Here is a 72,089-nt window from a genome sequence, read left to right as displayed (position 1 = left end):
TGGGTTTTTTTTTTTTTTTTTTTTTTTGCTGCACCTGTGGCATATGGAAGTTCCCAGGTTAGCGGTCAAATCAGAGCTGCATCTGCCGGCCTACACCACAGCCACACCACCACCACAGATCCAAGCCGAGTCTGGGATGTACACCAGAGCTCACGGCAACCTCGGATCCTTAACCCTCTGTTCGAAGCCAGGAATTGAAACTTCATCCTTATAGATAATCATCGGGTTTGTTACTGCTGAGCCACTATGGGAGCTCCTAGTCAGGCAATCTTGAAGTTGAATTGCAGTGCTGCCACCATTTAACTGTACGTCGTTAAACCCCTAAATTTCAGCTGGTTAATTTTGTGTTAGGTAACATATATAAACTGCTAGTAAGTGCTTCTATGTAGGGTTTGATCAGTGTTTAGAATTGCATTCCCATCCTCTAGTTCTCACCTTTTTGGGGAATATCCTACCCTTTTCTCTCTGAATTATTATTTTTTTTCTGTCTTTTTAGGGTTGCACCGAGGCATATGGAAGTTCCCAGGCTAGGGGTTGAATCAGAGCTGCAGCTGCTGGCCTTTGCCACAGCCACAGCAACACCAGATGCAAGCTGCATCTGTGACCTATAGCACAGCTCACAGCAATGCCGGATCCTTAACCCCCTGAGTGAGGCCAAGGATCAAACCCACATTCTCATAGATCCTAGTTGTGTTCATTATTGCTGAGCCCCAGTGGAAACTCCTTTCTCCATATTCTGATCATCCTCTATGCTCATTTAAGCCCTGCTCATGACATGGATAATCTCTGAATTAGTACAAAGGATAAAAATGTGAATAAGGCATTTTCTGACCTTCAAGGATCTTTCTTTTCAGGAAGGGGAGGAAGTATATACCTTACTGAACAGTACCAAATATCTCATGAGCTGCTGGAGGAATGGAGGCTGGGGGAGGTAGAGGGTGGGGAGATGAATTTCAGCTGCAAGAAACAGGGTAAACTATCTGGAAAGATGCTGTGAGGTCTTACCAATGAGATACCGGTGATATTAAGACCAAGGAATACCATGAGGTAAGGACTACAGGCCCACACTCTACTGAAATTCCAAAGACCAACTCTCTCTGAAAGGGGAGGGGTTTATTTGTAGCTCAAATGGGAGCAAAACCTGAAGGAAACTGATGTGGCAGAGCCTTCGTTAATCTCTTTTAGTGTGACTATATGTCGTGCTCCAAAAATATTAATTGATTTTGATTACAGTGTGTTCTAGGCTTTATTGAGGGTATTATATAATAAGCGATTGCATTGGTTTATCTTTATTAAAATATTCCTCACCACCCCTGTGCCTGAGCCACTAATTCTACCATATATCTGACTGCCCAGGTTTTAGACAAGGGATTCTGTTATACTACTCTATGCTAGAGAGAGAAATAGAATGGTTTTGATAGAAAACATTATAGAGTGAGTTATGAGAATATCAAGTTCTCCAGGATTGCTGGAAATTCTAATGACTGGAAAAGTAGGCTGACAAAGATCATGAAAGGATTTCATTTGGTCAATAATATTTATTGTATTTGTTGTTGTATTTTGGGCATGATCTTAGGTGTTGAGCATACCAAACCAATGCAATAAGGGTGGGCTTTCAAGTCACTAAGGTTCCAGAATGATAAAAATTTACCAACAGTCTAACAGGTGGTGCCACGATCAATATGTTGTGGAAGCAAGGAGAGGTTAAATACCTTGATCAAGCTTTTGCACCCAGATTAAGTGTCAAGAGTCAGGAAATTGACTGGCCTAAGAGTCTATGCACATAATCCCACTACACTGTCTGGAATTTAATTAAAAACATGAAGGAGAGTCAACTTTCTCTGTGAAATTTGAAGGCAGTGTCACCACAGCCTTGTCAGAAGCTGGATCATGAGGGGTAACTGGGATGGGTTGTACAAGGGAAGAGGATCACGTTACAAAGTTGAAATTAGCCCACCTGCGTAGACCTAGACAGCACAGTGGCTAAGAGCATGTCCTGCAAAAGCCCAAATGGCTGGGTTCTACTCCTGATTTGGCCACTTAATAGGTGGATGTTTTGGGAAACACTGCTTTCCTCCTTTTGTCTTCTTTTTCTCATCCCCAGGATGGGAGGAAGAGTAGTATCCACCCTGAGAGGATTAAATAAATTGCTATATGTCAAGGTCTTGGGATAGTACCTGGAATGTGTGACTGTGACAGAGATAGACAGTCCTTGTTCTCATGTTTGCAATTTTTGTTGCTTCTAATGCAAGTATCTCATACATAGTAGCCTCAACAAATACATGCATAAAGGCTACAGAAATTAATGAATGATATAAATGGATAAGTAATCACCATATATCCTTTAACAAATCACTTTTCTTTTTTTTCATCATTCTTTTATTGTCCCCGCCCCCCACCCCATCTTGGAAACCCTGAGCATTTAAACGACTTAAATTTTAAGAAAAGTTTTACTCCGTGTGGTCTATTTTTGACCTGAGCTCTTGCATAGACTTAAATAGAAATGTTTCTCAATAAAGACACTGAAGACTAATTGCATTGTCTAGGCACATTGGATAAGGATTTAATTTCACACATCACAAACGATCAGCATCAAATTGTCAGGGTCGTATTTCATAACCTTCTTCATGAAGATCTTTAATCTTCTTAGGCCACTTTCAGTGCTTCACAGTCGACTACTCTGAAACAAGGATCAGTTAGAGTTTATTGGGGAAAAAAGGTAAAATGACAAAAGAGAAAGTAAATGGTTACTCCCATCACTGATGTTAGCAAGTAACTAATGTCCCCAGGAGTTACTATAACTTGGAACCCAGAGTCGAGCAGTGTCCCAAGAAGCCATTCTTGCCTTACCTGCAACTTCTATCTCCTGCCTTGATTTTATCTACAAAGTGTCTAAACGCAGGCTACACAATAGACCTAAACCCATTCATTTGTATCTATCTGGATCCTATGTTCCTTACCTTTTAAAAGCTGACATTCCTTAGAAGTATAAGGGCTAAATCCCTTCATCAAAATGACACAGTGGGTTTCTAAGAAGCAGTTGGAGTAAAGGAATTAGCAGTTCTGCAATATGCTACTTGTCTGCTGTGTGCTTCTACACTGTAACCAAAAGCAACAATTCCATCCATCGATTCTACTTCCTGATATTTCTTAAACCCATCTCTTAATCTTTATCCACATTGACTGTCTCTCTTAGTGAGGGCCTCATTATCTTTTACATGAATGATTGCTAGAATGGGCTTCAGTAAACCTTCCCTCCTCCTTCCTTCTCTCTCACAATATAGCCTCCACCTCATCACCAGAGTATTCTTTGAAGAATGCAAATCTGCTAACATTTTGTCAAACCACTCCTCCAGATATTACAAATGTTTTGGCATGTCAGAAAATGTCCTTACAGTTAAAAACCTGCCACATTTCAAACTTGTCCATCCTTCCAGATTCAGTTCTTTTTTTTTTTTTTTTTGATAAATTTTATTAGCGTATATTTGACCTAGAAAGTAGTGTTAGTTTCAGTGTACAGCAAAGTAAATCAGTTATACATACTTACTTACATATGTTCCTTCTCAGATTCTTTTCCCATATAGGTTATTACACAGTATTGAGTACATAACCCTGTGCTATACAATAGGTCCTTGTTACCTATCCATTTTACGTGTAGTAGGTTGTGTGTATCAGTCCCAGGCCCCTAATTTATCTCTCCTGCCCTGCATTTCCCCTCTGGTAACCATGAATTTGGTTTCAAAATCTTTGAGTCTGTTTCTGTTTTGTAAGTTCTTTTGTATCATTTTTTGTAGATTCCACATATTAGTGATCTTATATGATACTTGTCTTTGTCTGATTTACTTCATTTAGTATGATAATTTCTAGGTCCATCCATGTTACTTCTAATGGCATTATTTCATTCTTTTTTATGGTTATGATCTATATATATATAGATCTACATATAGAGAGAGAACATGTGGGATATATATATATATATCCCACATGTTCTTTATCCATTCATCTGTTGATGGATACTGAGGTTGTTTCTATGTATTGGCTATCGTGAATGGTGCTAAAATGAACATCGGAGTGCATGTATCTTTTTGAATTATGGTTTTCTCTACTAGATATATGCCCAGGAGTTGGATTGCTGGATCATATGGTAGTTATATATTTAGTTTTAATAGGCTCATGTTGAAACATTGCCCATGAATTCTCTGGATGCCAATGACCTCTCTCTCCACTATGCCCCATTACACTTTGTATTTTGTCTCCATTGCATAAATCATTACTCTGAGCCAATCATTTTATTTGTTGGCTTGATTGTGTTTCCAAACTGTGATCCCCTTGAGATCTGTGACACATATTGATCATGAGTCTATGGATTGATTTCTGGAATCAGCTAAGTTCACCTATGCATCTGTAATCAAAGTGAGTCGAGTAGGGGGTCATGCTGATCTACCCTGGACTCACAGATGTTTGGGACTCAACTGGCTATGGATATTTGAGAAGTTCCTTGGCTGGTACATGTGGGCTCTCTTCCAAGTGGACTCTTGTTCTCTAGCAGTCCAGTCCAAACTTCTTCTGATGGCAGTGGCAGGGTTCCAAGAGAATAGAAATATTCAACACTTCTTGAGGTCTAGGTTCAGAATTGGCCAACCGTCATTTCCATCATTACTTGCTAATTATTAGCTCAGAAATTCAGCCCAGATAAAATAATTGGGGAAATATACTTTATCTCTTGCTAGAAAGAGCTGCAGAGTCATATATCAAAGAGAATGGCTATAGGAAGGAATGGAAAATTGGGGCTATTTTTGTAATTGGTTTACTATATCTTGTAAGTAAACCAAAATGTTATTAAATATTGTCATGCTTCTCCCCTGAGTATTTAGGGCAGTACTTTGCTCAGAGCAGTAAACTACCTGTTATCATTGGTTTAATATGGTGGATTTATAGTAGTTATCAGAATTTGATTAGTAATTGCTAAAAATCCCTAAAACAGGGATGAAAGATCTGCAGGAATACTTAACAGTCAACTAGTCAGCAGTTTTATAAAGAAGTTGAATGAGAGATGTTATAAAAACTACAAACTATGTAATAGCCACTACTTTACAGATTGTATACCATGAATTATAGACACTTTTGTCCCCATTTTACTTATGCTTTAAGAAAGAGAGGCTCTGAGAGGTTAAAACAGATGTCCAAGTCATGCAGGGAGTTCCTGGGAGAACCCAGAACTCAAAATAGATATTTTTGTTTTACTCTGAGTGATAAGCTTTCTCCTTGTATCCCTTTGGTAGTTAAGTCTATTTAAAGTTAAAAGTCTTTTTACATCTAACCATCACCAAATTGCTGGCCATGATTTTATTGCTCAAGGTTTTTGGAGAAGGAATATCTGTGTAAGAAAGTTCATTTGTGTGAAAATCTTTTCTAGTTCATTCATTCTTTCAAGGATGAAACTCACTTTCTTTTACAGCCATAGTTAGTGTTTATACTTTCAACAAATTTAATATTGTCCATGCAGTTGATCAAATGTTGCTTTATTCAGGAATGCCAATCAAAAGTATGAAAAGTTTATTTCTCTGAATAAACACTACCTGAAAAGTAGGGAGGGGAAAGTTCTTACCTTAAATTATTTGAGCTCTTTGTTAACCCCAAAAGCTGAAAATATTTCAAGTCAAACATGGTCACCTACCATCTGGCTGAGTTAGAAGTTGATTTAGTAATCTCCTTATCAGCCAAGCAGCTGGAAGTCTAGATAAATCCTGTATGTAAGAAGCCAGTGTCAACTTGTTTTCAGATAATAGCAGTGGGGAAAAAATACTAGAAAAGAAGGAGTCATCAGCAGGAATTAATTTGGGAGTTTTGCTAGCATATACTGCTCTCAGTACTAGTGAGTTTATCATCCATTGAATTGACTGGAGAATTAGAGGCTACTCCGTGTGTCATCTACAAGGATGCATTATTTCAGTGTATTGTTTTCAAAGTGCTTTCTGCCCAGGAGTTTGTTTGAATCTCTAAAAAGTGATACCACTATATTTTCCTTTATGCAATAGATGTGTCACTGCAAAATTGTATGCAAATTGATTTTTTTTTTTCCCTTTGTAAATGGAAACCTAATTGAAATACACTAGGGGGGATTTGCTAAAGAAATCCTTGTGTAGTGGGGAAATTGCTTTTGCTCTTGAGAATAAGTATTCCTTAACATACCTATTTTGTGAATGTAAATTTTCATGCAATGAGTTTCATACAGCAGAGATCACTGTATACCTTAGGGCACCTGGAAAAATACATTCAAGTCAATTTAGTAATAAGACTTTTCCGAATACCTCCCTCATCTTCAAATCATGTGAGAATTTTGCAACTCGAAAACATCATGCTTTTCATTAAATTATTTTTTTGAATGAATATATTCACCTTATTGTTATTTTTAAATTACTCAATGAATTTATTGCATTTGTAGTTGTACAATGATCATCACAACCCAATTTTGTAGGATTTCCATCCCACAACCCCAGTGCATCCCCCTACCCCTCAAACTGTCTCCTTTGGAGACCATAAGTTTTTCAAAGTCTGTGAGTCAGTATCTGTTCTGCAAAGAAGTTCATTCCGTCCTTTTTTCAGATTCCTCATGTCAGTGAAAGCACAATGGAATATTACTCAGCCGTTAAAACGAACAAAATACCAGCATTTTTAGCAACATGGATGGATCTAGAAATTATCATGCTAAGTGAAATCAGCCATACAATGAGACACCAACATCATTAAATGATTAAGTGTAATACTATCTACCTCTTCTACTAAACCATGACTAGTTGGGAGTCAAGTGTGGCTCCAATCCATTCACTGTATTCCTATATAAGGCAGGAAGCATGATTGAAGCAGAAAAATTGATAGAGTAAATTGATATATTAAACACCAATTCAGATATTTCCAACAATCAAGTGTGAAAGGCAATTCTGTGCAAAAGAACAAGTTTTGAAGTTGGGAAACCAGTGACAAGTCACATGATTTCTTTGCACATGAGTTAGTTCATGTGTAAAAGGCTCAGCATGGACCTTGAGTAGTATGTATCCAACAAGTAGGTTGTTTAGTCACTTTGTGGGTATCATGGTCCCACTCATGCTCACTCTCAAAGAGCCTCCCTCTATGAGTCAGGGGGCCAACCCTAGGTGCTGAAGGTAGGCTCTACAGCTCTGCTATTTCCTCTTTCCCTGGAGTAGTCACCTCTTCTTGATATTCAGGTTGCCTGATTTCATTCTTTGGCTTAGTTTCATCATAGCAGTAGTGGTTTCCTATTGTCTTAGAATCTAAGGTCACTCAACATAAAACAGAAAGGGAATTCCCATCATGGCCCAGTGGAAACAAATCTGACTGTTACCCATGAGGACACAGATTTGATCCCTGGCCTCACTCAGTGGGTTAAAGATTCGGCAATGCAGTGAGCTGTGGTATAGGTTGCAGATACGGCTCAGATCTTGAGTTTCTGTGACTGTGGTGTAGGCTGTTGGCTACAACTCCTGGTTGACCCCAGTCTGTGAACTTTCATACGCCATGGGTGCAGCCCTTAAAAAAGGGGGGGGAGAGTGAGAGAAAACAGAAAGAGGACCTACTTATCTTTAGATTAGTGATGGAGGTATGCCATCCTCTTTGCATTCATGTGCTCAGTCTTTGAAGGGATACACTGTTCTAATCACTCACTGTGTGATTTGAGGTGAGGTGCATATCACCCTTTAATTCTCATATTTCTCATCTCTAAAAGGGAATTCAAACTGAGTTGTTAGAAACGATAAACTATTGATTACAACATATTTAGCAGAGTGCCTAATATGTAATCAGCATATGACAAGTGGTGGTGGTAATGGTTATCATACTCAAGAGGACAGCAAATCATACATTTCCAGTCCCTCAATTATCTATTTCCTTAAAGAGATTTGAGATTCCCTCATTTTTGTCACATTTTCACTTTCAAGCATCTATAATGATGTATACTAGCATCCATATTTGCAGTGTTTTTTAAAATCAAAGTATAGATGATACCACATATTAGTTTTAGAAGTATAGCATAGCAATTCAGTATTTGTATAGATTATACTCAACATTATTAAAAATGATTCCTATATTTCTCGTGCTGTACAATATGCCCTTGTAGCTCCTCTATTTTATGTATAGTAGTTACTATCTCTTAATCCGCCATCCTTATGTTGCCCTTCCCCCTTCCCTCTCCCCACTGGTAGCCACTAGCTTTCTATCTATACCTATGAGTCTAATACTGTTGTATATGTTCCCCTGTTTTATTTTTTAGATTCTACACATAAGTGATAACATAGAGTGTTTGTTTTAGTCTAACTTATATCACTGAGTATTCCCTAGGTCCATCCACATTGTTGCAAATGGAATAATTTTATTAGAAATATTCCATTTTGTGTGTGTGTGTGTGTGTGTGCAGTTAATGAACACTTAGGTTGCTTCCCTGTCTTGGCAATTGTTAATAATACTGCTATGAACATGAAGGTACATGTATCTTTTTTTAATGTGGGTTTTCATTATCTTTGGATAGACATCCAAGAGGGATCATATAGTAGATCTGTTTTAGCTTTTTGAGGAATCTTAGTACTGTTTTCTATAGTGGCTATGCCAATTTCATTCTCAGCAGAAGTGTGCAAGGAATGCCTTTTTTTCACATCTTCATCCACATTTGTTTTGTGTGGACAGTTTGATGATAGCCATTCTGTCAGGTGTGAGGTCTTCATCTCACTGTGGTTTTGATTTGCATTTTTCTAATGATTAGCGATGTTGAACATCTTTTCATGTGCCTGTGAGCCATCTGCATGTCTTCTTTGAAAAAAAATGTCTATGATCTTCTCATTTTTCAATCTTTTTTAAAAGTATATTTTATTTACAATGTTCATTCAATTTCTGTTGTACAGCAAAGTGATCCAGCCACCCAGACACACTTTTTTTTTCCATTTTCCATCAGGTTCTTACCCAAGAGGCTATATATAGTCCCTGCACTGTACATCAGGACTCCATCACCTGTCCATTCTAAATGTAACAGTCTGCATCTACTAACCCCAAACTCCCCCTCAGGACCCATCTCACCCCCTCCCCTGGCAAACACAAGTCTGCCCTCCACATCCATGACCTGTTTCTATTTTGAAGATAGATCATTTGTCATATTCTAGACCCCAGATATAAGCAATATAATATAGTAGTTGTATTTCTCTTTCTGACTTCACTTAGTATGAGAGTCTCTAGTTCCATCCATGTTGATGCAAATGGCATTATTTGGTCTTTTTTACGGCTGAATAGTATTACATTGCATATATGTACAACATCTACTTAATCCATTCATCTGTTGATGAACATTTATGTTGTTTTGATATCTTGGATATTGTGAATAGTGTTGTGATGAACATATGGGAGCATTTTTCTGGTTATATGCCCAGAATTGCAATTTCTAGATCATATGGTAGTTTGCTGAGTTTTCTGAGGTACTTCCATACTGTTTTCCATAGTAGTTGTACCAATTTGCATTCACACCAACAGGGAAGGAGGTTCCCTTTTCTCTACAACTCTCCAGCCTTTGTTGTTTGTTGATGGCCACTCTAACTGGTGTGAGGTGGTACCTCATTGCAGTTTTGATGTGCATTTCTCTCTCTTTTTTTTTTCTTTTTTTTTGGTCTTTCTGCCATCTCTTGAGCTGCTCCTGTGGCACATGGAGGCTCCCAGGCCAGGGGTCAAATCGGAGCTGTAGCCACTGGCCTGTGCCAGAGCCACAGCAATGCGGGTTCCGAGCCGCATCTGCAACCCACACCACAGCTCACAGCAATGCCGGATCCTCAACCCACTGAGCAAGGCCAGGGATCGAACCCGTAACCTCATGGTTCCTAGTCTGATTCGCCAACCGCTGAGCCACGATGGGAACTCCCTGCGTTTCTCTAACAATTAGTGATGTTCAGCGTTTTTTTTATGTGCCCGCTGAACATCTGTATGTATTCTTTGGAGAAATGTCTATTGAGATCTGTCCATTTGTTGACAGGGTTATGTGGTTTTTTGTTGTTGTATTTATGAGTTGTTTGTATATTTGGAGATTAAACCTTTGTTGGTTGACTCATTTGCAAAAGATTTTCTCCCATTCTGTGGGTTGTCTCAAAAATTTTAATGGTTTCCTTTGCTGCACAGAAGCTTTTGAGTTTTATTAGGTTCCATTGGTTTACTCATGTCTTTATTGTCATTATTCTAGGAGGTGGATCAAACAAGATGTTTCTGTGTTTCATGTCAGAGAATTCTGTCTATGTTTTCCTCTAGGAGTTTTGTAGTGTCTGGCCTTACATTTAGGTCTTTAATCCATTTTGAGTTTATTTTTGTGCGTGGTGTTAAAAAAATGTTCTAATTTCATTCTCTTACATACAGTTGTCCAGTTTTCCCTGCACCATTTATTGAGGAGACTATCTTGCCCCCACTGTAGGTTCTTGGCTCCTTTGTCATAGATTAGTTGACCATAGGTGCTTGGATTTACTTCTGGGCTTTCTATCCTATTGCATTGATTATATTTCTGTTTTTGTGCCAGGAGCATACTGTTTTGACGACTGTAGCTTTATAGTATAATCTGAGGTCAGGGAGCCTAATTTCTCCAGTTCTGCTTATTCTTTTCAATATTGCTTTGGCTATTTGAGGTATTTTATGTTTCTATACACATTTTTAAATATTTTATCCTAGTTCTGTAAAGAATTTCATTGGTAATTTGATAGGGATTGCATTAACTCTGTGAATTGCCTTGGGTACCATTGTCATTTTGACTATATTCTTCTAATCAAAGAGCATGGTATGTCTTTCCATCTATTTGAGTCATTATTGATTTCTTTAATCACTGTCTTATAGTTTTCAGAGTACTTTTATCATTTGTAATTTAATGTCTTTTTTCTCTTTAGGTAGGTTTATTCCTAGGTATTTTATTCTTTTTATCCTAGGTTGGTAAATGCTAAATGGTTATCCTAGATTGGTAAATGGTTTCCCTAATTTCTCTTATTGATCTTTCATTGTTAGTATCTAGAAATGCAGTAGATTTCTATGTATTGATTTTGTGTCCTGCAACTCTACCAAAGTCATTGATGAGCTCTAAGAGTTTTCTGGTAGTGTCTTCAGGATTTTCTAGGTATAGTATCATGTCATCTGCAAATAGTCATAGTTTTACTTCTAATTTTCCAATTTGGATTCCTTTTATTTCTTTTTCTTCTCTGACTACCATGGAAAGGACTTACAAAATCAATGTTGAAAATCATTAGTGAAAGTGGATACCCTTGTCTTGTTCCTGATATTTGTGGAAATGCTTTCAGTTTTTCACCATTGAGAATCATGTTAGCTGTGTGTTAGTCATAAACAGCTTTTATTTATTGAGGTAGTTCCCCACTATGCCCACTTTCTGGAGAGTTTTTTTTTTTTTGTCAAGAATGGGTGTTACATTTTGTCAAAAGCTTTTTCTGCATCTATTGAGATGATCATATGATTTTTACTTTTCAGTTTGTTGATGTGGTATATCACCTTGATAGATTTGCAGATATTGAAGAATCCTTGCATCCCTGGGATAAATTTTGCTTGATCATGGTGTATGATTTTTTTAATAAATATTCGTATGTGGTTTGCTAATAGTTTGTTAATTTTTGCATATTATTTTCATCAATGACATTTAACCTGTAATTTTGTTTGTTTGTGTGGTAGCATTGTCTGGCTTCAATATCAGGGTGGTGGTGTTTTCATAGAATGAGCTTGGGCATATTCCTTTCTCTGTAATTTTTGGAAATTTTCAGAAGAAGAGGTATTAACTCTTCTCTGAATGTTTGACAGAATTCAGCTGTGAAACCATCAGGTCCTGGACTTTTGTTTTTGGGAAGTTTTTAAATCACATTTTCAATTTCAGCACCTATGATCTATTAAAATTTTCCTTTTCTGTGTAAACAACTTACTTGTTCAATTTTGGTAGGCTGTACCTTTGTAAGAATCTGTTTTTTCTAGGTTGTACATTTTATTGGCATGCAGTTGCTCATAATAGTCTCTCATGATCTTATGTACTTCTGTGATGTCAGTTGCAACTTCTCCTATTTCTAACTTTATTGATTTGAACCCTCTCCTTTTTCTTGATGAGTCTGGCTAAAGGTTTATCAATTTTGTTGATCTTTTCAAAGAATCAACTTTTGGTTTCATTGATCTTCTCTATTGTTTTCTTTGTCTCTGTGTTGTTAATTTCTGTTCTACTCTTTATAATTTCTTTCCTTTTATTAATTTTGGGTTTTGTCTGTCTGCATTCTCTAGATGTTGAAGGTATAATGTTAGGTTGTTTAAGGTTTTTCTTTTATCCTGAGATAAAATTTTATTACTATAAACTTCCCTCTCAGAACTGCTTTTGCTATATCCCAGAGGTTGTATCTTCATTGTCATTTGTCTTTAAGTATCTCTTAATTCCCTCTTTGATTTATTCAGTGGTCCTTTGGTTGTTTAGTAGCATGTTATTTAATTTCTAGGAGTTTGTATTTTTTAACATTTTTTTCTTGTAATTGATTTATAGCCCCACAGAATTGTGGTCAGAGAAAATTCTTGCAATAATTAAAATTTTTTTTTTTAATTTACCAAGGCCTGATCTGTGGCCCAAGATGTGATCTATCCTGGAAAATGTTCCTTGTGCACTTGAGAAGAAAGCACATTCTGCTGCTTTGGGGTGAAAAGTCCTATAGATATCAGCTAAGTATGTTTGGTCTAGTGTATCATTTAAGGCCTGTTTTCCATTGTTGATTTTCTGTCTGGAGGATCTGTCCATTGCTGTAAGTGTAGTGTTAAAGTGGAGTGTCAAGTGTTCATATATATTTACAATTGTTATATCTTTGTCTTGCATTGACCTTTAATCATTATGTAATGCCCTTCTTTGTCTCTTGTGACCTTCTTTATTTCAAAATCTATTTTTTTCTGATTATTGCTACTCCTGTTTTTCTATAATTTCCATTTGTATGTAATATTTTCTTCCACCCCTTCACTTTGTATGTATCCTTAGAGCTGAAGTGGGTATCTTATAAGCAGCATATATATGGGTCTTATTTTTGTATCCATTCAGCCAGTCTGTCTTTTAGTTGGAGTGTTTAATTCATTCAGATTCAGTGTAATTTTGGCTAAGTCACTGTCATTTTCTTAACTGTATGTGTGCAGAATTGCTTCTGGTTGCTGGTCTCTTAATTTCAAAATAATTTTCAATGTTCTTCATTTGTTCTCTTTTCATACTTGCTAGTTTTGATATCATATTTATAAATGGGTGATGTCCTACTTTTATATTTGCCTTTACCAGTGAGCTTCTTCATTTTTAATATTCTTGTTTCTAATTGTGGCTTTTCCTTTTCTGCTTAGAGAGGTTCCTTTAATAGTTGATGTAGAGCTGGTTTGGAGGTGCTGGATTCTCTTGGCTTTTTCTTGTCTGTAGAGCTTTTGATCTCTCCATCAAATATGAATGAGAGCTTTTCTGGGTAGAGCATTCTTGGTTCTAGGTTCCTCCTCTTTAGCAGTTTAAATATATCTTGCCACTCCCTTCTGGTGAAAAAATCAGCTCTTATCCTTATGCAGGTTTCTCTATAAGTGATTTGTTGCTTTTCCCTTGTGGTTTTTATTATTTTTTCTTTGCATTTAATTTTTTGTCTATTTGATTAGTATGTGTCTCATTGTGTTTCTCCTTGGGTTTATTTGGTATGGAATTCTCTGTGCTTCCTCAAATTGAGTGGGAAGTTCCTTTGTCATATTTGGGAAATGTTCACTTACAATCACTTGAAATATTTTCTCTGGCCTTTCTCCCTCTCTTCTCCTTTCGGAACCCGTATCATGAGAATGTTGATATGTTTAATGTTGTTCCAGAAGTCCCTTAGAATCTCCTCAGTGCTTTGAATTGTTTTTTCTTCTCTGTGGCAGTGATATCTACCACTCTATCTTCCACCTCAATTATTCATCAATTATTCATTTTTTTTGCATCCATTAACCTCTATTGGTTCCTTCTAAAGCATTTTTCATTTCAGATATTGTGCTATTCTTCTTGCTCTTTAAATCCTCTAGCTCTTTGTTAAACATTTCTTTTAAATTCTTGATCTGTGTCTCCATTCTTTTCCCAAGATCTTGGATCATCTTTACTGTCATCACTCTGACTTATTTTTCAGGTAGCTTGCCTATCTCCTCCTGGTTTTGTGTGTTTTTGTCTTATGCCTTTGTCTGAAAGCTACTTCTTCTTTTTCTCATAATTTCTACCTTTCTGTTTATCATCCCCGTAACAGTAGGAATGTAAATGTTGGAACAGGTGCCCAGTCCTGAAGTTCTCAGGAGTGGTAGCAGTTCACATGTGCCCAGAACACATGTTGGGAGAAGCATTATCACACTCCTTTCTCCTGGAGCCGGGTGGCTGCTAGGGATGGGGGTCTATTAGGCAGGTATCAATGATTCACAGTTCATAGGATTCCTTTTGTAGTATGTGGGGGGTAGCAGTGTCTCCTGAACCCCACCTGCTACCAGGTAGAGCTTTCAGGAGTATTTTCTATAGTTTGCAATGTTAGCAGTTGCTTCTGCCAACCTTCCCTTTGCTAGTAAGCTCTAGGGACTACTCTCCAGAGCTGTAGGGACAGGTGCCATCATTCTGCCATCACTCCCCTTGCTTGGCCACTCTAAGGAGCTCTCTCTAAAGCCCCAAGCATGAAGGGGCTTCTCCCTAACTGTTGCTAAAAGACTCTCTCTATAACTGTAGGATGTATACTTCTGGCAGTCCCTCGCCCACCCCTGCCTCGCTGCTGGTAGGAGGGCTCTCTAGCCACTGCTGATTGGAAAGTGGATTAATGGGCCACTCCCACCTCCCTTGGTGTGGAAGTTGTGCCACTGATGTAGGCCTTTGCAGGGTCACTGGCAGGGGCCCTGTAGCTTCTGCTGTTGTCTAGCTCAGGCAAGGAGTGTGCACCAGCAGCCCTCTCTTGGCTCTTTTTGGTTCAGATCGGGTGCCCCTAGTGCAAGCCCTTGTAGGAGCTTGTTAGCCAGTTTACAGCTCCCACAGGGACTGGGTTCTGGTGGTCCTCTTTTGGCTGTTTTGGAAACAGTACCACCAGCACAAGGCCTTGAAAAACCACTGGGCAGAGCCACCGCACTTGAAGTTTTTCTTGCTCTGTCATAATCCTGAGGTCTTTTGTCAGTTCATAGCAAATTTTGTGTGTATTTCCACAGGCAGATGTATTTTCGGTATATTTGTGGGAATAGTTGAGCCTCGTATCCTGTTATCTCACCATCTTCCCTCAGCTCCCAGTCTTTTTTTTTTTTTTTTGATATTGAGTTGTATAAGCTGTTGATATATTTTTGGGTGTGAACCCCTTACCAGTTGTATCATTTGCCAATATTTTCTTCCATTCAGTAGGTTGTCTCATTTGTCAATACTGTCTTCTGCAGTACACAAGCTTTTGAGTTTAATTAGGTCCCATTTGCTTATGTTTGCTTATATTTAATTTTCTTTTAGAGGCCTATCCAAAAAATTATACTGTTATGATTTATGTAAAAGGGTTTTCTGCGTATATTCTCTAAGAATTTTTTGATTTCTGGTGTTCCATTTAGGCCTTTAATCCATGTTGAGTTTATTTTTTGGATATGGTGTGAGGAAATGTTCTAATATCATTATTTTATATGTATCCATTCAGTATTTTCAGCAACATTTATTTGAAAGGCTATCTTTTCTTCATTCTATATTATTGCCTCTTTCATCATAAATTGACCATGTGTTCATGGATTTACCTCTGGATTGCTCTTCAATTAAGACACATTGATCTATGTGTCTTAATTTTGTTCCAGGAACGTCTATTTTGATTACTATAGCTTTTTAGTGCAGTCTGAAGTCAGGTACTTTGATATCTCCAGCTGAGTTCTTTTTTTTTTTTTTTTTCAGTGTTGCTTTAGCAATTCAGGGTCTTCTGTGGGTTCATATACATCTTAGGATTATTTGTTCTAATTCTGAGGAAAATTTCATGAGTATTTTGATAGTGGCTACATTATACCTGTAGATTCTTTTGGATACTATGGTCATATTATCAATATTGATTCTTACAAACACAAAACATGAGATATATTTCTACTTCTTTTATCATATTCAAATTCCTTCATCAATGTTTCATAGTTTTCAGAAAATAGGTATTCCACATCCTTGGTTAAATTGATTCCTAGGGATTTTATGCTTTTTGATAGGATTTTAACAGGATTACTTTCTTTCTTTTTGTAATAGTTCATTATTAAAAGTATAAAAAAGCAGCAGATGTCTGAATATTAATCTTGCATCCTGCAATATTACTGATTTCATTTATTAGTTCTAATGGCTTTATTGGTGGAGATGTTAGGTTTTCTATGCATAGTACCATGCCATCTGCAAACAGCACTAGTTTCACTTCTTTCCTTTTATTTATTTCTTGTCTTATTGCTGTGGCTAGGACTTGAAATTCTATGCTATATAGAAGTGATGAGAGTGGGCATCTTTATTATGTTCCTGATTTTACAGGAAATGCTTTTAGTTTTTCACCATTGAGTATGAGCTTAGCTGTGGGTTTATAATAAATGGCCTTTATTCGTTGACATATGTTCCCTCCATATCAACTTGTGTAAGAGTTTTTATCAGGAATATATGTTGAATTTTCTGTATCTCCTAAGATGATCATGTGATTTTTTTTTTAACCCTTCCTTTTGTTAATGTAGTGTATCACAAAGATTTGGGAATATTGAACTATTGTTGCATCCCTGGAATAAATCCAACTCGATCATGGTGTATGATCCTCTTTATATGTTGTTGATTAGGTTTGTTACTATATTGATGGTTTTGCATCTATATTTAACAGATACATTGACCTGTAATTTTCTTCTTCCTTTTATTTTCCAGTGGTGTCTTTGGTCTTATGGAATGAATTTGGGAGTGTCCCATCTTGTTCAATTTTTTGGAATAGTTTGGGAAGACTAGGCATTAATTCTTCTTCATATGTTTGGTAGAATTTTCCTATGTGATCATCCAAACCTGGGCCTGTATTTGCTGGATATTTTTTTTTATTACAGTTTTAATTTCACTGCTAGTTATCAGTCTGTGCAAATGGTCATTTTTTTCTGATTAATTCTTAGCAGATTGTATGTTTATAGAAGTTTTTCCATTTCTTCTGGGTTCTCCAATCTTTTGGCACATAACTGTGTTTTTATGAGTTATCATATCTCTGTGGTATCGATTATTTCTCCTGTTTAGTTTGTTTATTTGAGTCCTCTCTTTTATACTTGATCAACCTGGCTAAAAATTTTTTATTTTATCTTATTGAAAAACCAGCTCTGGTTTCATCTTTTCTATTTTTTTGTCTCTTTAAATCTCTGATCTTTATTATTTCCTCACTTCTGTTGACTTTGGTCTTTGTTCTTCTTTTTCGAATTCCTTTATGTGGTAGGTTAGGCTGTTTAGATTTATCTCATTTCTTGAGGAATGCCCCTATTACTATAAAATTACCCTCTTAAATTGGTTTTGCTGCCTCTCATAGATTTTTGGAGTATTGTCTTTCCATTTTTATTTGTCTTAGTTATTTTCTGATTTCCTCTTTGATTTCTTCATTGACCTATTCCTTTTTAAGTAACACATTGTTTAATTTCTATGTGTGTGTGCTTTTCTCATTTCTCTTTCTACTGTTTGCAGTTTCACACTGTTCTGGTCAGAACAAAATACTTGATACAATTTTTGTCCTCTTAAATTTGTTGAGACTTGCTCTGTGGCCTAGCATTATTATCTACCCTGGAGAACATCCCATGTGCACTTAAAGAGTATGTATTCTTCTGTTTTTAGATGTAATGTTCAGAAGATATCTGTTAGGTCCTATTTGTCTCTTGTGTTAAGACCACTTTGTCTTACTGATTTTCTGTCCGGGTGATGTGTACATTGATATGATTAAAGTGTTAAAGTCCTCTACTATTAATGTATAATTGTCAACTTTTCACTTTATATCTGTTAATATTTGCTTTATTTAGGTGCTCCTGTATTGGGTGCATATACTCTAATGAGAGTAATATCTTCTTGCGATATCCTCTTTTTTATCATTACATCCTACCTTTCTTTGTGTTTGCTATAAACTTGTTTTAAAGTCTAACTGTGTAATGAGTATTGGTATCCCAACTTTCTTCTACTCATTTGCATTAATTTAAAATGCATTTTTATATCCTCCTTTTCAATTTGTGTGTTTTTAGCTCTGAATTGAGTCTATTGTAAACAGCATATAGATGGGGTCTTGGCTTTTTTTTTTTTTTTAAGTCCATTCAGCTACCCTATGTCTTTCAATTAGACTGTTCAGTCCACTGACAAAATAATTATTGATTGCTATGTACTTATTGTCATTTTATTATTTGATTTTTGGTTGTTTCATAGTTCCTCTGTTAATTTCTTCTTTTTATTTATTCCCTTCAGTTTAATTATTTTCTTGGGGAGTATGTCTCTCTCCCTTCTATTTTTTTGTGTATCTGTTATAGTTTTTTAATTTATGGTTTTAATGTGGTTTTGATATGTTGACCTATTGCTATATCTACTTTCTAACACTGGTAGTCATTTAACTTCAAACACATTCTAAAAGATCTACATTTTGAAAGTCCCTTCCTCCACATTGTGTGTTTTTGATGTCATATTTTATATCTTCATGTTTATCCATTCACTGTTTATTTTAATTATAATTCCTTCTATAATTTTTTTCTTTCATCTTCTTTTTAATTATTTATTATTATTTTTTTCCCACTGTACAGCAAGGGGGTCAGGTTATCCTTACATGTATACATTACAATTACATTTTTCCCCCACCCTTTCTTCTGTTGCAACATGAGTATCTAGACAAAGTTCTCAATGCTATTCAGCAGGATCTCCTTGTAAATCTATTCTAAGTTGTGTCTGATAAGCCCAAGCTCCCGATCCCTCCCACTCCCTCCCCCTCCCCCTCCCATCAGGCAGCCACAAGTCTCTTCTCCAAGTCCATGATTTTCTTTTCTGAGGAGATGTTCATTTGTGCTGGATATTAGATTCCAGTTCTAAGTGATATCATATGGTATTTGTCTTTGTCTTTCTGGCTCATTTCACTCAGGATGAGGTTCATCTTTTGTACTAGTTGGTTGAAGTGGTTGACCCTCAGCCTTTCCAAAATATTCTTCTTTGTTTCTGGGATTTTTCCTTTCCTATAGATTCCTGCTTCTTACTATTTTATATTCTTTTCCACTTAGAGAAGACTCCATAATATTTCTTCTGGTTTAAGTTGTGTATTTATGAACTTTTTTCTTTTTGTATATCTGAGAAGTTCTTTATGTCTTTTTATATTCTAGATTATAATCTTGTCAGGAAGAATTTCCTATGTGCAGATTTTTCCTTTCAGCACTTTGACTGCATCATGCCACTCATGTTTGGACTATAAAATTTCTGCAGAAAAATAAGTTGGTAGCCTTATGCGGGTTTCATTATAGATGACTCTCTTTTTTTTCTCTTGATGCTTTTGGTATTCTCTTTTAAGCTTTTCCATTTAAGTATGCTGTATCTTGGTATTGAATTGTTTGGATTCATCTTTTTTGGAATCCTCTGTGCTTCCTATACCTGGATAATTGTTTCCTTCTTCATATTTGGGGCATTTTCATCCATAATTTCATTAAAATATGTTTTGTCCCTCTTCTCCTCTGGGACCCCTGAAATGCAAACATTGGTACACTTTATATATTAAGCTAGAGATCTCTTAAACCATTCTTATGGTAGGTTTTTTTTTTTTTTCTGTTGTGATTGGGTGATTTCTACTAGTCTCTCTTTCAGATCACTTGTGTGATCTTCTGTATCACCTTGTCTGCTATTAATTCCCTCTAGTTTGTTTTTAATTTCAGTGATTATGTTCTTTGGTTCTCACTGATTTTTTTTCTTTTAATTTTCTAGTTCCTTGTTAAAATTCTTGATGTGTTAATCTATGTTTTTTCCATGATATAGTTAGCAATCTTATTAGTACTGCTTTGAATTATTTATCTGACAATTTTTTAATTTCATTATTTGTTTATTTTCCCCCAGGTTTTTCTCTTGCTCTTTCAATTGAGGCCAATTTCTTGTCTTCTCTTCTGGCTTAACTTGCTCTGTTTCTATGAAATTAGGTGAAACACTTACCTATCACAGTCTTGAAGTGGTTGTCCTTAATGTAGAAACATCCCTCTACCATCTATGTGTGTCTAGTGGTTTTGGTGGAAGAGTTGGATTTGACATAAACAGAGTCACATTTTTCCTCAGGGTGTGCTGGCAATTATCTCTTTGGTAGCCAGTGGGGCTGGAAATGCAGGGGCTAGGTGTGAGCCAGGGATTCCCTTCTGCTTGGTGGCCATCACTTCCCTATCAGGGTCAGAGTCAGGTCCCACGTTGAAGAAACCTGGAGGTTTTACTCTCAGCTGATTCTGTTCCCTTTAATTATGAATGAACTCTTCCCCCATCATAGTATTGGCACCCTTTCCCCAGTGGGGAGTGTTGCTGAAGCAAGATGGACCCATGCAGGTTCTCAGCATGTGACTGGGTGAGGGCTACAGTGGTCCAGCCACAGACAGAGTTCATGGTTGCTTTTGATTTGCTGCCTGTGCAAGTGCCAGTAATAGCTGCCCCTGCCCTATTTATATGCCACTTTAGGTCTAAGTCTCCTTTGTTCCTCATAGTCAGTTTCTCACCTCATCCTCTGCCATCCCCACCCTGATGTGGTGCTGTGTCACTTTGCAGCTAGGACCTGTGTGGTCTCTCTGCATGTGTTATGGCATGGACTGTGGTGGTTTGGCTATAGACAGATTTGGGGGGAACATTCAATGTGCTGCCTAAGTGCAAGTAATAGTTGCCCTTGCCCTGGACATATGCCATTTCATATCTGAGCCACTATCTGTGTTTCACAGACAAGTCTCTCCTTTGTCATAGTAGTCCTCTATCCAGTGTGGAGTTGTGCAAAGAAGTAGATGGGGCTAGGGCATTTGCTGGGCTCAGACTGAGGATGGTGGTCGTTGGAAATCAGTCATCTGCCCTCTCTGCCCACTTTTGGAGCATCACATGCACGTGTGCTCCTCCCGAGTGGAGTTCAGGCTTCCCACAGCCCTTCTGTTAGTCCCACTGGCCCTCCCACCAGCCTGTCTCAGACTCTAGGACTGGGGCACTCTATATGTGGCTCAAACTGCTCACTCCCCAGGAAGGAACTCCACCCATGTGATCTCCCCTTTTCTTTGTGTCCCCTCTTGGGGCACAGGTCCTAAATTCTTAGTTTCTCTTCGCTTTCTATCCAATTCTGTGAATCTTAATAAGCCTTGATTATACACAAGCCTTTTCTGCCAGTTTCCAGTGAGACTTTTTCCTCTTATACATATACTTTTGATATATTTTGTGGTAGGTGAGTTCCACATCCTACTATTATTTTGGTCTCTTCCTGCAGTGATTTATGACCAGATTTGTATACATCTTAGGGTCTTCTTGAAACAGACCTGTTTAATCTTTCCAGATAAATATATTTAAAATAAAAAATTAACAAATACCTCCATACTTCCTCATGGAGGTATTTTTTATCCTGATCCTTTTTGTCTCTCTAATTTCCCAGCTCCAAACTCATTGAATGATGTATATTTCTTTTTTTTGTCTTTTTTTTTTGTCTTTTTGCTATTTCTTTGGGCCGCTCTCGCGGCATATGGAGGTTCCCAGGCTAGGGGTTGAATCAGAGCTGTAGCCACCAGCCTACGCCAGAGCCACAGCAACGCGGGATCCGAGCCGCATCTGCAACCTACACCACAGCTCACGGCAACGCCGGATCGTTAACCCACTGAGCAAGGGCAGGGACCGAACCTGCAACCTCATGGTTCCTAGTCGGATTCGTTAACCACTGCGCCACGACGGGAACTCCTGAATGATGTATATTTCTTTACATGTGTCTTCTTCTGTCAGACTTCAGACTTATGTGAGGTTTGCTTTAACTGTATTCTCTCCTCTTATTTCTCTCAGCAACTTTTCTTTGTGGACTCCTGTTTACCATACACAACTTGGTCTTCCTCATGGAGCTCTTCCTGTACCATTTATGAATCTATTTTACAGCACTATTGCAATAACATTCAACTTGACAGTTCACTTAATGCACTTGTCTTATAATGCACTAACCTTTATTAGATTTTTTATTCCCAGTGACTAGCATTTGGCCATACTAAGTTCTCACTTCCTCGTGGTCTTTTTCTTCCTTTTCTCCCTTTTCTTCTCTTTCTGCATGTCTGTATGTGTGTATGCATATGCATGTATATACACACATACATATTTTTCTTTAAGTAAAGGAGTGAAATGTCATGTGGATTTTTTTTCCTCTCTAACAGTCACAATACTCCAGGGTAAATACCACATAATGTAAACAAATTACATCAGTTCTCACCTTACTATTTAGTTTGTGAACATACATTCCCAGGGAATAGACAGATACTGGAACAGACATTTTCTCTAAATAGTACTATATGCATTCACAGCTGAAAAATCAATACGCCATTTACTGAAAGCAAGTTAGCTTTATCTGTGTGTGTGCTGTATTACAAATGACTTTACCCAAATGTGATTGAGCCCAACCTTTCAATATTTTGATATTGTTTAAAATTATTTCTCTTATGCTAAGGAATAAAACTCCAATAAACGAACTTGAGATTTAGTTTTAAAAAGGATATTTAATGAAATATTTCTGTTGAGATTCTCAAAAATTTCATGCAGTCATCCACGCATTGAGGGTGAACTTAGGCTAACATGTTGAAATGAATAATTATTACTAGAAACGCCATTGAAAATTGCTAGGTAGGTTCAAAATCTTTATAAGGGTTAATTTTCTATTATAACTCTTAGTTTGGCTTGTAGTAGGCTATTATTTTTAAAAACTTAAAATATGGATTAATATGAAATATTCCTATAAATTAGTTTGCACTAATAGAATAATTATAAATTATTTTGAACATTAACTTCTGTAATGACATTTTAATCTGAAAGATATCTAATATGTATAATATATATAGTATAACTGAATTACTTTGCTTTATACCTGAAACTAACACAATATTGTATATCAACTATACTTTAATAAAAATAAAAAAGATACCAGCAACAATGCAGGAAGATTTATAATACTCACAAAAAATGTGTGTTTTGTATCAACAGTTACTTCATCATGCAACAACTCATTTAATAGTTTTGCATTATTCCCTCTAAACTTTGCCTGTAAGCATGCTTTTAGGCATACTTACTCTTACTGCATATATAATTTAAAAGCATGACGTTTTAAATTCTTTTCATATTAAAGATACTTCATATTAAAGATTCACAGATCCAGAGGAATTTTTTCTGTCATTCTGTCACTATCTTAATAAATAGAATATTAACAGTACACTTAGGCTTTTCTTCTAAATTATCTTTCATTTACCATCTGATTTAGATTTACATTTGTATGCTATTAGGTGAAATTATATAAATATGTCACTCTGAATATATTTTTTCTCTACTAGTTTCTTTTTTTTTGTCTTTTTGCCATTTCTAGGGCCCCTCCCATGGCATATGGAGGTTCCCAGGATAGGGGTTGAATCAGAGCTATAGTCGCCAGTCTACACCAGAGCCACAGCAACGCAGGATCTGAGCTGCATCTGCAACTTAGACCACACCTCATGGAAATGCCGGATCCTTAACCCACTGAGCAAGGCCAGGGATTGAACCCACAACCTCATGGTTCCTAGTTGGATTCGTTAGCCACTGAGCCACTATGGGAACTCCATCTACTTGTTTTTTTATCCAGCATTAGTTTTCTGAAATTCATTCATGTTTAAGCATGTTCATTCATTATCAACCCTGTATATTATATGTGAAGCTTGAATTTTACATGGAAATTTAAAACTATTTTTTTAAATTGTTATACCAAATCCATTTCTTTCAGTATAACATAGCTTACTGTTGGTCTGTAATCTTGCTAATGCTGTGTATTAGCAGACATACTAAATGAGAATGAATGGTATCTATTTGTGGTTTTGATTTTTATTTCCCTTTTAATTAGTGAAGGTCAATACTTAGATATTTAATGATTGCCTAGCTTCTTATTGTGTAAAATATTTGTTGATATCTTTTGACCATTCTTCTATGGTTTAGTTATCTTTTTCTGACAGTGCTAGTAGTACTTTATATTATGACTATTAATCTCTTTAATATCTTCTAGTTTGAGAATTCCATTTTCATTCTCTTCATGGAAACTTTAGCAGTCCACAAACTTTTAATATAGCTGAATTTATCATGTTAAAATAAATCATGCTTTGTGTGTCTTAACATAACAAGTACTTTTCTGCACCATGGTGGAAAAAAAATTGCCTATATTTTCTTTAATAATGTTAAAATTTAGAGTTCCTGTTGTGGCTCAGTGTATTACAAACCTGACTAGTAGCCAAAAGGATGCAGGTTCAATCCCTGGCCTTGCTCAGTGGGTTAAAGATCTGGCATTTCCCTGATCTGTGGTGTAGGTCACAGGTGCAGCTCAGATCCTGCATTGCTATAGCTATGGTATAGCTGCAGCTCTCATTCAACCTAGGAACTTTCATTAGCCAAAGGTGCAGCCCTAAAAAGCAAAAAAAAAGTTAAACATTTCAAATTTTATAATGGAAATCACCCAATCAGGACAGCAGACAGAAAACCAAATAAAAAAACATGAAAACAATATAAGAGACCTATGGGATAATATAAAGCAAGCCAATCTACACATAATAGGAATTTCGGAAGGAAAAGAAGAAGAAAAGGGGATTGAAAATATATTTGAAGAAATTATGGCTGAAAACTTTCTAAAACTAAAGCACACTGATATCCAGATACAGGAAGCACAGAGGGCTCCAAACAAGCTGTACCCAAACAGAACCATACCAAGACATATTATAATAAACATGGCAAAAGTTAAAGAGAGGATTCTAAAGGCAGCAAGGGAAATGAAAAGCATTAATTATAAGGGAATCCCCATAAGGCTATCAGCTGATTTCTCTACAGAAACACTACAAGCCAGAAGGGAGTGGCAAGATATATTTAAAGTGCTGAAAAGAAAAAATTGCAACCTAGAATACTCTATCCATCAAGAATATCATTTAAATTAGAAGGGGAAATAAAGAATTTATCCAACAAAACAAAAGCTAAAAGAGTACAGCAGTACTAAACCCATTCTAAAAGAAATACTGAAAGGGCTTATCTAAATTTAAAAAAAAAGAGAGAGAAAAAAGAGAAAAAGAAGAATTAGGATGGAGGAAACCACAATTAGAAAGCAATCACTTAAATAAGCCAGCATACAGAGCTAAACATGAAGACGTTTTAAAAAAAAAAAAAGACATCAAAATCATGAAATGTGGGCAAGGAAAGTAAGAAAATATAGATTTTTTTTTTATTTTAATGGTGTGTCTGAACCTATATGACTATTGGTCAAAAGCAAGCAGATAGAGGAAAGGGCTAATGTGCTTAAAAAAAAGGCCAACCACAAATAAAAACCAAACATTACATTCACAAAAACTGAAATGAAAAGTACTCAAGCATAAAATAAATGGAAACCATACAACCCAAAAAAGAAAAGAAGAAAAGACAAACATAGAATCAACTGGAAAACAAGGTTTAAAATGTCAGTAAATACGTATCTATCAATAATCACCTTAAGTGTCAATGGAGTAAATGCTCCAATCAAAAGACACAGAGGGGCAGATTGGATAAAAAAGCAAACACCTTCAATCTGCTGCCTATAAGAAACTCATCTTAGAGCAAAGAACACATATAGATTGAAAGTGAGGGGATGGGAAGAGATACTTCATGCCAATGGACAAGACAGGAAAGCAGGAGTTGCAATACTCATATCAGACAAAATAGACATTAAAATGAAGGCAATAAAGAAAGACAAAGAAGGGCACTATTTTAATGGTTAAAGGATCCATTCAAGAAGAGGATATTACAATCATCAATATATATGCCCCTAATATAGGAGAACCCAGATACCTACAACAAATACTAACAGACATAAAAGGAGAAATCAATGGGAATACAATCATAGCAGATTTTAACACCCCATTCACAACAATGGACAGATCCTCTAGACAGAAAATCAATAAGGCAACAGAGATCCTAAAGGACACAATAGAACAGTTAGACTTAATCGACATTTTCAGGACATTACATCCAAAAAATCAGAATACACATTCTTCTCAAGTGCACATGGAACATTCTCAAGGGTTGATCACATATTGGGGCACAAAGCTAACCTCAACAAATATAAGAATATAGAAATTATTTCAAGTATCTTCTCTGACCACAATGGCATGAAAGCAGAAATCAACCACAGGAAAAGAAATGAGAAAAAACTGACAACATGGAGACGAAACAACATGCTACTAAAAAACCAATGAGTCAATGAGGAAATCAAGAAGGAAATTAAAAAATACTTCAAGACAAATGATAATGAAGACACAACCACTCAAAATACATGGGATATTGCAAAAGCAGCGCTCAGAGGGAAATTCATAGCAATACAGGCCTTCCTCAAAAAGAGGAAAAATCTCAAATCAACAACTTAACCCAACACCTAAATGAATTAGAAAAAGAAGAACAAACAAAGCCCTAAAGTCAGCACAGGAAGGAAATCATACAGATTAAAGAGGAAATCAATAAAATAGAGATTAAAAAAACAATTGATGAAATCAATGAAACAAAGAGCTGGATCTTTGAAAAGGTAAACAAAATTCACTTAAGATTATTTTAATCACTTTGGGCATTGTCAAATAAAGTCTACATAGATTTTATTTGAGATTGTACTAGATCCATTGCTGGATTTTAGAGAATTTGTATCTTTATTGAGATTTTCTCTCAACATGGCACACATCTCCATTTATTTAGATACTTTGTAATCTTTTATTTCTATTGAGGTATATTTGACAAACAATAAATTAAATATACCTAAAGTGTGCAATTAGATAGAACTGGATATCCATCTACATCATGAAGCCACTACCACAACCCAAATAATGAACATATCCATTAACCTTGAAAGTTTCATCATGTCACTGTCTATCCCTCTCTCCCATCTTTAATAATATAGGCCAGATGCTATTATTGTAAAATGTTTTAGCATTTTCTTGGTTTTATTTCTATAAACTCTATAATTTAGATATACTAGTGACTATCATCATCATTATTAAAATGTTTAGTAATAATGTTTAGATTTTACCCACATCTATTTATATTTCAGGGTTTTTTTGGGGGGTGGGGGTTGCTCCTTTTTATTTTTTATCATAGACTTTCCTTATGGAATTACTTTAGTTGTTCCCTAAGTACATCATTTTGGAAATTTCATTAATGAAATCATGTTGGTTTCCTGTGAAAATATTTTTATTTTGTCCTTGTCCTTATAGATAGTTTTTGCTGCCTCTTCTATTCTTATTTAATATCTATTTCTCTCACCACGTTCAACACATTATTCCATTTTCTTCTGATTTACATTGTTGCTGTGGAGAATTCTATTCTTGTTCTAATTGTTTTCAATTTAGATGACCTATTTTTCTCTTTTTACTTTTAGTTTGTATTCAGTGGTCTACAGTTTTATTCTGATGTCTATAGATGTGCATTTTTTATTTACTCTGTCTGATATAGTGTTTATTGAATCTAATAATGTGTCTTTTAATAAATCCTGCAATATTTTCTGCTTTTGAGTTTATAAATTCTCCTGTGATTTTTTTTCTGTTGTCTTCTTCTAGAATGGATTAATGTGTATCTTTTAATTCTATACTAGCTATACCATAATGACTTATTTTGTTTTATCTCTGTGACTCATTGAACTGCATTCTTAGGATTTCTTATAGTTTAGTTTTCAGTTTGTTAACATTCCCTTCAGCTATATTTAATCCACCATTTAATCCCCTCAATATTTTAAAATTCAATGTATATAATTAAACCTAAGCTCTATTTATTTCATAAATTAGCCTGTCTCTTTTAAACAGTCTACTCTGTCTTTGGAATCCATACTTTATATGTTTAAATGTTTTATCAGTAGTTATTTTATTTTCTGTGTCTTATATTTCTAATAACTGAAGTCCTTAGGGTCCAAACATATTGCTTAGTGTTTCCACTCATACTTGTTTACAAAGACTCTTTATTTTCTCATATATTTGGTGATTTAATATTTTGAACTCATCTTTGACTGACCTAATATGTATAAATCCTGAGGGTCCTCACATGAGATTTCTTTCCTTCAAAGAGAATTTACTTCAGTTTTTGCTATGATGCATAAATTATAACACCCAGGAAACTGCCATTTAAATTTCTTACTTGGTCTTAGACCATGAAGCTGTTATAAATCCTAACCCAAGCCCAATGTACAGTGAGACCTATAGACACAAACTCACAGAGGACCCTGCTAATGTGGGTGTCCTGGGGGCTATTTTTTACTTAGCACTAAGAAATCGTAGACATCGTTTGGCTCCCTGCACTATCCCAATAGATATTTTCCTCCTAGAATGTGGTTTTGCTAAAGGTAAGACTTTTATGGGTCTGATTTATGTGGGGGTGGGGGTAGGATGTGGATTTATGCCCCCTTTCCTTGCTGCCATCTTAAAAGCTCAAGGGCCTAGTCATTCACTTTCAGTGCAGTGTTTATTCACAAAAGCTTGAATGTTCTGGTATTGACATATGTTTGCTTACCCCGTAGCTTTCTGTTCCTGCTTGTCCTCATCCTAATTTTTCTTTTCAATTTTATCTTCTTTTTCTCTTTCTGGATCTTAAGGGCTTTTCTTTATTCTGTGAGTTCAACAACATAGTTAAGTCTGTTTAAATGTCTTTGCATATCAAACATCTAGATGTTGAGAAACTTGAGATTTCAAAAATGTTATCCTCAATACTGTCTAGAAATGTACATTGTCAAATTATTAATATTAAAACATGTAAGGCATTGCATATTAAAACAATGCCTTACATCTTATAGTTAATATATTTAATAGCTTATATAATCAATTGACCAAATTATTTTCAAATATTAATAGAGTTAATGTCTATATTGTGTGTAGTAAAATTGCTATTTTTCACACAGTTTAAATTTTATAATTTTATCTGATCTGTTTTATGTTACACTATTTTTTCCTCTTTTTATGCTTCCCAGGATAAAAAACATTAGTTTTCTGTCAATTCTTAAAATATCATGACACACTATAAAAAAAATTATTGAGGAGTTCCTGTCATGGCTCAGTGGAAAACGAACCTGACTAATATCCATTAAGATGCAGGTTCGATCCCTGGCCTCCCTCAGTGGGTTAAGGATCTGGCATTGCCCTGAGGTTTGGCTTAGATTGCAGATGTGGCTGGGATCTAGTGTGGCTGCAGCTATGGTGTAAGCTGGCAGCTACAGCTCAATATTTCCCAAGCCTGGGAATTTCCCTATCCTGCAGGTGTGGCCCTAAAAAGCAAAAAAAAAAAAAAAATTAAATGTAATTCATTTACAATGTTGTTAGTTTTAGGTGTACAGAAAGGTGAGTCAGTTATAATAGAGATTCTTTTGAGATTCTTTCCATTTAGGTTATTACCTGATATTGAATACAGTTCTCTGTATATATAGGGACATAAACAGTAGGTCCGTGTTTGTTATCTCTTTTATATATCTACATTAGTGTGTCTATCTTAATTCCAAAATGATCTATTTTAAAGTTTCTCCTTTGTGTTCATAAAGTTTAACTATCAAGGATAGTTTCCTGGTCTTTGGCTTCACTTGCTGCCGAGTCAGGTGGGAGAATGAAGAGGTCTTGATTTAATAGCACCACAGTGCTATCAGTTTCATCAAATAAAGTATTTACCCTATCATATCCTTGTCAGTTGAGGAACTCTTAAGTTTTCTTTAATCTTCTTATTTCCTTGTCATCTACTTGCTGTTTCTTGAGATATTTCAGTCTGCTTAACTGAGTTACCAATGTCTTTGGGAAATTACCGGTTGCCTAAGAACTTACTGAGCTCTGTGTGTGCCTTCATAACAACACCCTGGTTTTCACTGTTGGTTGGGAAAAATTCCATAACACATCCCAGCATGGGCTGAGGAACAGGCTTTATTCAAGACATTTAAAAAATAAGGTTCACCAAAAAGATAAGGAATGGGTTCCCAAGTCTTATCTTTATCCTCATGAAAAGCAATATTGGGATCAAGGGTCTCTCAAGGACATGCTCTGTGTATACCTCCGAGGAGAGGGACCTAGATCCTCTTCAGCTATAAATTTTTACGCTACAAATATGAGAAAATGGCTTTATCAGTGGGCGAATGAAAAGAACATTGGGGCATCAAGAAGTCAGAGTGAATATACCGTCACTTGGAAGAGTTGTCTGGGAATGCCAGTTGCCCAGTCCTAGAAATGTTATAAACCCCTCTACCAGAGAAAGGAAGCCACTGATCTTTCATGGATACAATATATACTTAGGAAGTGAAATTACACTAGTTATCACTAAAAAGAACAATGGTGAAATATCGTATCCTAAGTATATAACATAAAACTATTTTGGTAATTTGAACTAATAGGTGTTAACAAATACCATAAACTAAACATTTAAATACTCTTATCTCATTAATACTCACTTTAGTCCTATGAAAGATTGGTGGCTTCCCTATATTAAGATGATACTCATTATCCATTTTATGTTTTAATTGAAGTATGGTTTATATACAATATCATGTTACAGGTGTGCAATATAGAGATTCACAATTTTAGGATTATATTCCATTTATAGTTACTACAAAATATTTACTATATTCACCGTTTTGTACAATATATCCTTGTAGCTTGTTTTATACCTAATAGTTTGTACTTCAAAATCCCCTACCCTTATATTATCCCTTTCCCTTCCCCCACTGGTAAACACTACGTTACCCTCTATATATGTGAGTCTCTTTCTTTATTGTTATATTGTTATATTCACTAATTGGTTATAGTTTTTAGATTCTACATATAAGTGTTATCATACAGTATTTGTCTTTTTTATTTCTGATGTATTTTATTTAGCATAATGCTTTCTAGTTCCATCCATGTTGCTGCAAATGGCAAATTTTGTTTTTTTATGGCCGAGTAGCATTCCATTGCATATATGTACCACATCTTCTTAATCCATTCATGTGTTGATGGATACCTAGTTTGTTTCCATGTCTCGGATATTGCAAATAATTCTGCTATGCAAGTGGGGTGCAGTTATCTTTTTGTATCAGTGTTTTTTGGATTTTTTGGATATATACCCAGGAGTTGAATTGCTGGGTCATATGGTAGTTCTATTTTTAGTTCTTTTGAGGAACTGTTTTTCACACTGTTTTCCATCGTGGCTGTACCAGTTTATATTCCAGCAGTTGTGTAAGAGTGTTCCCTTTCTCCACATCCTCACCAATATTTGTCATTTGTGATTTTTTGGATAATAGCCATTCTGACTGTTGTGAAGTGATAGTTCCTTGTGGTTTCGATCTGCATTTTTCCTGATGATTAACAATATTGACCATCTTTTTTAGAAAGTTTAAAGGAATAATATACTCCCAAGCTAAGTGTTCAAGGACAAAACTATGCATAGGATACCCTGATTAAAGAATTAATTTCGTTTTTAATGTTTGAGGGAAGCTAGTTGACAGTCATGAGGTAGGAACTGACCCTATCATGCATAGGTCATGGTGGCTAGTCCATGCTTCAGGGCATTTCTTTATCTCGAAGTCTGGTAAGTTTTCTCTTTGTGTTTCTCCAAATTTTTGTCCAATTTCTGGAAAAAAGATGACCCATACCCCACATTGACTGCCCAATTCCCATTATAAAGTCTCTGTATACTGTTATTGTCTTGAAATGTTTAAGACATGTACTATCCACTGCTGGCTATACTACAGTCCAAAGCCTGACTCTCAAATTGTAGTGCAATGGGATACCTTATAAGAATTCGTTCCTCGAGGGCCTCCCAAGTTTAACCTTGTATAAAGTCAGACTATGAGGAGGTTACATGTCTGGGTCACATCATCCTCTCCATCCCCATGAAATTTCCTTAAATAACTTCATTTTCCACCATACCCTTATGTTTTACTATGGGCCTGTGATTTAATAACCAGTGATATAGGAAGGCCTTCACTTTTCTTGTAAAACTGTCATCCTGGACATGGACTGTTACTTTGCTGAATGCTGTTCATGCAACAACCCTCAGGCTCTTAGCCAGGAAAAGATTTGTCTTTTCTGACCAACAGGTCATCCTCCTTTGATTGGACAATTAAAGCAATGTGTGATAAAAAAATATATATGTATATATATATTTGGGAGTTGATATGCATGTGTTTTCATCCCAGCTCTATATCACCTTAACCAAATGATTAACCTTTCCTAAGCCTCAGTTCCTCTTCTGTTAAATGCAAGTTGTGAACACTAAATTACAAGATTATTCCGAGGAATAAAAATACCAGATGGGGTTACTGGGGATTTTTACAACAGCTGTTAGTGCTATGAAGTCTCCGCTCTATGGAGGACACTGTGCCAGTTTCTTTGCATATATGATCTTTAAACTTCTCAGTAACACAAATTAGTTTCATTATCTCTACCTTATAGATGACTCAACTGAGATTCAGAGTATAGAAGTAACCTGTGTTGAAGTCACATAGCTAGTTGGTGGCTGAGCTAAAATTCAAAGTTAGGACTGATTCCTGCATGGGCCACGTAGCATTTCCCTGGACCTTTTGCATTTTCCCCCTTTGTCCTATCTATGTGAAATTGCAGTTGAGTTTTATTTTCAGGAACTGAATTTCTCTTATATTTTCAGTATACAATCCCTCTTCTCTGCACAATCTTATCAGGTCTTGTTTTCCTTTGGGAAGTGTGGGATGGGGGAGGGCTTTAAAAAACAAAAACAGAAAAACAAGCAAAAAACATGGTGCTTTCAGAGGAATTAGGAGTAGGAAGTGAGAGTAACATAAGTTTAAATCCTAGTTCTACCATCTTTTATTTGTGTAGACTATGTACTTCCATTTTTTAAGTCTCAGGTTCTCATGTACAAATCATCTGTGTCATAGATTAGGACAAATATGATCAAGTGTACAGAGGACCAGCACAAAGGCAGGTGCATAATAAGCATTCAATAAATATCAGCAAGTACTGTTTAATTATGTCAAATGTCTTCAACCACTTTTCCTTGTGTTTATATAATAAACCACCTCAAATCTTATCTGGGAAGTAATTAAGACAGTGTTCAAAGGACATTAATGATTATAAAATAAGTTATTTGATTTGAAAATTGGGATTTGGAGTGTAGCAGGAGCCCTTCGGAGGCTCTTCTGGGAACTGAAAGACTCTATAGGCAATTAATTGCTTGAAGTGGTATATTTACACAGAAGCAAAGGAAAGTGACCTTATCGTGGTAAGCTGCTTTGTGCTACACTTATAAAGGTCTCCTGGGGTTCCTGATTCAACCTCCTCTGTCTTGAGTATGATAACTGTGAAGGCAATGTGTTCATGGTAAGTAAAGAGAATCAGATAAGGGTCTGCTTGGCTAGGTTCAAGTCCTAGCTCCACCACTCCCCTTTTGACTTCTATGCCTATTGCTTCAAATACAATATTGGGATAATAATAATTCTCATGGAGAAGTTATGAAGATTTAATTTAGAGAGTGTTTGCCACCACAAGTTGTGCCACGCAATGAAAATGTGAAAGCTTATTAAATTTTGTCCTCATTATCATTATCTGGGAGAACATTTTTGAGTAGAAACTCCAGAACACTATTTTTTTTTTCTTTTTCTTCTAATATTCCTGAAACGGAAGATGGGAGTTTCCTGATTATTAGGAATCATTAGATCTCAGATAGAAGCAGTTGTTTCATCTATTAGTGACTTCAATATAGAGGCTATTTATGGACAGGTAAGGAAGGTTAAGAGGACCAGCAGGAGGCAGTGAAGCACCCAGAGGAGATGGAGGGCATTGCCATCTGTAGGTGTGAAGGAGCAGAGGAAGGAAGCATGCCCAGAAACCAGTCACCTGTGTAATCCTGGAAGAGGACTACTCAATACAAACTGACTGAAACACTGGGGATGGGAATAAATGCTCCACCATGTTCTGCTCCCAATCAGTGATCTCCTGCAGGGTCACCCGTTGGCTGAATCTGATGAGAAAGTATGAGGAAGAGAAACAGGAACCTAGGATATATAATCATGATCAGTAGGAGCACCTCCCAGGATATAGTCACAGTGGAGGAGGATCAGGGGACAAAAGGAAGAAGGACTGATACAGTTCAATATCAAAAACAAAACAAAAAGAAACACACAAAACCAAACCAATGACTGGAGATAGGAAAGTACTAATTTAAAAGTAAAACATCCTGAATCCATTCACAGCTACTTACTAATTAGGTACGATTCCATTTACTTCAACATAAGTCTTGATGTTTCATCATCATTGAAAACTTCAGGGTTCTTCTGAGAAAAGAGATGAATATAAATAATTCAGTATAATAATCAGAAATAAAGAGGTGTGAAAAAATTGCTTATGCTAGCAATGCTTGTGATTGGGACACTGGAGGCTTTTATTATGCGGACATTAATTTAAAGAGCCCTCTAAACTCGTGTGTTTATTTATTAAATAAATATCGAGTGGCTATCATGGATAAGGTGCCTGTCAATACCTAGGGTGTAAGGGTGAACCAAAGCAACCTGGACTCTGCCATCAAAATGATAGTCTACTAGGCTTAAACACATCAATACATCTTTTGAATGTGAAATATGCAGTGAGAGAACCATGTTATAGTGAAGCACACTAAGAGGGCTCTAATTTAGACTAGATGATCATAAAAGGATTCTGTAAGGAGGGACCATTTAAACCAACCACCATAGAACGGTGAATTTGACAGGTTGGATTGAATAGGCAAGGAGCAAGACTGGGGAGAGTTCAGTGCAGACAAACATACGTACCACAGTCCTGAGACCAAGGTGAGTTTGGTCAGCATGAGGAACTAAAATAAGACCTTCATTTATCATGAATACAGCATATGGGACAAAGAGGTGAGTGTGAAAGACATGAGGCTAAAGAGGTAGTCATGGACTCTGTCGTGCAGTGCATCCCTGGAGGCTACTGGAAAAGAGCTGGGAGTTTAAGTGGAAAGAGAAATCACTGCAATGTGTCTTTCATTTTAAAAAGTGGACCCCAGCTTTCTTTCCAATAGGTCATAAAGAGGCAAAAATTAAAAAAAAAAAAAACCACGAGGAAGCTATTTGAGTGGCTAAGACAGAGATGATACAGGCTTTGATCAGGTTGGCAGTAATTCAGGTTGGCAGTAATGATATTGTCTTGCATCTGTTATCATAGCTAATCTGAGTAACCAGATGAAAACTTATTTTCTAACAACAGAGTAGCAAAACCATATCATGGTGTTATTGTAAAGACTGCATAAAATGTGTGTAAATAGATATCAAAATCCCATTTATACATAAGTATTTAAAATGCTAGATCTCTGTCTTCACATATACCAGACTGTTGACTTCTTCTGTGTAGATATTTGTGTTATCCTTGTTTGTGTCCACTCAGACCCCTAATATAGTGCTTTTACAATGATGGAATATCTCATGATGGCAAAATATTAAACTTTTAGGAAAGAACATTAGAAATCAGAACAAGCCTAGCAGACACATTTAACTTCTAGAATTTCAATTTAAGCTTCTTCTGTTTCCTTTTTAGACTTAGATACCCAAACTAAAGGGGTCATTAGAGGCTGCTTTGGGCATTGGTAAAAGGCCATCCAAAATCCAGTTTGTTGTTGTTGATTTTGGAAGGAAACACCATCCTGCACTTGCAGAATTATCCTTTAAGAACTGCAAAGTGCTCTTCAAATGAAGATGCATCCCCTTTATGAAATAGAAGAGGCAATGAAGAAACCAGATGATCTATATGTCTGCTTGCAGTAGGAGTGTAAACTGGCAAGATACGAAAGGATGAAATACCAGAGTCCCCGCCCCATCCTGTGATCATTCTCTGTTGTAAAAGTTAACTTTCTTTTTCTGTAGAATTTCTCGGAATGTCAGGGTGAAAATGCAGTTGAATCCCTAACTCTGGGACACTTGCATCACAAAGCTGTGAAGCAGCCCTAACTCTGGGAATCTACACACCATGTTGGCCTTTGGAAAAGCATTATCATCGAAAAGTAGCTGGGATGTCTTCTTTAATGAGGGACTTGAAACTAACCTGTAAACTATTTCATCAAACTATGCATTTTAAACTAATTTATAATCCTAAGACAACATTTTAAGTGACATGCTTTTTATTTTAATTAAATTTTATTGGAGTATAGTTGACTTATGATGTGTTAGTTTCAGGTGTACAGCAAAGTGATTCAGCTATGCAAAACACATATATCCATTCCTTTTCTGATTTTTTTTCTCATGTAGATCACTACAGAGTATTGAATAGAGTTCCTTGTGCTATATAGTTGGTCCTTGTCGGATCACTAATATGTGGAATCTAATAAAGAATAATAGTGGAAAACTTGTGCACAAAACAGAAATACAGATTTTGAAACCAGACTTACGGTACAAAAGGGGAAACTGAGCAGAAGGATAGAATGGGAGGTTGGGATCGATATATACAAACTATGTATGGAATAGATGTGTAACAAGTAATACATTTTAATAACTGTTAATGTGTCAGACAAGAAAATAAATCCTATGGTGAATCAGACTAATAACAAGTCAGAAAAATACTCTGTCTCTTGGAGGGAGATGAAAGGTTTTTCTGAATGAATATGATAGAGTGGAATTATTCATTAGATTGTGATATGATGTTAAAGTCAATATGATAGATCACATTTGGGTATAATCAAGACTTTTGAGGAGTTACCACCATGGCTCAGTGGAAATGGATCCGACTAGGAACCATGAAGTTGCAGGTTTGATCCCCAGCCTTGCTCAGTGGGTTAAGGATCCAGCCTTGCTTTGAACTGTGGTGTAGGTTGCAGATGTGCCTCGGAGCTGGCGTTGCTGTGGCTCTGGCATAGGCTGGTGGCTACAGCTCCTATTAGACCCCTAGGCAGGGAACCTCCATATGCTGCAAATGTGGTGCTCAAAAGAAAAAAAAAAATGACTTTGAAAACAGTTGTCCATGAAGCCTTGTATGCAGGTTTAGCTATGAACCCTAAACAAAACAAATAAAATCTTACATGCCTGTTTCTGGTATTCTTCTTTCAAGCTATATAATTAAAAGACCAGTGGAGAATTTTTCAGTAATCCTGTTGCCTGCTGGGTTTGTGTTCTCCTTGATAATATTAGTCTTCTATAAATATTATAGTGTTCCTATTGTGTGTTATTGTGAGGATTGAACAAAGACAGGAAGCAATCTTTGGCTGAGGTAAATTTGACAGGCAGCACAAGATACACAAATGGTGATAAATTTTTTTTAATCCCCTTATTCTTAAGATTTAGACATGTACCATATAATTCAATTAATTAGCGAACAAATAATAATTTATTTGGTATCAGTGTTATGCTTACCTCCATTTTAGGTGCAGCAAAGTTGACATTAAATAAAACTCTAAAAATCACGGTAGTTGGACCGTGATTAGCCTTTACTAAGTTTGCTGAATATATGAATAAGTGAATGAAGGCCTTATTAAAATCATTGCCTATGGAAAAAGTTTATGCCTTTCAAAAATCTCTTTTTAGGCTCCCCTTTCTATGTAAAATCTTTGTTATTCTATTTCCATACCAGACATCTTAGACTTGCTATACTGTATGACTGTACAAATTCATATTTACTTAAGAAAATCCACACATCACATTTTGTTGTAATTGTATTTATGTCTCCCTTACCAGACCATAAGACTCTAACTGGCAGAAACCACTTTTAATTCAGGGCTTGGCATAATAATTAGAATATATTTAAATGTTTCATAAACTTATTATTCATTAATAAATTTGTAAATTCATGTATTAATTGGGACCCTTTTGTATATGTCACTATGCTATTGACAAGGTATCTATCACAATCCTCAACCCTATAGCTACTTGTAACTCTCCAGTGTTAGCTCACTGAAGAAGACACTTATGTACTTATTCTGTCAATCAACTAATTAAAAACTAAGTTATATGTGTACAACTTGCTTGCTGGGGCAGAAGCGAGGTTCCTTAAAACTAGTGATGAAGAGAAATTGCTCACTTATTCTTACCTTTTTGTGGTATTGAAATATTAACTCTGCCATATGGGTATTTCATTATCTATATATCTGGCTAGCTAACTAATAATGATCAAGTTAAGTCCTTTTATCTTGGAAATTTATGAAAAGCATCAAAATACAGATTGAAAACCAGTTCTCCATGATGAGAATCATTGTCAGGCTGGCATGTTGCCTCCTGTGTGGAAGGTGGGGTGGCAAGGGTTGGAAGCTTGGAGTCAGCACATGGTAAGCATTCAATACACTTCATCACTAGTTATGCAATTTTAAGAACAATTTATAAAGAACCATGCAAATTCTCATATTTCTAGAGTTTCTTCTGATGATAACTAAGGTGATTTTATCACTTACTAGCAACACTGAGATACTTTCTTTTTTAACTAAAATTTTAATTTGGCATTAATTGGAGATTCACACATGATTTTAAGAAAACATAGAAAGAACTTGTACTCCTTATCTATTGTCCTTTACCTATATTATCTATTATCATTTCCCATATTATGTTGCAAAAGTATAGTAAAAAAAATCACCACCTCAATGTTGATATAGTCCAGATACTGTTCTATCATCACGAAGACCCCACACCACCTGTCTATCCCTAATCCTTGTCAACTACTAATCTATTATCCATTTCTAAAATATTGTCATTTTAATTATACTATGTAAATAGAATCACACACTCTTTAGGATTGACTTTTTCTCTCAGCATTCTTCCAAATTTTATTGGATATCAATATTCAGTTTCTTTTCATTGCCAAGTAGTATTCCATAGTGTGGAAATACTATGGGTTGCTTAAACATTCATCCTGAAAGGGCATCCTTATGTTTCCACATGATGGCTATTAATAAATAAAGCTGCTATGCACATTTGTGTACAAGTTTGTGTGAAAAAAAACCTTTCATTTGGGGTCATTGGAGAAGCATCAAAAACTCATTCACGGGATCTTATGGTAATTATGTGTGCCCTGTCGAAAACTAAACATAGTGCTCACACCACTGCATTTTCTTACCAATAATGTATAAGTGATCCAGTTTTTCCACATCTTTACTAGCATTTGTAAAATTTATTACTATTTTGTAATTTTCATCTTTCTGGTAGATATGCAGTAGGATCTCATTGTGGTATTAATTAGCATTTCTCTAATGGCTAAGGATGTGGAGCTTCTTTTCATGTGCTTATTTGTCATTTCTATAGTATCCTCAGTAAACCGTGGTCCTGTTCTTTCGCATATTTTCTAATTGGATTGCTTCTTTTTTATTGATAGGTTTTGATGTTCTACATAGAAAACTTAGTGACATATGCGGTTTACAAATATTTTTTTTTACCAGTCCATACCTTGTCTTCTTGTCTTTTTATCCTTTTAACAGGCCTTTGAGAAAAAGCTTTTTTTTTTTTTTTTTAATATGGTCCCATTTTTCAGTTTTTTTCTTTTGGTGTCAAGTCTAAGAATTCCTTCTTTGACCCTAGATACTATAAGGTTTCTCTTATTTTTTTTTCTAAAAATTTTAGAATTTTATGTTTTACATTTAAATCAATGATCCATTTTGAGTTAATATTTGTGTAAGATATGATACAGGTTGATATTCATATTTTTGCCCATGGATATCCAATTCTGTAGCACCATTTGTTCAAAACACTACACTTCCTCTGTCAGATTGCTTCTACATCTTTGCCAAAAACAGGCATATTTTTTGTGAGTCTATTTGTGTTCTCTGTTCTGTTACATTGATCCGCATGTCCATCCCTTTTCCATAACCAGATCATTTTATTTTAGGCCACACCCCCGGCATGTGGAAGTTCCCAGGCCAGGGATCGAAGCACAGCAGTGGCAATGCTGGATCCTCAACCTGCTGTGCCACAAGGGAACTTACCATAACCACATGATCTTAATAACTATAGCAGTATATTAAGCCTTAATATCTGGTAAACTAATACTTCCCACTTTGTGTCCCCTTTGAAGATTAAGTAATTTTCAGCCTGTATTTTTCTATATGAATTTTAGGACAAAGCTGCCTATATCTCCAAAAACAAAACAAAACCAAACAAAAATACTGACATCTTGTTAGGAATTGTATTAAATCTGTAGATGATTTGGGGAGAATTCGCAAATTTACTACTTAATTAGCATGCTTATTACTATGTTGAATCTTCCAATGTGTAAATATAGTATGTTTCTCCCTGATTTCCTTCCAGCATTTTCAGACTTTTATCATGTAGACAGCATGTTTAGTTAAGATTCTATGTAGTTACTTCATTTTCTTTGGACTGATTCTAAATGGTATTGTGCTTTTAAGTTTCTACATGTTCATTCTTAGGATACAGAAAATACAAATTTGTGTGTCTGTGTGCACACAGATCTTGCAACCTGAAATTTTGTCAAATTTACTTATTGGAATATTTTTGTAGATCCCTTGGATTTTTTTATAATGTGGACACATTTCATCTTCAAACAGGGGCCGTTTTATTTCTTCCTTTCCAATTTATTTGCCTCTTATTTATTTTTCTTGTCTTATTGTGCTGACATAGTTTCCACCACTCTAGAGTAGGAGTGCTGAGAGTGAATATCCTTTACTTGTCCCCAGTCTTAGAGAAAAAAACATTCAGTTTTTCAACACTAAGTTTAACGGCAGCTGTAGGATTTTTTTTGTGGATGTTCTTTATCAAGTTTAGAAAATCTCTAGTCCTAGTTTTCTGGTAATTTTTTTTATAATAAATGGAGGTTGGATTTTGTCAACGGTGTTTTCTGTCAGATGTTACAATCAGACAATTTTTCCTCTTTACTCTTGATATGGTGGTTTACATTGATATTTGAAATGTTGTATGAGCCTTGCACACATAGCATAAATCCCTTTTAGCCAGGATATATCATTTTTATACATCATTGGATTTGATTAGACAATATTTTGTTAAGTTTATGAAACATATTCATGAAACATTGTTCTATAACTTTGCTTCTTTGTATTGGACTTTTTGTTGTTTTGGTCAAGGTAATAGAGGCCTTATAGCACTATGAGTTGGAAAACCTTCCTTTTTCATTTTCTGGAACACAGTAAAATTGGTATTAATTCTCCTTTAAATACTTGTTAAAATTTTAAGTGGTGTTATTTGGGCCTGGAGATTTTGGATCTGTGAGTGCGTTTTAATTATGAATTTGATTTTTTTTAATTTGTCATAGTACCATTAGGGGAAGTTTATTTATTTCTATCTATTTTGATTTGGATGAGTTTTGATAATTTGTATTTAGGGAATCTGGCCTATTTTTTTCTATGTTGTTGAACCCCTGAGCATAAATGTTTCATAGTGGCGAAAGATCTGCATCCCCGCTCTCATTCCTGATATTAGTGGTTTGTGTCTTCTCTCCTCTTTCGATCTTGATAGAGGTCTATCAATTTCACTGATTTTTTTTTCCCCCCAAAGAAATATCTTTTGGCTTTGTTGGTTTTCCTCTATTGTTTTCCTACTTTGTTTCCTTGATGCTTCTCTTATTTTTACTATTTTCTTCCTTCTCTTTACTTTGGGTTATTTTGCTCTTCTTTTCTAGGGTCTTGAGATAACTAGGACATTCTGAGAGGTGAAAGTGTGGCTGAGAATAATTTCAGTCTAAGAATAGTTGTACACTGGGATTTCCTGGGCAAATGAGACAGTTCCTCTAGTGATAACCCTTCACCACTGAGGCTGTAGGAGTTCTATTCATGACCTTAACATGCATCACAAAGATTCTTCCCTATGACATCTGGTTTGCACTGAGCATGTCTCCGTTGGCTTTGGGTTACTCATTACTGGTTGCAAAGAGAACAAAGCATTTTCCTGTTAGGTTCTGTAGTCTTGTCACTGCAATATGCTCAAATTGGATCAGCATTGTTTTCTGTGGTACCAGGAGACAGGCACTAAACTTACAATAAATTTTCAGAGATGTTATCTCAATTTTACAGTATACTTCTGTGTGCCAGACCTTATTGTTGTGCATCATTTATTCTTCCTACCAATATAATGAGGTAGTGTATAAATTTATATTTTTTTAGAAAAGGAAATTGGGGCTTGAGGGTAAATTGAGGGTAAATCCATTTCCTAGGAGGTGTGTGATGAGTGGAAGAGAAAGGAGTTGAAATGAGAGAGAGCTGATTCCTTCCTACTGTGGAGCTGCCCAGGACAAACTGTTTGTAGCAACACCAGTTGCTAGTCTTCTTTAATGATAGGGGTTCTGTGTGTGTGTGTGGGGGGGGTACTCTGTTAATGTAATCAGACCTGTAGTTTATAGGAAGCTCCGTGTGTATCTGATGATGAATGAAATATGGTGATGTCAGGGTAATATATGGCTGTTTTGATGAAAGAAAATAATAACTATATTTAAACTGTTTTAGGGAAAGATGAGATTTGTTAAATGTCTTTTGTGCAGCCATAAGATAAAGATCCAGTGAAGTAATATTCAAGCTACATTACCTCAGGGGAGGGAACTGACATTGTCCTAAACTATTCATTTCTTAAGTGGGAAATATCACCAGCATATAGTTACTATCTTTAATCAAGTATTATTATGCACACAGGAGTGCAGGTAATGGGCACGATCAATGGGATATGTGGGCAAAATTTCAAGACTGAAATATGATGGAGATAATCTGCAAAGCTCAGTGGAAACTAAAATGAAGGCTTTTCATGTGTGATCATACTCAGGATCTCACCAAATCTATTTACTGCATTTTACCTGCCTTAAAAGGAAAAAAAAAAGTTATTTATTTCCCCTCATTCACTCTAAGACATAAACGAAATCAATTAATTCATCCAACCAAGAAAACATACATTCCAAAACCTTTACTGAGAAGTTCTGTTGATAGATCTTAAGTACACAGAAATTTTACACTTCAAAAATAAAAAAAAATAAACATAGCCTAATTTAAAACTGAGCAGAGGACTTGAGACATTTCTCGAAAGAAGATGGTCAGTAAGCACATGCAAAGATGTTCATTTTAGTAAAGAAATACAAGTGCAAACCACAAGATACCACTACACAACCATTAAGGTGAATATCATTAAGAACAAATTAAGGTGTTCCTGCCATGGCGCAGCAGAAACAAATGCAACTAGGAACCATGAGGTTTCAGCTTCGATCCCTGGCCTCACTCAGTGGGTTAAGGATCCGGCATTGCAGTGAGCTGTGGTGTAGGTTGCAGACATGGCTCGGACCTGGCATTGCTGTGACTCTGCTGTAGCTCCAATTAGACCCCTAGCCTAGGAACTTCCATATGCCAAGGGTGCAGCCCTAAAAAAGACACACACAAAAAAAATTATAAAAACTAAAATAAAACAGGAGTTCCTGCTATGATTCAGTGGGTTAAGAATTCTACTGCAGGCATAACTCTCCCAGACTTCAAGAAATACTACAAAGCCACAGTCATCAAAACAGCATGGTACTGGTATCAAAACAGACAGACAGACCAATGGAACAGAATAGAGAATCCGGAAATCAACCCTGACACCTATGGTCAATTAATCTTTGACAAGGGAGGCAAGAACATAAAATGGGAAAAAGAAAGTCTATTCAGCAAGCATTGCTGGGAAACCTGGACAGCTGCATGCAAAGCAATGAAACTAGAACACACCCTCACACCATGCACAAAAATAAACTCCAAATGGCTGAAAGACTTAAATGTACGACAGGACACCATCAAACTCCTAGAAGAAAACATAGGCAAAACACTCTCTGACATCAACCTCATGAATATTTTCTCAGGTCAGTCTCCCAAAGCAATCGAAATTAGAGCAAAAATAAACCCATGGGACCTCATCAAACTGAAAAGCTTTTGCACAGCAAAGGAAACCCCAAAGAAAACAAAAAGACAACTTACAGAATGGGAGAAAATAGTTTCAAATGATGCAACTGACAAGGGCTTAATCTCTAGAATATATAAACAACTTATACAACCCAACAGCAAAAAAACCAATCAATCAATGGACAAATGGGCAAAAGACCTGAATAGACATTTCTCCAAAGAAGATATACAGATGGCCAACAAACACATGAAAAAAGGCTCAACATCGCTGATTATAAGAGAAATGCAAATCAAAACTACCATGAGATATCACCTCACACCAGTCAGAATGGCCATCATTAATAAGTCCACAAATAACAAGTGCTGGAGGGGGTGTGGAGAAAAGGGAACCCTCCTGCACTGTTGGTGGGAATGGAAACTGGTACAGCCACTATGGAGAACAGTTTGGAGATACCTTAGAAATCTATACATAGAACTTCCATATGACCCCACAATCCCACTCTTGGGCATCTATCCGGGCAAAACTCTACTTAAAAATAGACACGTGCACCCGCATGTTCATTGCAGCACTATTCACAATAGCCAGGACATGGAAACAACCCAAATGTCCATCGACAGAGGATTGGATTCGGAAGAGGTGGTATATATACACAGTGGAATACTACTCAGCCATAAAAAAGAATGACATAATGCCATTTGCAGCAACATGGATGGAGCTAGAGAATCTCATCCTAAGTGAAATGAGCCAGAAAGACAAAGACAAATACCATATGATATCACTTAGAACTGGAATCTAATATCCAGCACAAATGAACATCTCCTTAGAAAAGAAAATCATGGACTTGGAGAAGAGACTTGTGGCTGCCTGATGGGAGGGGGAGGGGGAGGGAGTAGGAGGGATCGGGAGCTTGGGCTTATCAGACACAACCTAGAATAGATTTACAAGGAGATCCTGCTGAATAGCATTGAGAACTTTGTCTAGATACTCATGTTGCAACAGAAGAAAGGGTGGGGGAAAAATGTAATTGTAATGTATACATGTAAGAATAACCTGACCCCCTTGCTGTACAGTGGGAAAATTAAAAATTACAAAAAAAAAAAAAGAATTCTACTGCAGAGGCTAGGGTTGTTGCAGAAACAATGGGGTTGATCCCCAGCACTGTGCAGTTGGTTAAAGGATCCAGTGTTGCAATAGTTGCAGCATAGGTTGCAGATGTGGCTGTTTCAATCCCTGGCCCAGACACTTCCATATGCTACTGATGCAGCCATAAAAAAAATACAGCAAAACAAAACCAGAAAATAACAAGTGTTGGTAGGAATATGGAGAAACTGGAACATTTGTGCTTTGCTACTGAGAATAAAAAAAAAAGATACATCCACTATGAAAAATAAAAGATAGTTCCACCAAAAATTAAAGATAGAACTAGCATGTGATCCACTAATTCAACTACTGAGTGTATACCCCCCAAAATTGGAAGCAGGGAAGTTGGAAACTTTGCCCTCTTTGCTTCCATATTTCCAGGGTTGAGAACAATGTCTGATGCATGGTATGTTTTAAATAACTTTAAATAAATAAGTGAGACAGAGAAAGTACATGATAATAAAGAATGAGGTTATTTCCAGTTCTGTGATCAGAAACCACTCTTCTTTCTCTCCCTCATATGTGCAGGAGTCATTGATGTACAGGGCCATCAAGTTGCTAGTTAGACAAGCTGCAAACAAATAACTATGAACTCTGAGTGTCTCCAGGTTTCCTGTTTTCTAATTGGTCCTTCAGTGATGTTGATGCTGAAATGGGCCACTCTCACATGGAGATGGACGGCCAGGGGAGCTCTGTACTGAGCTGAGAAAGAAACTTGATGAAAAAAAAGATGCCATTGTCTTATGCATGGAGATAAAACTGTATGCACAAGTGTACCTCTAAATGTGATTCGAATGTTATGTTTTGAATTGGTGTATCCTTCTACCGCTAAAATAAAACTCAGAGACGACTGTGAAATTCTAAGGAAGAAGTTGTAGAACTTTCTTCTGATGTATTCCTCGGTCATAACATGGGGGCATGCTATTTTCAAAAATAATAACTCACAGATCAAATACAAACTTCATGGATATCGGCCCCCATCCTGGTATAGTTTATACTATGGATGAAGGGAGGACAGTTTTCATATTTACTCAAGAAAAAGAGTGAATTCTATTCTTTTTTTTTTTTGTCTTTTTGCTATTTCTTGGGCCGCTCTCGCGGCATATGGAGGTTCCCAGGCTAGGGGTCGAATCGGAGCTGTAGCCACCGGCCTACGCCAGAGCCACAGCAACGCGGGATCCAAGCCGCGTCTGCAACCTACACCACAGCTTACGGCAACGCCGGATCGTTAACCCACTGAGCAAGGCCAGGGACCGAACCCGCAACCTCATGGTTCCTAGTCGGATTCGTTAACCACTGCGCCACGACGGGAACTCCTGAATTCTATTCTTGATGGTAAGACTAATGAAAGTTAAGTGGAAAAATAAGGCAATTTTGCCTCACTTCACACCAGGGAAAAGTAAACACACACAATCATACCAAAAATAAATGTTTTAAGTAACCAGATACTTGAGGCAAAAGCAATTCTTGATACCTTCCTCTGTGTGAAATTAGCTATCTCATTCAAGCAGCATTGGTTTTGTTACCATTATCATGTCACTTATGAAACAATGGTTTATATTTGCAAGAGAAAAGTGGGTTTGTTCCTACTTATTTTGTTGTTTATTTGGCTGGTTGGTTGTTATGAAGGAGCAGGTGTGGAGGCTGGCTAAATAATTGTCACAATCAATTCCTTCTTTCCAGTGTGTGTAGCGTTACCCTAAATAAGGATAGTAGAGTGGCAAGTGACCAGGCTTGCCTACTTTCCAAGCAATAAGAAACTCCAAATCTGACAAATAGCCAGGGGCATCTCACTCGCAACTCCACCAAAATGGATGGTGTTCGTCTAGGTGATTGAATGTTCCACATTCACAAATGAGACAGAATTTGAGTATAACTGAATTATTAAAACAGATTGATTTCCATATACTGTGTAAACAGGTGCCATAACAGTGAATTCTGAAACATGTAATAAGCAGATTTGAACATAGCAAAGCGCCCATGTCATTGGTCAAGATGAGCTTTGCTTTTATTGTATTTTCCTAATGTGTATGAAAACGTAATGCTTATGTTGTGTTGATGAAAATATATAATTAGATAATATACATACTATATGACTGTATATTTAGGTATTTGTACATATATGCAGGTGTGTATGAAAAAAAAGTTTAAAGGAAAATATATCCATATTGCCAGTGTTAATTTCTGGGTTGTGGAATTATGAATATTTTTTCTCTTTATACTTCAACTTTTCAAGATATTCTGTCTAGAGAAAAATCACTGTTGTAATTAATGATGGCTGTAAGTGAGAGAAGCAGGCTCATTGTCTCCATAAGGCAAATGAATGGTCCTTGACTCAACCTGAGCTAAGTGCAATTTTAGATTTGAACTTACATCAATCTATTCATGTCATTTATACAACAAGCACTTGCTATGTCCCTGTTCTCAAAGAGTGAATAGGATAACTGTTGTTTTTATAAGTTTACTCTTAATTCAACTAACCAGAGAGAAAGAAGATTTTTGTTGTGAAAGACATGAATATTTACTCCATGATTGTTTATTGAGACACTATTATGAACCAAGAATTACTCTAAGTGCAGTAGGCAATCCATCAGTGAACCAAACAGGCAAAAACAACATACTTCGGGGAACTTACATCCTCAAGGGAGGGGGAGACATTAGAATATTAGTTACAGTCTGTTAGAAGTTAGTAAGTGCTATTGAGGTTGTAAAAAATAGAGCTGGGTAAGGGGAATTAAGAGTGTCAGGGCAAGTGTGCAATTACAAAATGACTCATCAGTGTAAACTTTATCGAGAGGGCATTTGAGCAAAGACTTGAAGGAGGTGAGGGTCAAAGATAGGCAGGTATCTAGGAGAAGCGTGTTCCAAGCAGTTGGAACAGCCTCTGCAAAGAATCTAAGATAAGAGTATGCCTTCTATAAGCAGGCAAGGAAGGTAAGTAACAAGAAAGCTGATGTTCCTAAAGCAGAGGGAGATGGGGAAAAGTGAGAGGTGATGAGATCAGAGGTACCATGGTCTTAAATGTTATAGTAAGACATTGGACTTTTAGTTTGCTTGAAGAGATGAGACCTAATTCAACACGTTACATTTTTCTCATTGCTGTGTGGAAAATATCAGGACAAAGGTAGAAGCAGGGAGACCAGTTAGGAAGGCAAAGCAATAATCCAGGTAAGAGGTGGTGATGGCTTGAACAAGGGTACTAGAAATGGAAGCAGCAAGAGGTGGTAAGATTCTGGATATATTTTGAAGATGGCATCAAAAGTATTTCTGCTTTGTGGAGAAGAGTCTTAAGAATGGCTTTCAACTTCTTCCTTGAGCACCTGCTGGGGGGGATGGATTTTTCCATTACCTGAAATGGAGAAGACTACGTGTGGAATGTTTGTAGAGACCGGAAGTTCTGGTTTGGGTGTGTTCTGATAGACTTTTAGCTATTCCATTAAAAATACCAAGTCAGCAGTGCCTATATAAGCCTGTTTCACAAAGGAGGCTGGAACCAAAAATGATACAACATGCTTTAAAACTTTGTGGATAGGTCTGAGCAGTGAGCTGTAAAGCAGACCACTTTTTAGCATTGAAGGAAATGCAAAAGAATCAACAAAGGAACTAAGAATGGGTAGTCACAAGGATAGCAAGTCAACCAGAAATAAAAATGACTCAAGGAGGAAGGAATTGATCAAGTGTGCCAAATACTGGGCTAGGTAGACTAAGATGACTCAGAATTAACCACTGATTTTAGCAACATAGAAGCCACCCATGGCCTTGACATTGAATAAAATGACAAGGATAAAAATCTGACTGCAGACTATTTATGAGAATAGAGAAGACAATTAGTGATAGCAAATAGTTAACTCCTTTAAAGAATTTTTTTTGGTTTGGGTTTTTTTGTTTTAAGTATACCAATGAAAACTAGACAGAATGTGTACATGTATGTGCAACTGGGTCACCATGCTGTACAGTAGGAAAAAAATGTATTGGGGAAATAACAATTAAAAAACAAACAAAAAAAAACATTTTTGTTGAGGAATTCCTATCATGGCATAGTGGAAATGAAACTGTGAACCATGAGGTTTCAGGTTCAATCCCTGGCCTTGCTCAGTGGGCTAAGGATCAGATGTTGCCATGAGTTGTGGTGTAGGTCACAGACGTGGCTCAGATCTGATGTGGCTGTGGCATAGGCCAGCAGCTGTAGCTCCAATTGGACCCCTAGCTTGGGAACCTCCAAATGCTGCAGGTGTGGCCCTAAAAAGAAAAAAAAAAAGGAATTATGTTTAAATAGAAGGTGAGAAATGGGCCAGTAAGTAGAGTAGTAATCAAGAGAAGAGGGTTTTTGTTTGCCTCTTGGGAGGTGATAGAAATAACATTTATTTGCCTTGAGAATGATCCAAAGCAGACCAAATAAATAGAAGAGAAAGAAAGAAAACACAGACATGTTCTTGCGTGAATGCCCTAGTGCTCAACTGAGATGAGTATAAGGGCAGAGATTCATGGAGGATTTTAGAGATGGAGCTGGAGAAGGTAGACGTTCTTTTCTGAGCACTTCAATTTTCTTAGCAAAGGAGACTAGATTTCAGAGTGTATATCTGTACATTTAATGGATTGAGGCTATTTTGTACTCCAGACAATGTACCAGTCCGTGAAATAACCATAAAGGGCATTCCATTGTCTTTACAGAATTGTGCTCTAGTAGAAATACACAACTAAACCTTAGAAAATTATGAGTCGATGTTGTGAGAAATACATGATTTCTTTGAAACTGCCCAACACAAGAAGGGGATACACAGCAGGGAATTTGAGGGTAGGTGACACCAGAGGAAGCATCCATCAGAAAGTAATCTCTAAACAGACTTGTGGTTGCCAAAGGAGGAGGGAGTAGGAGGGACTGGGAGTTTGGGGTTAGGAGATGCAACCTATTACATTTAGAATGGATAGGCAATGAGGTCCTACTGTACAGCACAGTGAACTATGTCCAATCACCTGGGACAGGCCATGATGGAAAATAATATTAAAAAAGAATGTATATATGTATATGTTTGGCTGAGTCACTTTGCCGTATAGCAGAAATTGGGAATTGGCACAAAGTTGTAAATCAACTATAATAGTGATAAAATAATCTCTAATCTCTAAATTGACACGTGAATGTTAATGGAAAATAGTGATTTGAGGGTTGCAAAGAGGACTTCAGGAAGAAAGAACAGTGTGTGAAAAGGCTGGAATATGATAATCTGTTGAGGAGATGGCTGTGATGATGGGAGAGAGGATGAGACTGAAAGGGTTAATCAGAGGCAAGATTGTGTACCCATGTTGAGAAGTTTAAAAAGTAGTAAGTGGAAGTTTTGAACATCTGGGAAAGATTTAAAGAGGAGATGACATGGACAGATGTGTTCCTCCCTAGAATGATCACTGGCTCAGAAGGGAACAATGGAGCAAATTGAGAAGTCACTTAGAGACTGTCCCATCAGTGGAGGTGGGAGAAGTGGGGGGGGGGGGTCAGACGATTATAACAGTAGTGGTTTTGGATGGGAGGGAAGTGGATCCACGTGAGAATATTCAGGAAGAGCAATCAACTGAGTTTGAGCAGTAATTGGATATGGGTGGTTGGTGAGAAGGAAAAAAGGGTCAGTGACCGGGTATGGTTTGGTGGAAACTTTATTTACTTAATTATTTTGGTGGAAACTTTAAATGAAATAGAAATCAAAGACGCTCCTGGGAAAAGGTATCCAGTTCAGCTTTTGGCAATGCTTTGTGACACCCTAGAGGCATTTTAAAGAAGACGGTTTGGAAATGAGAGGAAAGTTGTTAGATTGAAACAATATATTTGGAAGTCATCAGCATTAGAGATAAATCAGCTTGCAACCAATGACAAAGGAAAAAAAAAAAAAACTTCAAAAAACAAACTCAGCCAAGAAATTGACATTAAGTCATGTTAGCTGTTCTTCTCACTAAACCTAAAGGCTATTGTCTTTCTGTTCTCTCTTGTTCTTTAGAGGGTGTGTTACCATGTTGCTTTAACGTTTCCGTACAGAACTCTTATGCATTTTGGAGTGAAATCATGTGGATGTCATATGATTATCCTTGACCAGATTTAATTTCTTCAAATAAAGAGTGTGTCCCTATAGAACATTTATACCTACACTGATTGTTTTGGTCACATTCTCCAGCTACTAGTTTTCCATTAAAGCATACATGAGGGAAAAAAAAGTAATGAAAAAATTATTAGAATTTGGACTAAACTGAGCTAGATCATCCGTAGCACAAGAAATTATTTATTGTTGAGATGGCTTCTGCTACTGACAGTATTTCCACACAAATCCATCTCATTTTGTAAAAAATTAAAGCTACGGTTTTAGTAGCCAGTGCATCCAAAGTGTAGTGTGAATTGGCACATTGTCTTTTAAAAAGATTATTTAGTTATCACATGTATTCTTAAGAATATGTCTTTGCTAAGACCAAATTCCAAATAATGCAGCATAAAATAAGTAATAACTTATTTCATGCCATGTGTTCTGCTGGACTTTTATATTCCTAAACTCATTTCACTTTTTTGGTCCTACTCTCCCATTCGTTTTAGCATCTCCAATGTCAATTAAAAAAAATGGGTGCCTGAGGTTCAGTCATTTTCCAGAAGTACGGATAGAAGAAGTCAGATTTAATAACCATGCATTTTCTATCACAGTGTCCTACTTCCCCAGGTCCAAAAAGCAAACAAAACTGTGAGACATTACGTATAAATAATACACCAGGGAGGTTTGGGATTCATCAGCATGCTCTGCGAGGGCTATTGAAAACTGGCTCCAAAGACGTACTTGTTTCTTTTGCACGGCGAGTATCCCATGAATTCTTGTTCTCGTTGTCCTTTTGTCCTTTATTATTGTGTGCATTTCCCTGATGCTTTGGGAAGAATGTGGAGTCTTTACAATGAAAGATGAGACCTTTATTGCGACAGAACCGCCATCTACTTTATCTCTGACAAGATTTCCTTTCATCCTGCGTAAATCGCATTCTAGCTTAATGATGTCATTCCCTATAATGCGGAATATAGAACAAGAAGAAGTCATTTGGGGCTCGCCCTGGGGAGAACAATGAGCGATGCCTTTTACTTTGCTGTGACCATTATTCTGAAGGTTCCTAGACGTATCCCTAGAGTTTCGAAAAGGTAGAGATGGGGTATTTCAGAGAACCACTGACACCTGCCCCCCAGGATCACTCCAAAGATAGGATGAGGTGATTTGAGTAATGAGATTTAGTGCAGTGGCCAGAGCTTAAGAGGGTCTCATTGTCTCTTTCCCTTTTTCTGTTTCTGTGGTTGATTACTTCAGATTTTGAAACAAAAGCTCGCTCTCTCTGTTTTGTAATTTATTCTTCAAGTTGGGCTCTCTAAATGCAAAAAAAAAAAAATCGTGTGGTTTTCTTGTTTCCACATTCTAAATGCTAACATCTAATTTTATCCAGGCCTGGAGGGAATAAGATAAACTTACAGATCTGCCGAGGTTAAAATATTGAAGCATTTATGCTAAAAGGATGTAAACAACAACAGCAAAAACCAAAATACTCCAATGGGATGACTGTATAAATAAACTTATTTAAAGTAAAAGGGAACAGAAAGAAAGGAGTAAGCTAGCAGGTTTTTTGGGGGGTTTTGTTTTTGTCTCTTTAGGGCTGCACCTGCAGCATATGGAGGCTCCCAGGCCAGGAGTTGAATCAGAGCTGTAGCTGCTGGCCTATGCTACAGCCACAGCAACGTCAGATCTGAGCCATATCTGTGACCTACATGGCAGCTAACTGCAATGCTAGATCCTTAACCCACTGAGCATGGCCAGGGACCGAATGTGCATCCTCATGGATGCTAGTCAGATTCGTTTCTGCTGAGCCACGATGGGAACTCTGCAGTTTGTTTCTTTAAGCTTTACAGCTATGATACCAGATCTGAACAATTTTTGAAATTTTAAATATTATATATAACAATATTAATTATATGTGAATATGTAATTTGAATACCTCATGCAAATCAAATCTAAATATTTATAGATAGATATAAAACATATATAAATGTAAATCTAGGAGAGGGAGAGGAAAGCAGGGGAGATACACAAGGCACCGCAAATAGTGGGTGTGTTTGAAGAACAGCACAGAATTTGGCATCAGTGAAATAAAAAATGCAGAATACAGGTTGGGTCCAGATCATGGCCACCCTCTGTCCTAAGGAGTTAGACTTTATCCTTGAACCAAAGGGGAGCCACTGGAGAGTTGTAATCATAGAAATGCCAAGATCCAGATCTCCCTGGGGACCTAGTGTGTTTAGGATTCCATATTGTCATTGGTGTGGTGTGGGTTTGATCCCTGGCTTAGGAACTTCCCCCATTAAAAAAAAAAAAAAAGAAAGAAAGAAAGAAAAGCAATGCCAAGATCTGACCAGGTCTTAAATAATTGTGGTGTAAGGGGTGAAATTCCTTAAAAGCCGAGTTTCATCCTTGACTCCTTCCTACCTCTAACACCCTCCATGTCCAGTGAACCCAGAAGTCTCTTCATTTTGTCCCTTAATTATCTCTTTAACTGTCTGCTGCTTTGTGGTCCCTCTGACACACTCCTGATCTGAGCCACTGTTACATCTTAACTGGATGATTTAAAGGGTTTCCTAACCGGTCTCCCAGCAAACATTTTTCCTCAAGTCCAATCCATTCAACACCCAGGTGTCCTTTCCAACTACAAATGTGATCATGTCCCACCTCTGCTGGAAACCACTTGATGTCTTCTCACTGTATATATATATATACACACATACATAGTCACACCTGTGATATATGGAGGGTCCCAGGCTAGGGGTCGAATCAAAGCTGTAGCCACTGGCCTACACCAGAGCTACAGCAGTGTGGGATCTGAGCCACGTCTTTGATGTACACCACAGCTCATGGCAATGCCAGATCCTTAACCCACTGAGCAAGGCCAGGGATCAAACTCACATCCTTATGGATACCAGTTGGGTTCATTAACCATTGAGCCATGACGGGAACTCCAGTCTTCTTACTATTTGACACTACATAAAATACCTAAAAGACCCTGAAAAACCTGGTCACAGCCCAGCTCTCCAGTTCTAATCCCTGGCTTTCCAAACCACAGCACTGCAGGATCTCAGTCCTTGGCCCAGACCATAGTGATTCAGCCTCCACCTTGCCCAGTGCTCATCCTCCTCTGCTCCCAACATCGCTGGCAACATGGGCCTTTCTTTCCCCTCATCTGCAGACTTCTTATGCATTCCACTCATCATGCCCACAGTTGTCTGTTCAGTCTTGTCTTCCTGGCTAGACTGGGGACAGACAATGCTGCATCATCCGTAGTCACTGGTGAAACCCAGATGCTTAGCCCGGTACCTGGCATATCAGATTTTTAGTAAGCTTTCGGCAAACCAACTTATGGAATAAATGCATATATCGAGATTCACTGAACTGCTACTGCTACAGTGACACATAAAACATGGCCCTTTGTTCTCAGGGAGCTCGCAGTCTGTTGGGAAGAAGGAATAATGAACAAAATAATAGTCTGTGATTCATTCCACTGCACAGGGACAACCAGGGGCTTTGAAGACACAGTGACTGAAGAAAAATGGTCCATGGTAGGGGTGACATCTGATTCAGTTCTGAGGGGAGGAATTGAAGGGACTTCAGTTAGGCTGCTAGAACCTTGGGGAAAGGGAAGAGAAGGAGAGGCTGCCTGTGGTATCTAATAGATAGTGGCTCATTAGTGTCTGTGCATCCAGTAATCACAGGGGTGAGTATTTGATGGCAACCCTGTAGATACAGATGGAAAAGAGTAATAGATTGCATACCCCTCAGGCAGAAATATGAGTTGTTTTTGCTGTAAGGGTCATGTACAAGGCTAAGTTCCTTTGCTAGTAAGTGAGCCCAGGTCCTGGTGCAACATCCTTAATAGCTTCACGGTTTTAAAATGCATTTCTGTACACACAGTAATAGTTCGAGTTACTTCACTTTATAGGTCGTATATGCTGTATGGGTACCGTTCAGGATTCTTTGACATCTTGAGACATAATTGTCATAAATTTGAAGAAGCCTAATATTATGAGCGATAAAGCATAGAGAATGGCTACCTTGTATACAAGTGCATATCCACGTGTATAGAATATACAGTAATTAAATAAAAATATCTCTTATGTAAGTACCACACTAAATATTTTTTACACCTTATCTAATGTTATCCTCACACTGTCCCCCAACAATACATGTTAATATAGCCATTATACAGATTATGAACCTGAAAACTTGCTGCGTTAAGTAACTTGCCCTTTACCTCAGGGTAAAAACAAGGATTTGAACTCAGCCTTTCTTTTTTTTTTTTTTTTTTTTTTTGCTTTTCAGGTCTACACCAGTGGCATATGGAAGTTCCCAAGCTAGGGATCAAATGGAGCTGCAGGAGCTGCAGTTGCCAGCCTGTTCCACAGCCACAACAACACAGGATCTGAGACCTGAAACACCAGATCCTTAACCCACCGAGCGAAGCCAGGGATCGAACCCCCTCCTCATGAATACTAGTCAGATCTCAACCCTCTGAGCCACAGTGGAACTCCTAAACTCAGCCTTTCTGATGCTACAGCTCTGTCCCTAAACAAGTATAATACACGATCAAAAGAGATATACAGACTATCCCTGACTTTCAGTGGTTCAACTTAGAATTTTTTGACTTTACAATAGTGTGAAAGAGATAGATATTTGGTAGAACTGTACTTTGAATTTTGATCTCTTCCCAGGCTAGCAATGTGCTGTATGATAGTCTCTTGTCATTCTGGGCAGCAGCAGCAGTTGCAAGCCTCAGCTCCCACCCAGCCTCGTGGTTCTGAGTGTAAATGACTGATCCACTCATTATCATACTTACCCAACCATTCTGTTTTTCACTTCTGGTACAGTATTCAGGAACTAGCATTTATTTTTATTTATTTATTTTTTCTGTCTTTTTGCCTTTTCTAGGGCCGCACTTGAGGCATATGGAGGTTCCCAGGCTGGGGTTGAATCGGAGCTGTAGCCACCGGCCTACGCCAGAGCCACCCACAGCAACACAGGATCCAAGCCGCATCTGTGACCTACACCACAGCTCACGGCAATGCCAGATCCTTAACCCACTGAGCAAGGCCAGGGATCGTACCTGCAACCTCATGGTTCCTAGTCAGATTCGTTAACCACTGTGCCACAATGGGAACTCCAGGAACTTGCATTTAATATTCAACACTTTATTATAAAAAACAGGCTTTGTGTTCAATGACTTTTTGCCCACCTGTAGCCTAATGTAAGTGTCCTTAGCATGTTTAAGGTAGGCGAAGCTGAACTGTGATGTTCAGTTGGCTAGGTGCATTAAATGCTTTTTCGACCTATGATATTTTCAATGTACAGTGGGTTTATCAGTATGTAACCCCATTGTAAGCCAAGGACGATCTATACCTGATATTTAATTAAACCCTAGAAATGAGGGAAACACTAAGTTCCTTTAATGCAGTAAAAGACAGAGATCGTCATTATGGCTTTGTTATGGCAAAAAAGAGAAAATAATCCTTAAGCTTCAGAGGCAACCCCCGCCCGGGCACGTGTTTTAAGTTTGTTGATTTTGCTTTCAGCAAGATGTGCAGCCTGCATGACTAAGCTTTTCCACTGCTGTGGGATTAATTTCAGGTATCAGGCGTGGATTGGTGTACACTGACGGCTGGGTCTAATGCTCCTGGAGGCATACCTCATCCCTCATGCCATGATAAGTCTTCTCTGTTGCCCTTCCATGTGTAAAATAGATTAAGCTTCCTTGGTATTGTCTTACAAAATATATTACAGAGGACTTTCAATGGAATTGCTTTGTTTTACAGAGTAAAGAGAAAGGGAGCCAGATGAATCTGAATACTGATTTGCATATCCTTTCAAGTTTAAGAGTTATCTATCATTTTATTTTATTTAAAAAGCTTTGAGCTGTCCCACTCTTGGGTCTCTGTATAAGTTGATGCATCCTTGTAGATCACAGGGGCGGGTAATAGCAGCACAAACAAAGCTTTTGTTTTTGTTTTTGTCATTGCTGCTGTGCTTTAGGATTTTGCCCAGTAGCTTCCCTGCTCTCTTCTTTATGCTTCTTGTTCCTTATACTCTCCATGCACTTATTTCCATGAACCCACTGCTCCTGTTTAGCTCATGAGATGCCCACTGGATTTGCGATCTGATTGGTTTCTTAGGTAGGTACACTGAAAATTTTAGCCAGGAGCTCCCCCACAGAGCTCTTGCACACTTGACCAGACTGCCCACCCAGACACTCCTCCACCGGGGTAGGTGGATCAAACAAGGCCATTCACCATTAATAACACTTGGTGCTGGGGACTGTGGAAGTACATCAAGACCCAGCTAAGTTAGAACAAGCAGTGCTTGCTTAGTTGCTTGTTTAGTCAGAACTTTCTATGGCAAAAGAGCCTTCATCACTTGTGTTTGGCAGAAACTCAAGGCAGGCAGGGAGTGGGAAAAAAATCTTTATAATTAAAAAAAAGGAGTTCCCATCATGGCTCAGCAGTTAGCGAAGGCAACTAGCATCCATGAGGATACAGGTTCAATCCCTGGCCTTGCTCAGTGGGTTAACGATACGGTGTTGCCTTGAGCTGTGGTGTAGGTCACAGACACGGCTCAGATCCCGTGTTGCTGTGTCTCTGGCGTAGGCCGGTGGCTACAGCTCCGATTCGACCCCTAGCCTGGGAACCTTCATATGCTGCGAGAGCGGCCCAAGAAATGGCAAAAAAAAAAAAAAAAAGCATTCCATGTACTGATCATTTTGTGATGGATAGAAATACTGAATCACTATGCAGTGCACCTGGAATGAAAATATTGCTGTAGATCAGTTATACCTCAATGCAAGATAAATAAATCAAATCTTAGCACCAGTCTTGTCTTCAACAGCTCAAGCAGAATGGCTTGATATTTAATATGGGTTAATCAATTTATAGAGTAGTAACCCCATGTGGATGATGCCTTCTTGGAAAAGTGGGCATTGATAACTTTGATGATTCTTTGACTTGGATAATCCTGGCCCTTTGTTTCCATCCTATTCCTCTTCGGCACCTGGCAGAGGAAGTATGTGCCTTGAAATGGTCATTTTGCTGCATTGATACATACTGGACGGGACAGTTTTATTATATATATTTGAATTACCAACTGGTCTTTGGTAATCACTCTAAAATGATTATCATAAAGAGAATATATTTTAATTAGTAATTTAATAAATATTAAATACATGCCATATAACACACATGTGCATTTATATGTGTGTGAGTGTGTGTGTGTGCACACATTATAATGCAGTGTAATATAGAATATAAGAGCACAGCTTCCAAAGCCAGATTGCTGGGGTTTGAATCCTGACTGCACTGCAGGTGAGCTGCACACCTGATGGCTAGAGAATACCGTTTCCACAACCATTAAGTACAGATAGTAATCACTTACCTTAGAGAGGTTGAGGATTAATGCATACTCTCAAACACCTACTAGGTGCCGCTATTTCTTGAGGCACTTGAGAATTCTACATGAACTAAACAACATTTCTTACTTTGAAGAGCTTACTATCTGCCAGGGAAAGACAGTCAACAGTAAGACTGTGGATAAGTTAATTACATGTAGTGTGAGAAGAAAATGAGTCCTACTGAAAAACATGGAAGAACAAAGGATGGAGATGGGGACAGCAGCATGGGCAGGATGGGAGGCAGACTGCAAATTAAACGGAGGGATGGGGGCGCCTCACTGAGAAGATGAGGTTGGGGGTGAGATCTAAAGGAAGTGTAGGGTTGCCCACGTGGGGATCTGGTTGAGTGCACACATGGCTTTGGGTCACTAGAGCCCAGACCCTGGCTGAGGTAGTGCCCATAGCATCTGAAGAGCAACAGGTGGGACAGGGTGCCTGAGAGAGAATAAGCAAGAGGAAATCAGCAGAGGGGGACTAGAGGGAGTCTGGTTCATGCAGGCCTTTGGGGTCTTGTGAGGTCTCTTGCTTTTACTCTACATGCCATTCCAGGAGTTTAAGCACAAAAGAATGTAACACATTAAAAGTTTAGAATGGTGCTTTCTTTAGCTTATAAGAAGTACTCAATGAATATTAGTTGTAATTATTTTTATTGCTATTATTATGGTATTTCAGGGAATGCCCTTATTTATGAATGAACTCGGTAATTTGAAAATGGAGAACTGAATTGTGAACAGAAAGTTTGCATTTTATTGTGAAGATGGTGAGGAACTAAAACTGAGAACCATCATCACAGAGGATTATGAGATAAGTTTTGAGCTAAACCAGTTTGATCCATTAGTATCATATTATTTATTCAGATCCATCATTTCCCATAATCACACTGTGCAGGCAATAAAAATAGCTAATGTTAGTAAGTACTGGTTATGAGCTACAAAATGTTCTAAGAGCTTAGATCCCTGTATCATGTAGTGATATAAGTTCTACATCTATCTCTATTTTATAGACCAATAAATGAAGATCCAAAAAGATTAAATGTTTTTTCCAAAATCACATACTATGTTAATTTGGGTTCTCTACAAAGTAAGGAGAGGCTTAAAAACTAAGGCTTTTGTGCAACGTGCAATCCCAGGGTAACAAGAATGGTGCAAAAAGTGGTGAGGCAATAAAGGAAAACATAAGGTGGGTGTTACTCGGCTGACCACAGCTTAACAAGACAACAGCCAGTGAAACAACTTTAAGCGCTCATGGATCCACCATGCCTGGGAGAGGAGGACAGAAAGGAGGTATATCTGACGGCTCCTACTTGACATCCTCTGTCCCATTGACCCCAAATAGCATGCAGGATGTGAACTCCCTTGTACTTCCAAGTAGATCACCTGGTAGACTCATGGGGAGCCTCATCTCCCCAACATGGTGCTCTACCTTGGCCCAAAGTGGTGGGAGATAGAGTCTCATGGGTCTTGTCCCCTCCGACCTGGATACCAGAGCTGCTGGGCTCCTGCAGGACAGGCATGCTGATGCTGGCACCTTGCTGAAGAAGAGGGAACTGGCCTTGACTCCCAGGAGGCTGAGAGAACCAAAGTGTTAGAAGGGAAGTCTTCATGTCATCATTGCAGCTGACACTCTTCTTTGAGTTAGTGGGGCTCAATGGACCTCTGGGGTTGACAGGCTCCTTAAAGGTGCAGAAGCTGGGTTGTCCAAGGCTAGGGAAGAGATTCTATAGGAAGATTAGCTTGAACCTGGGAAGTCTGACTCCAGAAACCCCCAAATATATTCTTAGCTACTCTTACTGACTGCCTGTCAAGCCTACTATACCTAAGGGTCCCTACTCTTTAGGTGGAAATAAGTAACTCAAAGAGACCAAGCTTTTCAGTTCTGTCTGATACACCATGCCTGCACCAACTCAGATCTTTTGATTTCTCTGGATTTCTATTAGCAGTATGTGGCTTTTAAGAAAAAGCAATGTATTGAAATAGAATGTTACAGAACGAATCCACTATTCAAAGGAATAATTATTATTATACAAGACTATATTTTACACCATGCAAAGGTTTCACCTTTCTAATATTTTTTTCTATGTTGTGATACATAGTGGAGTTTCATTAACAGATCATTAATCACTTGATTTGGATACTGTAAGGAAAAGAAATAATTCTAGTTTATTGACAAGTTTACCTTCAAATAAAGACCTATCACTGATCACTGTGTCAGGGCTCATTTAGATTAACCTTTGTCCAAAGTGCTTAACATTTGAGTGAGTTAAGAAGTCTTCTGGCATAAAGCATGGACACTCTACTGTTTGTCAACTCTAAGGGTTAGTTAGGCTGTTAGGTAGAAACACAGTTTGAGTTCTTCAAATACCCAACCATTTACATTTGAGAAACAATAGAATGATTAATAAAATAAAATAAACAATCATGCATTAAATACTCATGAAATATAAAACCCTGTCCTAGGCATTGTGGGAAACAGTGGGTCACAAGTGACAAAGCATGTCCTCTCTGATGGCTCATGATAGTAATAGATAACTTTGTTCTATATTCTTTATGTATATTACTCAGTCCTCATATCAATTCTATGAGGTCAGTTCCAGAACAATTATCTGACAGAGAAATTGAGACTCTGAAAGGTAAAGTGACCTACACAAGTTTAACTTAGGGAATTAGTGCCTGGGATTCAAATACAAGGAGTCTGGCTCCAGAGTCTAAGACATTAGCCATGACATTAACTGGGGGAGAAAAATCAGCTTTGATGCCTTTAAAATAAGGAATACTGTGCTAAGTGTTACAGTAGAGGCAGAAACAAATGTACTATCCTGAGAGAGTGGGAGACATTAATTCTAAGGGGGTAGGGGATGGGGCAGGAAGGGTAAGAGTGTATGGAGTGGAATCTTAATTAGATTGGGTTCTTAAGTACTAAAATCCATGAACGTGAACAGTTATGTGTGCTTTTTTCAAGTGAGGATTAAGTTTTAGTAACACTTTTTATGAAATATTCTTATGTCCAAAGATTTCAAAGAACAATGAAAACTCAGTTTTGTCCCTGACAATACATACCTCGTGGTCTAAGTCTAGAATTTCTATGCAACCCAATAAAGCCTTAAGTCTCTTTCTTATGACGTTTCTTAACAATCATGAATAGCATTTATCCAGCTGCTCAAGGCAGAAATTTTGATACCAACCTGGACTCCAGTGTCTTCCTGACTTCTCTGTTAAATCTACCATAAACCCAGAAAATATACATATCCTTCAACATTTTTTTCTAGCCCTCTACCACTCTTCAAAGTCACTATTGTCTCTCAACTGGATCAACAGAGCAGATTTGTGGTTGATATTTCTGGCTCTTCTCTGCAGTCCTTTGACGTTGGTGATGAAACTTTCCAATTCAATTGTTTAAGTGGTTCTTCATTTGTCTTTGATTTTATATATATATACCCAATATGGTCTAGAAGCTCCTGAAAGACCTGACCCATCTTTTGTACCTAACTCTCTCATTTGTTCTCCTCACCTTCTCTCCCCTCCCCTATGCCTATGCTGCACTCCAAGATCCCACCAATATATCTTTATTATAGGCTACACTTGCCCCTGACTCTCACTACAGGCTCTCTCTTCTGGAACAACCTTCTCTCTACCAAGCAATGCTCTGTCCTCTACCATGTACGAACCTGGATGATGCCTACACATTCTCTAGATCTCTGCTTAGATGCCACATTCATTGGGCACCTTTCTTGAGGACAGTCCATTTCCCAACCTCAGGTTGGTTGGTTATCTTCTTCTGATGTTCTTTGATATTTTAGAGCATCCTAACTTTTCTCATTTGTCTCTGCCCCAGTTTCTCACTCAACTCTAGGCCTGGAGAAGACAAAGTGTGTCCATTCTCAGTGCCTAGACCAGTGCAGTGCCTCATATGTAGGAAATAATGACATGATGAATGAACTTCATCATTTTAAATTCCCTACTATGTGTCAGGTACATACATCATATCTAAACCTTACAACTGACCAAGGTAGCTAGTGATGTTCCTGTGTAGAGGGGAGGAAGCTAAGCCCTGTGACACTACTGTGTGCTCTTAGGTGAAAACAGATGCATAAACCATGCTGGGCTTCTACTTTCTGCCAATGCTATTAGTATTTTACAGCCTAAATGCAATATGTTGCAATTATCCTTGATAGATTAAATCCTATGTGTTTCAGTTTGATTTTCTGGATATAGAGACACTTTTGAATCCAGGTTGTTATATCCAGTAGCTTTCTGTAAAGCACATACTTAATAAACCTTCAATGTCTTCATCTAAGGAAATTATGGATTTTTAAAAAGATAAAAAAATATCGATGAGTAAAGACAAGTCTGTAGAGAGCTAGCTATGGGAAATATTAAAAATTGAATCAGAAACTTGGGACTATAATTATTTTACAAACTGAAAATCCCAACTGGTCATTTCTTCTTGTTCATATGGATGTGATGAAAAATACATTGTAGCGAAAATCGAAATAATAATATGGTAACAAAATTCTACTTATATAAGTTTAATACTTTTGGTAGAGAAACCCAATTGATATTAACTTGACAGGATTTTATTTATTTATTTATTTAGTCAAACTTTGTGCCTAATGATCACCTTTCCTTCTAAATAAGAAGTAAACTCTAGAAAAACCAGTACTTTCATATTTCTTCTCTGCCCTATTATATAGTAATTTACAATGGTTTTAGAGAGGCTATGAAAAAATTACAAATCCAAAGGATTAAGGGTACACCATTTGGTTTTCTTAAACTAATTTTTTTCTTCTGTTGCCACTATTTTGTTCTCCTTGGTGTGGTATTTATCTGTGGCAGAGGCTGCTGGTGGCATGTCCATATTCCCCAGCCCCATTTTTGCTGGGAGTGACAAAACTTACTGCAAGCACTGTATCTCTTTCCATAAGGCTTTCTCTGGCCATGAGCACATGCTCTACCTGTTGTAAGGCGAGCTGGGGGTATAGGAGGGTTGGCTCCTTGGAACAGGTCTCAGCTTAACAAGGGATGGTGAGCAAATAGCCAACTTCCTTGCCCTTCGGGTGGAGCCACTCTGAAGCCTGCTGTACTTCCTCCTAGAAGTCCCCAGTATGACGCAACCTCAGTCACCCATAGGGATAACCTGCTTTTCTTTTTTAAATTTTATATTTTTAGAGTATAGTTGATTTACAGTGTTGTGTCAATTTCTGATTCAGTCATACACATAAATACATTCTTTTTCTTGTATCTTCTATCATGTTCTATCCCAACAAAAGATGGTTATAGTTCCCTGTGCTGTACAGTAGAACTGTATTGCTTATCCATTCTAAATGTAATAGTATGCATCTTCCAACCCCAAACTTCCTTCCCTGACTCACTTCTTTGGCTTGGGGTACTTCCTATATAAATACCTAGTTTCAAGGCTGACTACTAAGAAAACCTAATCTAAGTCTTTACCAATCACATCAGATGAAGACGACAAATTCCAAGCTTCTACTCTGTAATTTTAATCCTTTCCACCAGAATTTCCTCCTCTAACTTGGAGGGAGACAGGGAGGAGGAGGAGGAGGAGGGTGAGAAGATAAATGATTGTGAGCAAGAGCCCTGTGCACCCTCTTCCCCCTTCCCCCCTAAGGTCACAACCTGTTTTATATGGAAGAAACCTACTAGGCTACTAGTCACCACATGTATTTGCAAACACTGATCGTTGATATACACCAGCTTCTAGGAAAGCTGCAAGCTTTGTGGTCCCTCCACTCCTGTCACAACACAATTGGATAAGAGAACCTACAAGCATCACAGTAAAGTACATAAATGGTCTCAGGAAAGTGTTTACAGCCTTCTGAAGTAATTCACCTGGCAAAGTCCCTTAGCTGTACCTGATTCTTGCTTAACCCAGGGTGCCGGTAACAAAGATAAATGATGCCATGACAGTTGGCAGTACAAGCGGGCTGACATGTCAGAGAAAAAAGGCCATCAGTTCTGATTGTTTGCCAGCAGTTTATTTCTCTCTCCCTCATCAGACTGCAAGTGGCAGCTACAGAGGGTGTGTGATTGATACAACCCAGCAGTGCGCCTCACACGGATCCTTCTTGTGAAGGAAAATGACGAGCAGCCCCTGTGACAAATTCCCTCCACTCAAACCTCAGAATCATCTGATGATTTACAGAAGGCGGCAAAGGGGAATGTCAGGCTTTTCTAGGCAGACAAATAAAGAGGAAAAATTTTATTGGAAACTTTATGCAGATAGCGGTAATGAACTTTGTTCAAGCTTTTGAGAGAGAAGGATACCTCATTGGTACTGGGGAAACAGGGTCATAGTTTCTTGTTTCTGCTGTGCTCTGTGGGAAGTAGAATGATGATGTGGAAGGACCATGGTCTTTGGAGAGAGAGCTGGGATGGAATGCAACTTTGCTGCCTTCTGGGTTAGCAAGCTATTTGACTTCTACACACCTCAGTTTTCTTAATTGCCAAGAGCAATATTAGTAGCTATCTTGCCATCTGACTGTATGAATTAACCTTGGGATTATAGACTATTTACAGGCACACAGGTGCCTGTGAACTAATCATGTTGCAAGAACACAGGAATTTCTGGTTGAATGACTTTCACATCAGCCTCATTTACTGCTTGAGAACCTCCCACATGCCAGGGCTATGCCGATGATGGAAACGCAAAAGCTGGTAGAACGTGACCCCTGTACCAAAAAGAGCTCACAATCAAGTTTGAGAGGAGAAACCAATTTAGCACCGGAGTGCGTGTATCTGGTCTCAGAAAAATGCATCCCTTCCTTGATTCACTTGTCTTTCAACAGAGGATTATTACTTGTTTTTATGCACAATTAGATGAAGGCTTTTAATGAAATATGTCTGATTGTGCAAGGAATAATATGTCTTATATTAACCAAAAACTGTATTGATGAGGATAAGGAAAGGTGATTTTTGTTGTGAGCCACACGGGAAGTCCGGAAGGGTGATCATTTTTAATCTTTCATCAGATGAAAAATGTACTTAGAGAAACAATAGTCAAATAAAGCATTACCTGTAATATAGTCTCATCTAAGTGTATAGTCTGCTGCCTTAATTTTGTCTTTTGTAACTGAAGCAGAAATTGCTCTTAGCCATACTGGAACATCAGTGCAACAGGCAGTAGAAAAGAAACTATGATGGGGGCAAAAATAAAGGCCGAGGGGAGCATTTCAGGGCATGTGCCGGTTCCCAAGGAGGAAGCAAGGGGCTTGGTTCCTTTGGGCTTGATTCAGACCAGGGCCAGTAAGCAAAGGCTGTAATACTGTGGGTGAGGCAGGGTGATGTGTCCTGTGCCCGCTGTGATGAGGTTTACAGCAGAGTGGCAGATTTGTGTTTGCAAAAGTCTTATCAAATTTAGAGAATTCTAATCTCTGAGTGAATATATGCAGGAAATGGCCCATATTCCCTGGGTGAGAGTTGAAAAATGTTGGTACAATTGTTTTTGAATCTGACGACTATACATTAGAATAACCTGGAACGCTGTTTCAAAACAAAGCAAAACAAAATAAAAATAATGTGGAGATCCTACTTCCAAACTGATTAAATCTTAAGGTAGAGTCATTTTTTTTAATAGAAAGTTTTCAACATACACAAATTGAAAGAAGTTTACATTGAACACCTATTTATTTTTCACCTAGATCCTGCATTTAAAGCTTGCTATGCTACTAGCTTTATCAAGTACCTATCTGAATATCCTCCCCTCTATCCACCTAGCAATCCATTCCACTATTGCTCCCTTTCGAAGTAACCTGTAGATATTAGCACACATTCCCCTGAAAGTGTCAATTTACATGTCATTAACAAGAATACAAAACTATTTACAATGTTTCTTCTCATGTAAAATTTACATACAATGAAACATATGTATCTTAAATGTCAGTTTGCTGAGTTTTAATTAGTACATGTACCACTGTAACCCAAACTTCTGTCAAGGTATAGAATATGTCCATGACTCCAGAAAGTTTCCTCATTCCCTTTCTCAGTCAGTTCCTTGCCTCTCCTCCCCAGATGCAATCAGTATTCTGATTTATTTCTCCTCACCACAGATTGTCAATGTTTTGAGAATTTCATACCAGTAGAATCATATACTGCATACTCTTCTGTGTCAGGCATTGTTCACTTTGCATACTACTACTGAGGTTTAAGTAGACTAATGCCTCTAATAGTGTTTTTTGTTGTTGTTGTTATTTCTGAGTAATAGTATACTATTACATAAATATACTGCAATTTGTCTATACTTTCACCTGTCAATGGACACTTTGGTTGCTTTCAGTTTTTAGCTGTTATAAATCTAAACATACTATAGACATTTTTACCCAAGTCCTTTTGTGAGCATATGTTTTCATCTTTTAGGAGCAGAATCACTAAGCCGTAGGGCAAGTTTAGTTCAGTTTTACAAGAAAATACCTACATTTTTTTTCCACTCCATTTTGCATTTCCCCAACAATTTAGGAGAAAAGTCTAGTTATTCCACAACCTCACCAACATTTGGCAACATCAATCCCTTTTTTTTTTAATAGAAAAAAAGTCTTTTTAAATTTTACTTTCTTTTTCTTCCACTATCAAGATATAATTGACATACAGTATAGGTTTAAGGCATAATTATTTGATTTATATCCATCATGAAGTGATTATCACATTATGTTTGTTGATCAGTCTCTTTTTTATTTTTTTAAATTATTTCCCCAATACAATTAGTTTTCTACTGTACAGCATGGTGACCCAGTTACACATACATGTATACATTCTTTTTCTCCCATGATCATGCTCCATCGTAAATGATCAGTCTTTTAATGCTAGTCATTCTGGCAGACATAGAGCGACAAATGATATTAACCATGTATTCATATACTCACCAATCATTTATATATATTTACTTTGTGAAGTGACTTTAGTTATTCGGTACTTTCATTGAGTTCTTATCTTTCTTCTATTAAATTATAAGGTGTTTTGTTTGTTTTTCTTTTCTTTTTTTTTTTACACATATTATGGATACCAGTCCTTTATCAGACATGTTTTGTGAAATCTTTTATCTCAATATCTTGATAATCCATTTTCTTTATGATAGTGTTTAATGAAAAGTTAGACATTTTGCTAAAAGTCTAGTTTTTTTTTCCTTTTGTGCTTTTTTAGATTGTTCTAAGAAAAATTTCCTTTTGCAGATGATTCAAACTTATTGCCAGAAATCAAGACCATCTAGGTTACAGGGGTCAGTAAAGTTCTCTGGAAAGCTATGGAGCTAACCAGGACACAAAAACATCCCATTCTGGAGAAACGAGTGTACTTGAGAGAACAGTTGTCTTAAGGGACTTGAGCACCCCGGCTTTGCGCCAAGGTGTGGAGCTTATGGTGTTAGTGAATTCTAGACCCTTCCAGAGCTTAACATGCTCTATGACTAGCTCATGAAGATTTTATATATGGGGTAAGAGAGAAGTTATGCGATTTGGGGCATCTGTGACTATAGTTGAATAGGAAAAAAAAAGCATCAGGAGTTAAAATTTATGAAAGCATAATCCTCAGCATCCTGTCTCTACCAGGAATAGAATCAGTATACTGGGTCATATTTTTCTGTACTACTTATATGGAATAAATTATAGGAAAAAAAACAGACTAAACCTACTAAATATTATAGGCAAATGTTGTATTAGTTTGAGCTTAATTTTGATCATGACCACAAAATCAAAATGCTCGGTAAGAAAAGATAGATTTATTTATTATTTATTTAGTGCTTAACAGACATCAAGAGTTGACAAACTGGCCAGCAGTCAAATCCGTCTCACCCTTTTTGTAAATAAAACTGTATTGGAACATAGCCACCTCCTTCATTTACTTATTGTCTAGGGCTATTTTCACACTATAATGGTTGTTGAGTAGTTTTGGCAGGTAGTATGGCCCACAAAGTAAAAAATATTTCTTATTTGCCCCTTTATTGAAAAGTTTGTGGATACATGGTATTCACTGTTTTTAAGCTGTATAATATATCTATTGGAAAGATATGCCCATTTCAAAGATGGAGAAATGAAAGCCCGGTGTGTTTGGGTAAGTTTCAAGACAGCAAAAGGAAGAACTAGAATTGAAACTCATGTACACATGACTTCAGGGCATATACTTGTTCTGTTGTACCATCTTCTCTCCCTCAGTTACATAGAAGAACTTAAATAAAACAAATCCAATAGTTATGATTATTGAAAGGATTTTTCATGTATTACATACTGGAAAACAAAATTGGTTGATAGGATGAATTGTTAATATTGAAAGATTATGAGGATATGTGAACATTTAATGAGTCATAATGCAGGATAAATTTATTTACATAGGATGAGCAAAACCTGAACTACATTTTGTAGTCATGTAGTTAATATTGATTCTTTCTTTTGGACAAAGCATTAGGACACATTCAAGACACTGTAATGCACGGCAAAAATGCATCAGCATGAAAAGCCATATTCAGAGTGGGGAGAAGCTCTGGGTAGAAAGGCACATGTGGTGTGAGATATAACATTTTAATGAGCCCTTGACAAATAGAAGGGAGTTAGACTTGTAACATTGTAGGCAAGGAAAACAATGTATGTGTAAGAGCAGGCTCTAGTTCAGCTTTTCTAGAAGGTAGACTGCAGGAAGCACTGCTAAAAATAAAACAGAAAAGAAGGTGAATATTAGATCACAAAAGGTCTTAAATGCCTGGTTAAGAAATTACATATAAAATGAAGACAATTTATAGCTAAGATGACCAACTGTCTTAATTTGCACAGAACTAAAGTGATTCCTATGATGTAGGACTTCTAATGCCAAATCCAGAATTATCATCAGTGAATTGACATGTCTAAGCTCTCTATTTACACACACACACACGAATACACATGCACACATATGCCTAGAGTAGCATATATTCCTGCACAAATAATACAGAACTGTAATCCTTCCTAACTCTTATGTTAATATTTAATAAAAATCTTCTAAGGGCTCACAAGAACAGAATGGATGAATTGAGTCAACTGGAATTCACTTGAGAATAATGTGAGAATTGGCTGCTGAATTCATTATCAATTATATTTCATTTTAGTAGGTCCCAGCATTACTGATATGCAGTGTGATAACTATAGAAAAGGGTTACAGACTAGAGAGGCTAATTAATAAAACATCCTTTCTAAGAAAAAAAAAAGCAACAAATAATCAGGCAATCTCCTTTGTGAACTGGCTTTAAGATACAGTTTTTTTAATTAAAAATTATCTCATTTTTTGTTCTATGTTAATAAAGAGTTTTAAATTATAACTAACATATTGGGCATTAAAATTTTGATTACTTAAGGGCACTTGATACAAAATAACATTTGATTTATTCATTTTGGCTCATTTATTCAATCACTCAAGGAAGAGTTTTTGAGCACCTACTAAATGTGGGAGAAATGAAGATAAGTCATATGCCCTGTCCTCAAATAACTCCAGATCCCTGTAGAAAAATAAATATATAATCAAATATTATCTAAGCACAGAGGCAAAAAACCACGTAACTGATACATGCCAGATTCTGCGGAAGAAAGGGATTATTTCCATTTTACTTTTTATACATTGTATAGATGACTTAGAATGTCGTGTCAGTTTCCGGTGTACCGTAAAGTGAATCAGCCATCCATACACATATATATCCATTCTTTTTCAGATTCTTTCCCCAGGTTATCACGGAGTATTGTCTAGATTACTCCAAGCTATATAGTAGGTCCTTGTTACTGGTGGATTTTGTGTATAATAGGGTGCACATGTCAATGCTTCATAGAAGGATGACATGTGAGAGGAGCCTGGACACATATTTAGACATGTGCTCATGTCCACATTTTGCCTACAGGGAAATGAATGGATAACAGTGGGGGAATAAGCTATGACAGTCTGTACTGGACTAGCAAACGGGCAGCCTGTGTCTGGTGGAGCTGGCGGGCTCTGTATGGAAAAAACAGAGGAAGGTGCTGGAAAAATCAGTGTAAACATGGGCTGAAAAGGGGATGTGAATGGCAGAGCAGGAGGTCTCCTCCTGTGGAGTGAGTCTCAGGAGTGAGGGGGAGTAACAGGGATCACAGGTGCTCTGAGGCTGGATCAGAAGACTAAGAGGAAGTGGCCCAAGGGTACTGTGAAAAAGAAATGGGCTGTGAATCTCCATTCCGGGTAGAGATGTAAGCATGCTCATGCTTTGTTTCGGAGATGGTAGACTAGTGCACGGATTCTTGAGAGCAGGCTGGTACTCCAGGAAAAGTAAGGATTTGTTCCCTCTGTGACCTAACGATTCTACATCTGGGTGTATCTTTCAAAGAAAGTGTTGTGTGGATATGTAAGGTTTTTTTTTTTTTTCCCTTAAGTTTATTTTAATGTCATTTGTAGTAGAATTTTTTTTAAGGCCACACTTGTAGCAGTATGGAAGTTCTGGCCTAGGGGTTCAGTCAGAGCCTTAGCTGAGGTCTACACCATAGCCACAACAATGCCAGATCCAAGCTGCCCCTGTGACCTACTCTGCAACCTACTCTGCAGCCTGCAGCAATGCCAGATCTTCAACCCAATGTGAGGCCAGGGATCAAATCCACATCCTCATGGATACTAGTCAGGTTCTTAACCCACTGAGCCACAATGGGAACTCCTTTGTCAGCAAAAATTTAAAGACAGTTTGTATGGGGGCTTACCCATGAGAGAATGGATGGGTAAGATAAGGAAGAGTGTATGTAGTAATTAGAAGCCATGAATAGCAACACTGAAGGATCTGAAAGCACTGTGCTCAGAAGAGTGACAAAGAAAATAGAAGGAAGTAGATTGACATTTATAACACAGTACGAGGTTCATAAATTAAATATATGCCTTCCCAAAGCAACAGTACAGGCAGTTTTTCATAATACAAATTCTTTCCTAAAAATCATCTTGCTATATAAAATCTTACAATAAAAAAATGCAGTGCTTGTGAGAAAAATAGGTTTAGGGGAACCCTGACTATTTTGTCAATGACATTATAAAGATGGGAACCTAAGAACTGCAACACAACTATGCACATGTTCAACGGTTAAAACCATAAATACTGCAATATGTCCATACTCCAACTTTTACCTTACAAAAGATCAGAAGCTTTCTTGTGCGACAAGGCATGGCAAAGGGTATAGTTGGTGTTACTGCAAAATGGTGGAACGAGGCTTAGCTCAAGTTGGAGGGGAAAGCTGTGATGCAGACATGGATGTGTGTGGCTCCCAACACACATGGTAAATTGAAGTGGCTGGTAGATGTTTGAGGAGTGTGTGTGGGTGTGTGTGTTGTGTATTCCTATCGGGTTCCAATCAGCAGGACGCAGTTTTCTGCATTTACCTCATGTTTCTCCTGGAGGGAATTACACATAAGGTGGAACTTGGGCTGTGTTCACATTGTTCTCTAGGTCAGCGACATTGGAACAAATTCACAACAACAAAACAAGTATTGTAGTAGAAATGACCGTATGAACACATAAGGCACTGGG

The sequence above is a fragment of the Phacochoerus africanus genome, chromosome 11 (assembly GCF_016906955.1).
Source record: "Phacochoerus africanus isolate WHEZ1 chromosome 11, ROS_Pafr_v1, whole genome shotgun sequence".
Classification (NCBI taxonomy): Eukaryota; Metazoa; Chordata; class Mammalia; order Artiodactyla; family Suidae; genus Phacochoerus; species Phacochoerus africanus.
This window is presented reverse-complemented; position numbering follows the sequence as displayed.